Raw genomic sequence first — 60,948 nt, 5'->3', positions numbered from 1 at the left:
GGATCGAGCCCTGCATTGGGCTCCCTGCTTGTCAGGGAGTCTGCTTCTCACACTCCCTCTGCTCTGCTTGGACTCTCACGTCTGCTCTCTCTTTCTCAAATAAACAACTAAAATCTTTTAAAAAATAGAATGATGATAGGAAAAAAAAATAAGAATACTATAGAAAGGGAGAAAGGCATGGTAGAGAGGAACAGCAGAGTGAAAATAGGAGAAATAAGAGAAATAGGTAGTCAGAGATGAAAGGAATAAAGTATGTCACAAAGTGGGCATAAGAGATTGATTCTCTAAGAAGTTTCAAGATTTAGGCTGAGGTTTGGAGAAACCTTTAGACTGAGAAGGGGACCATGGTACAAAGCAAGGTAATGGCACCCTCCACCCTCTGGCCAATATAAGCCTAGAGAGAGCAATTGCTTACAGATGTCATGAGTGATCAGTGTTTGTTCTGAGATCATCAGACCCTGAATCTGACTCTTATTGAAAGATACCTAGGGAAATGGAGAAAATATCAAGTCTGGGAGCTGACTCAGCATTGGGTCATAGTGAGATGTGGGTATTGAGAGAGGAAAACAGGTGTCTATTGCCCAAGAAGTTTAAGTACTCCTTGTATCCCATCCTTTTGGGTCTAACTGGAGTTAGAAGGAAACTTTAGTTGTACTAATCATGGGCCCATGCTTTATATTCTTATAAATGATAGTAATGATAGTGATTATTTTTTTTCTTTTTAAAGATTTATTTATTTATTTATTTATTTATTTATTTATTTATTTATTTATTTATGATAGACATAGGGGAAGAGAGAGAGAGAGAAAGAGAGGCAGAGACACAGGAGGAGGGAGAAGCAGGCTCCATGCAGGGAGCCCAATACGGGACTCGATTCTGGGACTCCAGGATCGCCCCCAGGCCAAAGGCAGGCGCCAAACTGCTGAGCCACCCAGGGATCCCCCGTAATGATAGTGATTATTAATTCTTATTGAAACTGTATAAGCCACAACCTGAGCTGAGTGCTTTGCATGAATTGTTTTTATTAAATCTTCACAATTCCAGAAGGCAAGAACAATGATTTTCCTCATTGTGTGAATGGAAAACTAAGGTTGAAGAGATGAGACAGCTTGTTTGAGGCCACAGAGCCAGGAAGTTGCATGCTTGGGACCCACATTATCTGATATCAGATCTAGATTTCTTAACCCCAACTTTAAACTAAAGAGAACTAAGACCAAATCACTGTAACAGAGGCTGCGAGTGGTAGACAGAGGACAGATCTACCTGGCCCTAGCCTCCTTCAGCTAGGGAGATGTTAGTGATATAGTTGATTTCTTCTTCTCAAATTTTGAACAGCTGTGAGGTGTTTAGACTACTGAGCCCAGTATCAGTATATATAAATAACCCTAACTTGATCCCCTTTGATTTTATTTTTGGATGTCACAGCCTTGTCCTTTCTTTATTTTAGCTAAGCCTCTACTGCATGTTCCCTGAGCAGCAGAACGATACATTTCAGGAGAATATTTTATGTGATGCTGACACCAGCTGCTCCATGGAGAGCTTCAGGCTCCTGCCAGAGTTTAATTGGCATCCAGGAGCAGATGGGCTCCAAAGCACCAAAAAAGTGATCGTGTTTCACAATAAGTCTTTATCTCAGCATGAAAAAAAGCAATAAATTGTGGATAGTCTGAAAAATTATTCTCTAAACACATACACAAAAATTTATTATGCTAAGATGTAGCTTTTTGCCAAAAAGGAAGACAACAGGTCTGCCTTTTTAACAGCTCCATGTAACTTGTGTTTCTTCACTGATTATTTAAAGCTCTTTAATATCCAGTGCTGGGTAATGTTAATTAACATTCATTCATTGAACAGACATTTCTAAGGACTCACTATATGTCAAGAAATATTCTAGAAATACAGTAGTAAACAAAGATAGGTATAAATTCTCACCTTCGTGGAGCTTACATTGTGGATATAAATATGCTTGAAAGAAATGGATAAGGTGGAGAAAGATAGATTCATCATTTACCTCTTTTAAGGTTCCAAAAATTCCCTTGTATTAGGAAACCATACTTATGATGTCAACTGATTGAGAAAAATATATGACAGTAATTTCTATGGATTCAGAAATGCTTTATTTCTATTAGTCGCAATTGCATGTCCATGCATCAGAAACAGCCACACAAATATATGTGTGACATACTGATTTCGCCTTAAGAAATTCCTGGTTTTTACATGCCTTGGTGTATCTCCAGTGATAATTTCACAGGATCCAAGGACCACAAGTTGGGAGACTAAAATAGATGATATCTGAAGGGTCTTTCTAGTTCTGAGGGCAGAATGCTGTCTTAAAAGAACTGCTAGATGCTCCCTGTTGAAAGATGTTTTTAAGAAGCTGGGATCTTTACTGGACTCATGTTTTTTTACATTAGAATATTTTAAGGTAATTCACATTTTCCTGAATCTTAAAATTATCAGGATTTGATATTGCTCCTAAAATTTAATTTGTCTTTGTTCTATATTAGATAATTCTTTTTAAAATCGTCTCATAAAAAATTAATTTTCTTTCTGTCTCACTTAAAAGGCATGCATTTAAAGCTCTTTTACCCTAGTAACTAAAAAAAGTTAGACCTTACTATGACTAATAAAAATGTATTGAATTTATATTTATGATTGAGTTTATGTTAAAAAAATACTTTGAAATAGGAAGAATATCTAAGCTTGTGTCATTTTTATTTTATTTATCAGATTCTTGAAGAAAGTCACACCAATGTTTGGGAAATATTTTGGAAAGTCCAAAATAACATAGAATAATCATTTTAATTTGCATATAATCTCTGATAAATCATTAAGCCTTCCTTAAATTTGTCGAGATGGATTATTTCCTTAGTGCTTCAGTGTGATGATCAATCTTCCAATTCTTGTCTTAATAAGTTCATAATTCAATAGCTGTTACTAAGTTTTAGTCTCATACAGCAGAATATTGGCATTATTTTGTGCTTTATTGGGTACAGAAAGTTTCCCCTTAAAATATTTCCATTTTTTGAGAATTCACTTTTACAGAAGATATCTGAGGAATGATATCTTGGGATAAAAAATGTTTTTGCAAACTATATCTTATCAACTTGGCCTTTTAGGCTAATCAACTTGGCCTTTGCAATTAGATATTTTGACCTAGTTGATTATACATAATATAATTGAAAATTAGAGAGCAGTGGCAATTTCTACTTAAATCCCAATTATGAAATGAGCCCTAAGATTTTTCCTTTATTTCTATCTTTGGTTTCAGCTTCTTGTCTTAGAAATGAGAGGAAGGGAGGGAAGAGAATGTGGAGATATTAATTTACTATGAATTGTAACTGAATCTAAAAATATTAGGTCAGGAATGCCTGGGTGGCTCAGTGGTTGAGAATCTGCCTTTGGCTGAGCATGATCCTGGTCTGGTTATTGAGATCTGCATCAGGCTTCTCGCAGAGAGCCTGCTTCTCCCTCTGCCTATGTCTCTGCCTCTCTCTCTGTGCCTCTCATGAATAAATGAATAAAATCTTTAAAAAAATAAATAAAAACATTAGGTCAATAAGAAGTATGGAAAAATAAACCTTAAGTCATTCATAGAACACTTTCAATGGGTATAGAGCTCTGTTATACAAATAAGTGAAAAATAAGTTCCTTGTTTTTAAGAAGTTTGCTGTAATATCATATTTATATGGTGGTTGAAATGATAAAAAGTAGATAAAGTGCCATGTATTTATGACATGCTTATTATATATCTAGATCTATTATTTAACAAGAACAAAATACTTGTTGGGAGCTCTAGGAGAGATCAAATAGGGAAAAGTTGAATCTGACATATTTTGTATCAGTAAACTAAAGAAAATATTTTAAAAATCTTAAAAGCAATTAAAATAAATATTACCTAATAATTAATAGTAGATAGGGAGCAGACATCTCAACAATAACAATAGAAAGCCTAATGGAATGAAGTCTTTAAAAAGTACTGACAAATTACTTTTGAGTTAGATTTCTATACCCAGCAAAACTATTATATAGAGACACAAGAGAAAAAAAACAATGAAAGAATATTTTATCTTTGGCATCTTGCTGAAAGAACACTTATAATTTTTATTTCATGAAATAGGAACCTAATCCTAGCAGAAAGGATTGAGAGGTGAGTAGCAATAGCAAGCAAAGATACTGGTTGACATAAACAAGCATTGATTGTAATGATAGTTTATGATGATATGTCAATGATAACAACAATAATAATAATGACCAACTGGAGGCTCAAAATTAATGTCAAACTTAAATACTAGACAACAGTAAAATGTGTGAAACTGGAATAAAATCACTAAGTTCCTTTATTAACCAGGAAGAAAAGGTACTTTGGGGATACAATCAGCAAAATTTCAAGTATATGAACCTCTGCAGGATATCTGAAGTCAAATGTTTTGGGTTCCCCAGTTGATAGCTGTGTGACCTTGAATTATTTATTTAATCTATTCCTCAGTTTGTCCATATGAAAAATAAAGTTGATAACAGGGCAGCCCCGGTGATGCAGTGGTTTAGCACTACCTGCAGCCTGGGGTGTGATCCTGGAGACCCGGGGTCAAGTCCCACATCAGGCTCCCTGCATGGAGCCTGCTTGTGCCTCTGCCTGTGTCTCTGCCTCTCTCTCATGTGTCTCTCATGAATAAATAAATAAAATTAAATAAAAAAAATTAAATAAAAAAAATAAAGTTGATAACTGTTTATAGGGTGTTATAATAATGAGTTTGGTACTTATAAAGCATTAAAACAGTGTGTGACTCTGTGAGAGTACTATATTTTATATATATTCTATATATATAGAATATATATATATATGCATACATACACATATACACATACATATGAAATATTTTCTAATACAAATAGTATATATACCTGGATAGGTTTGATTATGATTAGTTACCATGTGGACCTAGAGAGTGTTATGCTAAATGAAATAAGACAGAAAAGACAAATGCCGTATGATTTCATTTATATGTGAAATCTGAAAAACAAAACAAATGAACAAAACTGACTAAAATACAGGCAACAAGCTGGTGGTTGACAGAAGGAAGGTGGGTGAGGAGATGGGCAAATAGATAAAAGGGATTAAGAGGTACAAACTTACAGTTATAAAATAAATAAGCCATGGAGATGGAAAGTACAGCATAGGGAATATAGTCAATAATACTGTAATAATGTATGGTGACAGGTGGTGACTACACTTATTGTAGTGAGAACTGAGTAATGTATGGAATTGTCAAATCAACGTTTTACATTTGAAACTAATACAACATTGTATAATATTTACACTTCAATAAGAATTAGTTTAAAGCTGTTGTAGGTTCTTTTTTTCTTTTTAGAGATTTATTTATTTACTTTTAGACATTTTAAGAGGCAAAATAACACACATCCATAAATGTATATATTTTTACATCTTCTTCTAAATCTATTCTAATGGAAAGAGCAGCTAGATTATAGGGCAACATCTAAATGAGTTGATGTGTGTTTGATATTCTGTTGTTAGCTATCTTCTTTGGAATGAGTTTCTGTTCTTTTCTTCAACTATATTACTTTTACTATAATTATTGCTCTTGAAAGAGCAAGGTACACTCCAATCAGATGGATCACATCTTAAATAGAAATTTTAATCTCATCTGTATTTTGTCTCTTCAGATAATTGGGATAATAGAAAAGGAGGTAAAGATGAATGATAGCTGCTCATAACTGGAGGTTATTTCAGTTAGAAGGAGCTCACTTCTTAGAAAGAAAATCCCATTTGTGATGAGGACTGGGTGTTGCATGTAAGTGATGAATCACAGAATTCTACTACTGAAACTAACATTATACTATATGTTAACTAATGAATTTAAAGAAAAACTTAAAAAAAAAGAAAAATTCCTGATTGGACTTGAAACTTGGGACAGTTCTCATCTAAAATGATGTAAAACTTGCTTGTGCTGACTTCTTTTTTGTTGATCTTGTCCCAAGAGCATGAAGAGGGGGCTGCAATTCTGCTCCTTTTTAGGGGCACTGGGAATGCCTGCTCTCTAATGTAACAAAGTAGCAGTGCAGTAGCACTGGCAGTTTATGGTGTTTAGCTCTGGTATTTCAATACTGTCTTCCAGGCAATCTCTAAAACTGTCTCCTCATTCAGGCCTGAGGATGGATTCCCTGGGGATCGCTCATCTCAAGCCTCTTTAGCATGCCATTGGCACCAGCCCTGCAGCTCTGGCTCTGGTTCTGAAGGGTGCTTTAGGCTGAACAAAATCATTCCACCGGGTTCTTTGATCTGATCCCAGTTGGGTCAGCTGGGGAAGTGAGCTTGCTCTCTCCACTCTTCTACAGCTCCAGGTTGGCTTCTGGCCCTCCAATGTGGTCTGTTCTTCTGATACCATGAGGTTCTAGCTCTCAGCTGCTTGCCCTGGCATTGGCCCCCATCTGGCATGCTGACTTCTCTCTGCTGGCACTGACTCCATTTTTCTGGCTTTTGTTTTCTTCAATGCTTCTGAGTTTTCCCTGACTCCCCGTGAACTCCCAGGCATCCCAGGATGCCTGAGATGTAATCACATTTCAGCTGCTGTCCCCATATAAGGTACCAATTAAACTGAGATGAAAAAGAAGGAGTAGGTTCCAAGACAGAAAGCTGAAGCCAACATTTACTCATCTCTGAGCCATAGTAGCAGGAAGAAAACAACACACACACCCTGAGTTTTGGATTCTAAACTACAGTTTGGAGGCGTGAGGGGGTTTGTTTTAGTATGTGTGTTTAGAGTCAGTATGAGGTTTCATCTTTAAGTTTTAGGGAATTGCTTGGAGTTACTTATGAAGGAGTTGCTGAAAACCCCCCATAAACAACTAGAAGTTAAATCCTATCACTGTAAGTATACTAAAAGAGAAAAAAAAATAGTAAAGCATTATATATAGAAAATCCTTTTCACAGTCCCCTCCAAAAAAATAATGTCTCTTTCTTTTCTCACCTCAGTAGGAGATACTATTGTAGTGCAAATTTATTTGTGAAGGATTAAATATACTCTACAGTACTTCAGCATGGGGTGACATAAAGACATGTGGTCTTTTGACAGTATTAAAAAATGTCTGGTCAACCAAAGCCCCCCCCCCCCCCCCCGGCTCTACAAAACAAGGTCACATGAGGGAATTCAAGATGAATTGCCAGTGATTGAACTTGGAAATGAAAGTCTTAGGAGAGTAAGAAACTTACCATTCACTTGTTCTCTGGCTTTCCTCATTAAGGTTGATTGTGTGGTATTTTGTTTTGTTTTTTTCTCTATGAGCTCAAGTTTAAATAATCACAAGAAACTGCTGGTATTTACTTTTTAAAAGCACTAAACTATTCGAAGTCAGTGCGGTAGGGAAGGAGGGCATAATAATGGCAAAGAAAATTCCATTTTATTTTTAAAAACATGCTACCAAAAAACACTTGGTTCAAAGGAGGAACTCAAAATTGCAGAATTGTCCAAAAATAATGGTAATGAAGAGAAAAGCAGAATCTGTGGGATACAGCTGAATCAGTTATCAGAAGAAAATTTATAGCATTAAATAGCTGTATCAATAAAAATAAAAATGAAAACGAATGGAACATCAATTAAAACGGAAAAAAACAAAGTAAATCAGAAGAAAGCATAAAAAAGGAAGTAATATAAATAAAAACAGAAATTAATGACTTAGAAAACAGAAAAGTAGTCCTAAAATCACATTGAACTATTCCATTAATATTAAAATTGAGAAACCATTACTTAGTGTAATTGAAAGAAAGGACAAAGAAGAAATAATAAAGAAGAGAAAAAATGAAAGCAGAAAACCACAAAATTGGAAATCAAAAAGAAGAAAAAAATCCATCAAACCAAGCAATTTAGAAAGTTCTATTTTGCCCAATATGTGCAAATAGATTTGAAAATCTTCATAAAGATGGAAATTTTAAAAATCCAACTTATCATAGTTGACCCCAGTAAAGTGTAAATGAAACTATTACTAGTAAAGAAGTAGAAAAGTAAGCTGTCACAGAAGAGTCCCAGGTCCACCTGGTTTTACAGGAAACCATATACAACTGGAATTGAAAAACTTAAATCATTTAATATTTCAAATGCACTGAGTCAATAATCCCAGTGCATTCAAAATATGCCAGAGAATATAGTCATGAAAGAAATCTTCCCATTTCATGGCCTGAATCTACTATAACATTAAACCCCAAAGCTGACAATGATACCACCAAAAAAAGAAAAGTACAGAAAATCTCACTTAAGAATATCAATGTCTTACATAGTCTTAGTAAAAGTATTAAAAAAAAAATAAAAAAAATAAAAGTATTAAAATATTAGCAACTGGAATTTGACAGCATATATAAAAGTAATTGCACGATGACCAAGGGCTGAGATTAATTCTAGGAATGCAACATGGTTCATTTAATTCAGGTGGTTAACTATTAAAAATTTCATTAAACTGATACAACATAGTAAGAAGGCTAGGGAGAAAAATCATTTGAGCATCTCCAAATATTCAGAGAAGGCATCTGACAACAATCAATATCCATTCATAGTATAAACATTCAATGAAATAGTAATTGATGGATATTTAACCATATGAGCTTTCTCTCTCTCTCCCTCCCTTTTCCCTTCCTTCTGAAAAATTAGCATAAAAAATTTAGCGTCTTATTTAATGGGGAAACTGTAGAAATGTTTTGTCTAAAGTTAGGAACCAGGTAAGACTGCTCATTTTCTCCACTACTGTTTAACATATTGTTGGAGGTATTAGCCTATGCAGATAACTCAAGAGAAAACAATTGGAAGCATAAGAATTGCAAGGGAAAAAGTAAAACTATATTTATGTGGAAATAGAATAATTATATAGAAAAGAAACTGTGGAAAACAATAAAAATGATAGAGAATTTAGTATAATAGGAGGTTATTAAATTAACATAAAAAATCAGGAAGCATCACAAAAAATCAGAATCTAAAATGGATCAGATCCTATTTCATGAATCATAACAGAAATTATATTCATTTGTATCAACTCTGCAAAAAAATCTTCAAGATGTAGATAAGAAAAACATTTAAAAAGTTTCCAAGAGTCACACAAATAGAGCTGAACAAATAGACATACTCATTCTTGGATGGAAGACACAGTGTCATGATGTCAGTTATCCCTAAATTGCTTAAGTTTAATGTAATTCCAATTAAAAAAATCAGTCTTTTTCCATAGCTGGATAGACTGATGATAAAATTTAATTGGAAAGAAAATAAATAATAAGAATAGACAGGAAAATACCAAAAAAAGAAGAGGAAATGTGTATATATAGTGAAGTCACAGCGATTCATCTTCAAAACTAAATACTATACAGGGAGCCTGGGTGGCTCAGTCCATTGGGTACCTGCCTTTGGCTCAGGTCATGATCTTGGGGTCCTGGGATTGAGCCCCACATTAGGCTCTCTGCTCAGTGAGGAATCTGCTTCTCCCTCTCCCTCTGCTGCCCCCCTCCACTTGTGCTCTCTCTCTCTCTAATAAACCAAATCTTTAAAAAAATTAAATACTTTAAAATGTATTATAAACACTAAAAAGCTATATGATTAAGTCATTTTGTTAATGTTACATAGACAAACTGATTAGTGGAATAAAATAGAAAATTCAATAAGTAACCCAATTGTATATGCGGTTTATATGGAAATTTAGTATAATATACTAGAATGGAGATGTTTCACAGCCTGATGGCCTTGGCTCAGCAGTGGAGCCCCCTGTGGGCCTGCAGGTATGATAGTGGACTGGAGGCACATTACAGCTTCCCTTCTGCTTGGAGGCGTGGCCATATATGAGCGCACTTGCCTCAGAGGCTGCAAGCCTGGTCAACATGGGAAGGAGGAATCTGTGCCTGGCCTGGAAGGGGCACAGGGCCCTTGACTGGCCCTGTGTGCAGTCCCAGAGCCATTTGGGGGTGAGGATAATTGCCAGGGGTGTGGGGCTCCCTGTGCAAAGCAGCTCTGCCCTCTGGGTACATTTCTCTGCTTTAGTCCTGAATTTTGCCCACCAGCCACTGGCCCTCAACTTGACCACCCTGGCGGTGCACGGGACAGCTTGCAAGCGTAGCCAACCTGAGCCAGGGACTGCCGATGCCTCTTCAGCCTCCCTGGTTACTCAGAGGGCAACAGACGACCTCTGCACCAGTTGCCTTCCATTCAGTCCCTCTCTGCAGACTGGTATGGAGAGTTGTAAATAAAGACCTTGCAGCTTTGGCTGTCAACTCTTAAACAACAACAACAGCAACAACAACAACAACAACAGCAACAAACAAACAAACAAACAAACAAACCCCCTAAAACAGAAAACCATATCTAAGTAGATTTGTGCAGTTCGAATCCCTGTTGTTCAAGGGTCAACCATACATTTTGACTCACTTTTGTACCCTGCAAAAATTCCACTTCTAGGAGTCTATCTCTATAATACGTTGGCAAAAAAAGAAGAGATTTATGCATAAGACTCTTCGTTGCAGCACCCAGTAACAAAAGATTGGAAATAATCTGAATTTTCTGTGGCAGAATGAATTGCTATCTATCAGCATACCAGAGTAATATGCAGCTATAAGGAAGAATATTAAAAAGTTCAATATAGTGCTGTGGAATGATGTCCAGGATATATTGTTAAAGGGAAAAAAAGATGGAAAGTGTGTTATTATTTTTCTAAGAAAGGGATATACTATATTGCTTATATATATATTTAAAATATTTTATTTATTTATTATGAAAGAAAGAGAGAGAGAGGCAGAGACACAGGCAGAGGGAGAAGCAGGCTCCATGCAGGGAGTCTGATGTGGGACTCGATCCCGGGTCTCCAGGATCACACCCTAAGCCAGAAGGCAGACTCTTTTTTTTTTTTTTTTAAATTTTATTTATTTATGATAGTCACAGAGAGAGAGAGAGAGGCAGAGACATAGGCAGAGGGAGAAGCAGGCTCCATGCACCGGGAGACCGACGTGGGATTTGATCCCGGGTCTCCAGGATCGCGCCCTGGGCCAAAGGCAGGCGCCAAACCCCTGCGCCACCCAGGGATCCCCAGAAGGCAGACTCTTAACCACTGAGCCACCCAGGCATCCCTATATTGCTTATATTTAAAAATGGAAAAAAAAAACCCTGCCATAACAAAAGAATGAGAAAGTATAGTGGGTCACTTTTGTTTATTAGAACTGATGCTTTGGATGATGAGGGAGAGAATAGGCAAGAGGTGATATGGATGAAATTGGAATCTTTCAACATACCTTGTTCCAAGTATTTAACATGAAATGATGTTAATATTTTATATAATTAAAACAAAATTAAATAGTTAAAAATCCCATAGTATCAGAAAGGATACAAATGAAATGAATTGTGCATCCAGTTGATGGTTTAACTGCACTTATATGCACACACAGAGGAACTATTCTAAATGATTTCAAACTCAATAATTTGTACTTTCTTAGTGGAATATGTCCTCATGATAAAAATAATAGCAAAATATTTTTAAGTCATTTTTTAGTAATCACATTTTTGGTAGTAGTTTTGTATTGTTTTACTGAGGTATGTGTATTGTGGCATAGAACAGATGAGCGATATTGATATTGAGGAGTGAGTTTTATGGTGTGGGAAAAGAAGAAACAGTTGTAATATATGTAAATTAAAAATACCAACATGAACTTGAGATATTTTATCTTAAAAAATATGTTTGGTATGTTAAATGGCCAAGAACTCAATAGCATGGAAATACCCTCATGCCAAAGTTATATTCTCTGAATATCATTTCCCACTACTAAGAACTAGGAATCTTGGAGAAAAGAGTGATTGTAGTTGAGGGTAGGAATGTACAACATAAACTCAGAACATCTTGTTATATTAGAAGCAAGAAAGTTATTATAGACTATGGTTACATTAAAAGGACTCAAAAGCCAACTTGAAAAATCTCTCAGTGACTGAAAATGGAACCATTTGAGTATTGATAAGTATTAATAAAAGCAACGAAACAATGAAACATATCATATTTGTTTAGATCTGTGAATTTATAGTAATACTGAAAAAATCCTTAGTTGCTTTTGGAGGCTGTTAGGAAACTAATTCATTACTTGAAAACACATATATCCATTAATTTCTGTTTTTATCACTATTAATCCTTTTTATGCTTTCTTTTGATTTACTTTGTTGTTCTTTCTCTAGTTTTTTGAGTGGAGTATTTAATTTGTTTTCATTTAAAATTTTTATGGATATAGATATTTAATGCTATAAACTGATAAAAATCAACTATTGTCCTTTTTTTCTATATGATCTAAACCTTAGGGTACAAATGAAAATGATAGAGGAGACACGGATGGAACTCGGACTTCTTTTATTATATCTTAAGAATTTGACTAGGAGGGCGCCTGGGTGGCTCAGTTGGTTATGTGTCCGACAATTTTACCTCAGGTCTTGATCTCAGGGTTGTGAGACTGAGCCCCACAGTGGGCTCCATGCATGGAGCCTGCTTAAGATTCTCTCTCTTCTTCTCTCTCTGCCCTTCCTCCTTATCCCTTCCACCTTCCTGCTTGTGTGTACACACTCTCTCTAAAGAAAAGAAAACAGAATTTGACTTGGGTACAAATTGTTGGATGACCAATAATGTATAAAGAGAAGTTTCTCCTTAAAGACTATTACAATTAATAAATAAAGAGGAAATAATAGAAATAGAATAATACCATTTTATAAATTCCCCAAATTAATGGATCTCAGTGATATAATCAGCAATGACTGAGAAAATCACACACAAGCACACATAAACACGAGGGAGAGACAGCCAAAATATGGTCCTCTTAGTGGAAATACAAAGTGTTGGCTGTGAAGTAATATTTCCCACTCACTTCCTCTCTAGTGTCCCATTCCACCCCTCATCTCACACACAGACAAACACACACACAGCAAACTGTAATGTGATTAAGCCTCTCGCTCTAAATAGTAATTCACATGCAATATAAGAGATAGAGCAACATGTTAAATGATACCATGGGGTTGCAATCAACAAAATCAAAACTATATGAAAGTCTATAGAATAAGTGATCTGATTGATTTTCTTAATAAAAAATTGCAAGGGGGAAAACATACATTGGAGGGGGAAAGTCTATCAAATCTTTAAAAATGTGAACCAATTTAAATAAAGACCCTATTTGAATAATGATCCAAACAAAAATTTGGACAAGTAATTGGAAGTCAATCATGGAAATGTGAACAGTGACAAGATTTTTAATAATATAAGAGATATTTTAGGCACAATAATTATATTTTAGTTTTACTAAAAAGTACTTATCAATCAGAGATACATACTGAAATACATAAAAATAAAATGATATGGCATTTGTTTTGAAGTTATTCACTGAGAAGGGGAGGGGTAGTAAGTGGGGGATTAATGAAACAGTATTGATCATAATTATTGAAGTTATGTGATGGATTCATATAATATTCCATTTGGCTTTTGTTTTTTAAAATTTTCTGTAAAAATATTTTTTGAAACTTCAATACATGAAATATAATCACTCAGTAAGTAACAATTCAGGCTTTTAAAAAAAGTGTTTATCTCCCAATGAACGATACTAAAACTCTTTCAATTACAAAAAGACATAAGTATGTTCTTGATTGTGAGGAAATTAGAAAACCTTAAGACTATGCTTCTTCATGAGGCAGATTAGAAATTTACTGGCATGGTGTCAGTGATGTGATGATAAATATTTAACAGTCAGCTCTCCAGAAATAGGAAAAAAATTGGTGATTTGTTATTTGTAGCATTTTCTAATTTTTCTGGTGTAAATACTTTCTCCATGGCCACAGGCTCCCGACTCAATGTCACTGGACATGGAATTGGAATTGGAAGAGCTGTTCACAACTGATCAGTTCTCACAGCCAGCCAGTATAAGCTGGCTCCAACTCACCACTGCAGAGCCCACATTGAAAGACCTAGGAAATATTCAGACCATTACTGGAGCACTTCATTTTGTTGCCATCTACCACCTCCATGTCTCCTCCACAAACACATAGGTCTCCCAGAGCCCTGCTCTGTCAAGTCAAATCTCTGGATCCTTCTTAAGTAGGTTTGGCTCCCTAGATGTCGGATGACTAGGTCAGATTTTTGTATTGTGACATTTATTCCAATATGTTATATGATCATTCATCAAATATTTACATGGCTTCTGCTATATGCCAGGCCCTGTGCTCAATGCTGACATTGTATGACATTGTTTGATCTTTGCCCACATTGAGCTTATAGTATCATTGAAGCGGAGAAACATTCATGAAACCCCTCTTGAATATATAATTACAAATCATTCAGTGCTATAAAAGAAGAGGATCAAGATTCTATGTCAGTGTATAACTGAGCAGAGCTGACCAGTTCAGTTTGGAGGTTCAACAGCAGCTAGCTTCTTTATGGAAGTGGTATCTGAAAGGAGATCAGAAGGTTTCTGAGGAATTAATATTAATACTGTATTACATTAGTATCAATTACCATGATATTTTATATTAATTAATATCAATGTCAATAAAATATTAATATTTTTTCAGAATACATGGGGATAGAGCATTCCAGGTAGATGACAGAGTCTGTGGAAAGGTCTTAAAGTGGAAGGAGGGATCAAAGGAGAGGAAGGGAGGCCAGAGAGGCTGAGAAGCAGCCAGCAAAAGGCATAGCCATCAGAGATGTGGGAGAAGAGAAAGTAAAGGTCTTTTTTCCTGTGCTTATAGGACCGTGGAATGTGGCAACTAGGATGAGACCAATGCAACACAGAGTTTTTTTTTTTATATAGAATATTCTAGTTTACCAAAACATCTATTTTTAATTCCCAGATGTTCACATTCATGTGGATATCTGGAGCACTTCCATTTTATTGTGAGTTTCCTACAATTTAAATTCATGAGATACATGTTTGATGAATATTCCTATTATTTGCAGGTGGCAATGTCCTACTGTCTAGGCAAAGGGGTCTCTGCCTTGGCATTCTGTTTGGCCTTCTTATAGCCATACCTCCCCTGGGTGGGGAAAATCTGTGAGGCGAAGAGTTGATGGCAATTCAGAGCCTCACCCCCTACTCCTTATGGATTATTATCTATGTACCTGGGAGCCTAGAATTTTCTGCCCAACCAACCCTAAAACTGCTGTCTGGGCACAGGAATCTGATAGCATTCTGTGCTACTGGAGGTGAGAGGGGGCCAAGGCTGCTGTTTGTTGGAGGTGGGAGGCCAATGGTGGACCAAGCCTGAAAATATAGTCTTGGTTAACTATATACCTGGATGTGAGGACCCTTCAGTGTGGGTGAAGCTGGGGTGGAAAAAGGAGGAGTCGGGGTACGCTGGGAGGAGGGGTCTGTATGTGTGTTTGTGTGTTTGTATGTGTGGTGATGGTGGTGGTGAATGACCATTAATAGCCTAAATTCTAAGTATTGTGAGAAGTTTAAATTTGAATCTGGCCTTCTAGGTCATTACAAGCTATATTTGTCAAACAAGAAGAATAGAATTTTTATTTAATAATTCTTTAAGTTTTTAAGCATGTAGACATATGTGGTTCTCCATTTGTACTTTAGTTCAATGTGTTAATGAGGGCAGTTTTTATAACCTATCTTAGAAGTGCTCTGCTATCCCTACAATGGGAAACAGTCATTTTACATATGCATGCTTATTATATCCTTAATACATTTTGAGGTATCTAATGGATTGCAACTGCCATTGTGAGGAAGCTTCAGTGATACTTTTTGTTGGGTGCTAATTGTGTGTAGGCTTTGTTTTAAGGGCTTTTTAAAATTTATTTTAAGATTTTATTTATTTATTTGAGAGAGAGAGAACACAAACAGGGAGGAGGGGCAGAAGGAGAAGGAGAAGCAAACTCTCTGATGAGCAGGGAGCCTGATGTGGGGCTTGATCCCAGGGCCGAGGGATGACGACCTGAGCCGAAGGCAGGCACATAACCAACTGAGCCACCCAGGTGCCCTATTTTAAGGACTTAACATGTATTAACTCATTTATCTCTCATAACAACCCAGTGTGGTAGGTGCTGTGATTTTCTCCATTTTACAGATGAGAAAACTAAGGTTCAGGGATGTAGTAAATGGTGGAGCAGGTTTTGAACCCAAGAACATTACTCAAATTTATGATTAACTTACCAGACTGTTCTGCTTTACAGTTTTCTCCTTGAGAAGGAGATGGGGGTTACCTTGAATTACATTGGCCACTATGTTCACTTACTGTGGAAGGACAAGCATTTAAGTATTATTGTTAGTATTATGTGGAAGTATCATAGATCATTGGTTTTACTTAACAGTTTGAAGAAAGTGGGCTTTTATTATTAACACTTTATTCACATAAATCTGACTGCAGGACTTTTGATACTTTATGTCCTTACAATATTTTGAAGGTTAATTTTTACCCCCAAATAATACATGCTACTGAGAATACAAAAAATTAAAAAGTACACAAAAAAACATAAAAATCGGTTTATAGTCCTACCAACCAAAGACAAACACTGTCAACATTGTAGGACTTTTTTCCTAGAATTATCTTATGTTTTACAAAACAACACATATAACTGACTTCATATCCCATATAATCTCTATTTTAGTTTTCAGTTAACATTACAACAAAGTTTTCCTATATTCTCAAAAACAATGAGGAACAAGGAAAACCATAATTTGTTTAATCATCCATTTATTACTTGGTTTTCAAAGTGTTTTCTTTTACTTATTAATTGATTTCTTTGCCACTGTAAATATCTCTGCATTAAACATCTTAAAATTTTGTCCAAATGTCAGTATATCTCCTTAGGCTAAATTTATAGAAGTCAAATTGTATGAGCATTGTTAAGGCCTTTAGAATATATTGCCACATTTAGTTTTAGAAATTTTGTACCCTTTTAAGTTTTAAACACCAGACTATGAGTATGTTGACTTCTTCGCATTTTCTCTAAAGTTGAGGGGTATCTATGAAGAAAACTCTGCTAATCTGACAATTTTAGTAGTATTGGTTTTTGTGTCTATATGCATTATCTGTCATTGTTCTTTCCAAATTTATCAATGGAGATTTTGGTGTTTGTGATATTTTCTGTGGGCTCTTTATATGAACAATATTTTACCTCTTTGATATTTTCTGTGAAAATTTCAGACTAATTTATTGTTTGCCTTCTAATTTTTGTCAGTGTAACTGACAAAATTTAGACTTTTTCTGTAACTAAATTTATCTTTTATATTGTATTTTTTCCATTTTTAAAGCTTGATGATTCTCCTTTATGCAGAAATCAAATTATATTCAACAATGTTTTTATTTTTGCTGTGTATGATTTTTACAGTTAACTCTTTAATCCATCAGAGGTTATTTCAGCAAACAATAAAAACCTAAATTGATCCCACATTAATTTCTGCCCAGTAGTTATTTACTTCTCTTAATTCCCTTGGTTGAACAAGTTATCTTTACCCCATTGGTTTGTGAAAGCTCTCTTTTATCAGTTTTAAAACACTATATCAGGCTATATATTTTGTTTCATTAGTCAGCTTATATTTTGGACAAGTATAGGATAAGTTTAAATTATCATAATATTAAAATATGTCTATGCTGACCAATTATACCATTAGTTAGAGGAACTAAGTCAATGGCTATGTACCTGAGAGGGCACTAGGAATGGAAAAAAATCCCCTCCTGAACACTCTAAACACACAATGAACTCTTTCCAAGGTAGCCACTAGATTTTCATATGTATTTGGACTCTCTCCATAGGGTCCAGTAAAATGTCGTCTACACTGTGCAAGCTCAAATATTTTCTATTGTCTGCCTTGTCAGAGACCAGCAAGAGAATTGATTTCACCAGCCACTTCCAGAGAGGCTGTTGAAGCTCTGCTTATCAAGGTCTGCTGACTTTTTGTCTTTCTGGTCACATTTCCTCTAAGATCTTTGGAAGAAGCAACTGCTATTTTGTGCTAAGCTATTAAGTATAGAACTTGATGAGATTTTCCTTTTACTTTGTATGAATGTGGGATAGGGTATGGATATCTCCACAGGAGACATGGGTCAAATATGGCAGGAAGACATTAGAACAAAGTGTGATTGGATTGATGAAAAACTATTTGGAGCATTTAATTTTCATTCATTTATTTACTAAAGATTTTATTTATTTGAGAGAGAGAGGGAGAAACAGAGAGAGAGAGAATACATGAGTGTGGGGAAGGGCGGGGGGACAAGTGGACTCCCTGTTGAGCATGGAGCCCGACACCAGACTCTGTCCCAGGACCCTGGGATCATGATCTGAGCCAAAGTCAGATGCTTAACCCACTGAGCTACCCAGGTGCCCTATCTGGTGCATTTTAAAGGTTTACCTGTGAAATCACAAGCACAGCCCTCTTTATACTTTGCATGAATATTTTGGACACAATGATAACAGTCAAACAATAATAAATTAGAAAGGACCCTGAGAAATCATCTACTCCAAATCCCTTACTTTATAGATTAGGAGAGAGAGAGAGAGAGAGAGAGATGCAAAGAAGCTATGTTTTCCAGTGATACAATTAATTACTAAAGAAATATCCTATCTTCTCTTTTAGTATTCTTTTTATCACATTCTGCCTTCAGTGATTAAAATGAAAGTAACAGCTGGAGCTTCCAGAACCTCTAATACTTTCCTTTTATATAATATATAGGTAGAGAATTCATGTTTATAAAATTCCTAGTGAATTGCAATGGGCCTTTTAAAGTTTCCCCATTTTAATTCTCTATCCAATCCCAATAAACTAAGCCATAAAATCAAAAATTCACTGGAATTTAATAGTTTTTCCCTTTTGTTCTGCAGAATCTCATAAAACCCAGTTCTAAACTCATGCGTGTCATATGCTTTCTGATGTCATGTTTAAGATGAAAGCCAAAAGATAAACTGAAGCTGCTGACCTATCTTGGATTGTAGTTTTCAATCCTGAATTATAACATGTTCCACCTTCACCTCCTATGCTGTGCTTTCATATTTTTTTTTTTTAAGAGAGAGAGTGAGCAGGAGGGGCAGAAGGAGAGGGAAAGAGAAAATCTTAAGCAGACCCCATGGCCAGCACAGACCCTGACCAGGGGCTTGATCTCAATATTCTGAGATCATGATGTGAGCCAAAAACCAAGAGTCAGATGCTTAACCCACCGAGCCTCCCAGGTGCCCTGCTTTTGTTCATTATTTGAAATTCTCTCAATTTTTAAAATTTCCATCTCTTATAATGAAAACAAACAGTTGTTTAATTTGAAAAGTAAAATGCAAAGCATGAGTCAAGACCAATTTATGTGACTTTGAAATGTGTGGTAAATATTGGAATCCAAATTTTTTTTTCTTATTTTCAAGAGTAATCATTTGCTCAGCATACTGAAAAATCATCTCAGATAGCAAGTAGCTAAAGCCATGTCTACTTCATGTACCATAAATGGCTATAATTTAAAATAATAGCACTGTTACTAAGAGAAATAAGTTCTACATTATCTAGCTGTGTGTTTACAACCTCCTGGTTTTAGTAAATCAGATGTTAGATTTTTCCTTTTGAGGCGGTTTTGTACTAAATTGCTTAGTGAAAATTTGTTTTTGCATCTCTTATAAAGAAATACAATGAATTAAAATGTTCCATGGATTAATGGGGAGCTTAGGCCTCCAAATATCCTTTCTTTCTTTTCTATTAATAGAAGAGATCAAAGGAGGTCATAAAGACAAATCTTATCAGGATGTTTTTTCTGTGATTTCGATCATACTAGAGAAAGAATTACTCATGTGGCAACATCAAAGCTTAAACTATGAGGACTTATTCTATTAGCTAGAAAATGATACATTTAGTTTTTCTCTTTACAAAAGGAAGCATTTGGCTATTGCTAAATGATTGTATACATGCTGTCTTTCATGCTTTCAGTCTGTTATTGCATCTGCATTTTATGAAAAGCTCATATTTTAGGTTTAGCAGATGGACTCATTTGAATTAGGTTTGCTGAAAAGTCTTTCCAAATTATATTATGTAAAAGGCTAAAGCAATAGACTTGACTCAAGATTTTCTGGAACAATGATTAGGTCCAAAGACTCTTAGGACAAAGAATTAATTGTAGTAAAGAACACCCTGAGTTCTCTCAGGTGGGAGGGGCGGAGTCCTTCCAGAAAAAGTATGGTTCTTACCTCAAAATAGGTCCATGAAAAAAATGCCCATTTTCTTTCTGATGGGGCAATCTGACTGACCCAGATTCCTCAGCTGCAGAGCACATAGCCTATGAAATTTGCTTTTAATTTTCAAATGAACTGCATTAGAGCCAGAATCCCAACATACTGTTAAAACAGAAAGAAGTTTCATGACATTGACTATATATAACGTACATGAATGCAAAAATTTCATGGGATGGGGTCAAATCCCTCAGAAGAAACAGGTTAAAGAAGAAAAAAAGACCTTCAGATATTTTTAGGCTTTTACAAGCTATGAGGAAGAGTGGTCACAGTGACCTTAGGATCCTGGTAATCCTGGCAGCAATTTGTTTTTAAAAGTAAAAGTCAAAACCTCCTATCTTCCTTCTACTTTTTAACTGGAGGAATATAGTCTCTACACAACTGCTGTGAATCTATAACATTTGAAAGAAACATGAAGTCTTAGAGGAAGAGTGGGGGGTTGTTGGGTGGATGGGTTTAGGGAGAAAAGAAAGGCTGAATGTGGCAAAATGGAGAGTTTCTAATACACACCAAGATCCAACCTAAAAAGCAGTCTAGGACAAAATAATTAAAAAAAATTTTTAGGACAAAATAATTAAGCAGAATTGTTGAGTAATTTTGTCCTATCCTGGGCGAGTGAAGTAGTAGGAACATGGGATTATATGACTTTTTTCTTCCTCTCTTCCTCTCTCCTCTCCTCCCTCCCATGTGTTCTCCTTTCCTCCCTTCCCCCAGTCCTCCCTTTCTTTCTTCCTCTTTTTCTTCTGTAACAAACTGAAAGGACAGTATCAAAGAAGGGCATATAGATGGACCTGTGAAAAGCAAATCAACTTAGTTATCCTTTGGTATTAAGAAAGGAGTGCCTAGCCTGGGACCCCTCAGGGATCTAAGGATGAGATTTGGTGGTTTATGAATTCCTAAAATTGTCAACATGTGCATATTTGCATTTTTTTTTTAGTAAGCTTTTGTCTTCTACTAGATTCTCCAGAGGTTCTATGACCTATAAAAATGTAAGAACCACTGATGGCAGTTAAAGCAAGAACACTAGTTAGATACTACTACAATTTTAAAATGATATTTTGGTATAACTATGGCTTTCTGAATACATATTTTTCTTTTAGCTCTGGGGCTGGAGGTCAAGGCACTGCCATTTTCAGTAAACTTTAGATTGTGATCATTCATATAGCACTACTGAAATGCAAAGGTGGGATCCTGGTAGGATCTTGAAACAGTAAAAGGATGTTAGTAGAAAAAAAAGTGAAATTTGAATAAAGTCTGCAATTTAGTTAACAGAATTGTACCAAAGCTAATTTCTTAGCTTTGATATTGTACTGCAGTTGTATAAGATGTTAAAAGGCGAAGCTGAGTAAGGAAAGGGTATACAGGAACTATGGAAGTCTAAATTAATGCCTCCTCCAACTTTAGTTAAAAAAAAAAAAAAGAACAATAGAACCATGAAATTATCTTCACTTTTGGTTCCAGCTCTGCATGAAGTCTGACAGTTTTCTCATAACATTGTAGTTAGGTGATACAATAAACTACCCCCTTCTCTTAAAAAGATTTAAGCAAAATAAAATAATCTTGTCTTTGTCACTCTGCAAGTTACATGTCTATTAATATATAATATCCTGAAAATATGTTAAATTGCTTTGATCTTTCCTCCTTTTGTGGTTTTGCTGTTTTTTTTTTGTTTTGTTTTGTTTTAAGATTTTATTTATTTATCGTAGAGTGTGCAGGGGGAGGAGTGGATGGAGAGAGATAAGCAGACTCTGCACTGAGCACAGAGCCCAACTCTGGACTTGATCCTATGATCCTGAGATCATGACCTGACCCAAAATCAAGAGGCAGGTATTTAACTGACTGAATCACCCAGGTGCCCCATTTTTACTGAGTTTTGAATATGTTCTCATTTGATAGCAATTCCTGGACTCTGTTGTGCTTTATTCTTGGTCTTGGACACAGAATATACTTTTGTGTTACTTCTAGGTGTGCATCATTAACATAAAATACCTGGCTATTTCTTTTCCTATCTTCCATAATTATTAGAATCTCAGTTATTATTTTCTTGGCATTAAACTTGAATATATTGCCTTTTTCTTTTTCATCATTTCCACAGAATTCTTAATAGTAGTACTATGTTACTTACTATTGGACATCCAAATAAGTGTCTGTGCAAGAGGATATATAGGCTATCTGAAACTATGTTCTCTACCTTTTATTCAATTGAAAAAATACTTGAATGACTCTTATGGTTACAAGCTATTTTTCAGCAGACATAACACAAGTAAGATCCCTACTAGATTCTCACCTTCATACTTTCATTCCAACCTACAGGAAGGAGGAAAGAGGGAGTCTAGGACAAGTGGCCTTGCATTTTTAAATTTTTAAAAAAGATTTTAGTTATTTATTTGTGTGTGTGTGTGTGTGTGTGTGTGTGAGAGAGAGAGAGAGAGAGAGAGAGAGAGAGAGAGAACACACAGGGGCTGGAAAAGGGATAGACAGATTCCACATTGAGTGTGAAGCCCAATGTGGGGCTTCATTTCATGACTCTGAGATCATGACCCTGGGATCATGATCTGAGCCAAAATCAAGAGTCCAACACTTACTTGACTGAGCCACCCCAGCGCCCCAGTAGCTTTGCATTTTAAGTCACTTGGAGATTATATCCACCTCGGTTCTCTCATATCCATTAGCCCGGCCATAGTTATATGGCCTCATTTCTTTGTATATAGGAGGCAGAAAGATTAGTTTTCCTGCTGAGTAGCCTGTACTCCCTAAAACTTAGTGGTGGTGGTGGAGACTCTTGTATAAGGAAGATGGAGAGAATAGGGAGGTGTCTGCCATGATGGATTTTAAGTGCAGGAGTCATACATTCTAATGAACCTTGTCTCCATCTGTGAATGCTACTAAGAACAGGGCCTTTAGTTAAACAGATAGATCCAGCCCACTCATTCTCATACTCTTCATCATTAAAAATTCACTTTGATAGGTTTATGAGAAACAGAGCTCAGGGGAGGCAAAAGTGGAAATGTGGAGACCAGTTAGTTATGAGGCTACTTGTAGTAGTAGTTCAGATGGTATGTGATGGTGGCTACTGTATGTTGGCAGGGTACATGTGCAATTTTTAACCAGTAACCACTGTTAATTTCCACTTACATAAGGAAATTATTGTAAAGTTTAATAAAACATGGAGTATTTATTATAATTATGATTGCCCTAACATAATTATGGTTTTCTCCCCTAGGATGTTGATCACATTTTTATACATACAGTGATTTTGTAGTAAATATAATAACCTACTTTGGTATTATTTTGGCCACTGAGCTAATAGTTCTGATTGACTTTACAACAACATGACGTTAGCTGGGAGATGGCCTAGGAAGACTTTGAGAGATAATAGTAGCTTAGACTAGGGTTGTAGCAGGGCAGATGCAGAAAAGAAGAGCTCAGGATGTACATTTAGAGGTAGGGTCAACAGAACTGGCAGGGAGAATGTGAGAGGTGAGCCAGAAGCCAATGACTCGTAGGTTTTAGCCTTGAGTGACATAGTGAATGGCACTGTCATTTACTAAGCTGTAGAAGTCTGATGAAGAAATGGGTTTCCAGGAGCTGGTGAGAATCATGAATTTGGTTTGGGTTATGTAAGTTTGAGATCAGAAATACAAAAACCAAATGGATGTCTAATGGATGATTAAATCTAAATGCTTTAAGTTTAGGTGTTTGAGATCAGAAATACAAAAACCAAATGGATGTCTAATGGATGATTAAATCTAAATGCTTTAAGTTTAGGTGTCAGGTGAGGGAAATCTATAAATTGACTGGGAATTCACACTACAAAGATGCCCCTGGAAAGTCTGAAGGATGTGTTGAGGCTAATAAACTGAAGAGAAAAGTAGAAAGCTCCAGGGGATTTGCCCGGCAGAGATAAGAATGATGAAGGGTCTAAGAATGGGTGGGCTGAATTATCTGCTGAACTAAGGGACCTGCTCCCAGTAGCATTCACAGATGGAGAGATGCTTATCTCCACAAAGTACTTAGATTTTTATTGCAACTACTTAGGTAAGTGGACACTGCTAAAAGTGGACAAGAATGTCCTGGGCAACCTTCTTTTAAAAAGAGCTTCAGAGGCATCTGGGTGGCTCAGTTGCTTGGGCCTCTGCCTTTGGCTTGGGGTCATGATCCTAGGGTGCTGGGATAGAACCTAGCATTGGGCTCCTGCTCAGTGAGGGGCCTGCTTCTTCTCCTTCTGCTGCTCCCCCCAGCTCATGTGCTCTGTCTCACTCTGCTGTCTCTGTCTCTGTCTCTCTCTCTCAAATGAAATCTTTAGAAAAAAGGGGGGGAGGCGCTTCAAAGAATGTGCAGTTTGTAAGCCTCCAACTTCTGTCTTGTGTGTAGTCTCCATTCTTTTGGCTTTTAAGGTCCTTCTTCTTAACTCCCCAGAGTGCTCACTGAGACTGGGCAAACATTCAAAGTTAGCTAATATTTTCACCAGGTTGGGTTTAGCAGGACTTCGTAAACATCATAACAGTTGGAGTTTTTGCTTGTACATCCTTGAACTCGAGACTAGGTTCAAGAAATTTTTTTTTTTTTTACATTTTTTTATTTTTTTATTCATAGAGATGCAGAGAGAGAGAGAGAGAGGCAGAGACACAGGCAGAGGGAGAAGCAGGCTCCATGTAGAGAGCTTGATGTGGGACTCGATCCAGGGTCTCCAGATCACGCCCGGGGCTTCAGGCGGCGCTAAACCGCTGCGCCACCGGGGCTGCCCTCAAGAACTTTAAAAGAATACTCTGAACTGTTTGGAGCTGACCTCTCATCAGGTAATGCCAACACTCTTGTTAGTCAACACGCAGGAGTAAAATTGGGATGATGAAGTGTTAGTTTGCATTGCTTGCCACTTTGAACTTTTTATTTGGTCTCCTGTAGTCTGTTCTGTCTCTTCCCTTCTCACCCCTCTTCCATCCACATGTAACACTTTTTAACAGTTCATCACAAAGAGAAAGTAAGAACTGGATGGTCTCCCTCTCATTTTCTAACACTTTTGACTAAAAGTGGATCTGTGACTATAATCATTTCCAGAAAAGATATGCATTGGGTGCCAGTAAATGGACTCTGGCTTCCAAATATGTGCGTGTAGAGACATCAGGGCAGAGGAATGACTTTTATTCTGTTGGCAAGACAGTGCTATTTGCTTGTGCTCCTGGTCTTTATTTCAGAGCACCAGATCTTCTACCTGATAAAACATTTTAATAATGCCAGAGGCCAACTTGCCTTTTATTCTGGATTCTCTCTCTGACTTGGTTCTTAAGTTCCATTCATTTACTTAGAAATATACATAGAAAAACACATCCTTCCCTCCCTCCATCCATTTGTTGTTCAGTCATTCATCATTTATTGAGTGATGACTTATATCTGCTCTCCTGTACAGAGAATTGTAAGAGCTTTAAGAGATGGTTTTATAGTCATTGCTTCTGTATGTTTATGAATTTTTAGGGTTGTATGACTTCCATGCATTAACCATCTAAGTCAATATTTGCTTAGGTTTGTGATGGGATGAGTCAGCCTGAGGCTATAAAAATTTAGGAAATTAAGAATAAAAGAAAGACTATGGAGTTAGTCACTGGTAGCTTTTCATAAGACAAAGTCTTAAAGTGGCCCCTAAGGAAGCTTGGGATTTGGTTATCCAGTGTGTGGATCCCAATCCCTCACCACATTTCAGTTCTTATTTACTCTGAGAGGAAGAAAAATTCTATAAGGGTTATATGAGATAGTCTTGGTTCTGATCTTTATTACTGGGTTAAAAGCTATTCATTAATTTCTGCAGTGTGTTTGCTTATTATATTAAATTTTTCTCCCCATACTAAGCATCTTAATGATAAGCTCTATTTCCACCTGATCTCCAAATCCATCTTGGCAAGTGGCACAGTGCTATACATGTCATAGACACTAATTAGGGCATCTAGAAGAGAGGTATACCATAGTGTTGAAAAGCACAAAGTTTGTAGACAGGATACTGGGATTCAAATCTGAGTGTTAACTACTTTCTAGCAGTGTGACTGTCTCTGTTTCCTCATCTTAACTTGAGGATAATAGTACTCACTTCATAACATTGTTGTGAGAATGTACAAAACACTGAGAAGGGTCTACATATCATCATCATCACCAAATGTTTATGGGAAGCATAAGGACCATTTCGAAAAGAGGAGATAGCTGGGTAGTTTAGGTAGGTATAGCAGATGAAATATTTTTAAGTACTAAGCTGAGTTGTTCAGTAGAGAGAAGTAATCAGCAATCATGGGACCTGTGGGTGGCTCGGTCAGTTGAGCATCTGACTCTTGGTTTCAGTTTAGGTCATGATCTCACAGTTGTGAGAGTGAACCTGGTGTCAGGCTCTGTGCTCAGTGCAGTCTGCTGAGATTCTCTCTCTCTCTCTCTCTCTGTCTGTTTCCCTCTACCCCTACCCCTCCACCTACTCATATTCTCTCCTTCTTTCTCTGTCTCTCTCATAAATCAATCAATCAATCAATCAATCAATCAATCTTTACTTCTTTCTTTTTGAATCAGCAATCATTGTTGGGGGGTGGTTTTAGCATCAAGTCTAGAGGATAATCATTCAGAGTTAGAGATTCAGGGCCATGGCTTGGTTGTGATGGTGGAGGAGGCTATAGTTAAATATGTCAAAGAGGACAGATAACCAACCATGAAATCATTACATATTTGGTGTGCTGAGGGTTCTTATATCAAAAGGAACATTTGTGCCCACATTTATTTGGTAAGCATTAATTAGGGTATTCTGCTAAGTAAGACTAGCAATTAAATAACTTAGTCACTATATCTGCTCTTATGGTATTTATGGTTTTGTGGGTAGCTGGAGTTTGAACAACTTTAATAAAGTGTGATGGATGTAAAGATGGAGAAACACAGAGGTGATGGGAGACATCTGAAAGTCTGTTTTCTCTCCCTGACCACCCCATGTTGCTAATTGCATTTGGAAGCCTTCAGAATATGGTTCAAAGCTTACTTTGCACCAGAATTTGTTGTTTTATTAATTTTATTTTCTCTTGTCCTTAATACTATCACTTTACAAACATTCACTGATATTCTTAGCTTTCATTCTCATCTGAATCTGTATAGCTTTCACTAAAAAATATATAGGAACAGAGTTCTGGAATTCTGGTCTACTCCTACTTTCCTGTGTTCTTTTCTGAAAATCCTTCTGGAATTAGGAATTGATCTCTCAGAAACACGCTCATTCATATCTTCTCCCAGAGATCTTTTGAAGTTTAAGATAGCTCTCTGGAGTCAGCATTCACTTATCACTTTCACCCACTTTTAGTAGAGTCTTTCCTGTATCTTTGCATTTTGATTAATGCATTTTATCTTCCTTTTATCTGGGAGAGCTAAGTCCATGATGAAAGTTGGGAAGTCAGATATCCTGGCACCTTGAAGAAGTAGCCAGTTCTGGGTCTCATTTGTAGTGCATTTTTCTGTGATGAGCACACATCTTTTTTTTCAAAGCATGGCCAAGAAGATAGGATGCATTATTGGTTGAACTACTGAAAAATCTCGCTTATAGAAGCAAAAGAAATAAAAGTCCAACTCTTACTGCAAAACAAATGAATAATCTTAGTGAACATTGTTAGTAAAATTGAAGCTTTAAACAACAGTCTCTTTATCTTCTGAAACTTGATGTGGTGTGAGATAAGAGTCACAGAGCAACAAATCCAAATTATCAACTGTAAACCTTCACACTTCATGCTCAAAGTGGTTGGTTACGAGAAAACTGATTTTTACAAGATGGTGAGACAGGCAATTATCTATTATCTCTTATACTAAGACTGATCTTTGGACTGACTCGTTTTAGACCCTTTCTCCCTCTGGAGAATACCATCTGCACAAACTGCAAGGTCCAAGATAGCAATGATCTGCTGAACATATGCGGAACAGATGGCTAAAGAAATTATCTGCCCATTCAATCGCTACATTACTCATTTCCGCCACCTTGCTGCCCATGCAAATACAAGGCTGTATAAAGCTGGTCTTTAGGTCATTCCCCATGTTGATTCATGGAGGTCACTTGGCATGGCTAACTGTGGAGGGGTACAAAGGCCAGCATCCGCAGACAATGTTGCCTAAATTCCTGGCAGAGCACTTTTAGGGAGTAAGAAAAAAGTAAGATGATGTCATTCAGGTGATGTCCAAGTTTCATTTTCAATTTCCCTAAGGTGTTGTTTGGGAGCTCATTGGGAATGGACTGTAGTCAAAGCTCTGTAAATTCAGTTTATGTTCTGCGCCAGTCTGGTGTCGGAAAGTCTTGTCCTGGACTAGGACAAGATATCCAGGAGCAAAGAGAAGCTGAAGAATAAGAAAAAAAGCAAATGCTTGTGATGAAAGGACTCTTGGTGACCTCAACTGTTGCTCTCATTGTCATCTCCAGGTTGTAATCAATGGCCAAAATTTGTCCTTTGAATGATCTAATCCCTCAGTGAAGTAAATCACAAATGTTTATATTTAGATATTTCTTAATCTACATCTTATTCAGTAGATCCAGAAAAGAAAAGAAGAAAGCCCCCCAAAATCCAATACTATAGAAATGGACTTGTTAGCCATTCAGTTGACTGAAGTTTGGAATAAGTTGTACTCAGTTCATGCATCCTTGCACTAATTAGGCCTAGTATCAGGATGAAAACCAGGTGAGTTGAAAAGGTCATTTTAGCACAATATTTTCCTGTTGCAATTTAATTAAATTTTAAGTGGGTTCACAATGAATGGGTAAAACCATTGTACTGTTTCTGCCACTTGGTTTTAATTAGCGACTGGGAATAAAAAAGTCTTGGTTTAATTTAGCAATGAAAGGGTTATTTTGAAGCTTGAGAGGAAATAAAACAATTTGCTATATTAGGTTTTATTTTGTTTTGGGCTGCTTTTCTCTCATTTCTTTGAGTTTATTATGTACTAGTTTTGTGCCACGCAGTGTGCTGTTGAGATGACACCCTCGTCCTGTGGAACTCACTGAGTGTAAGATCACTTTATTGCTTATACTTAAGTAAGAAATCTTTGTGTAAAGAAAACTCTCTAGAAAAAAAAAATCCTGATTTTTTTCACTAATAATAAAACAAATGTGAGAGCATATTAGATTTAGCATTGTCTTCCATTGTGTCCATTTTTATAAATCATCATTTTTCTGACCAAAATATTTTCTGACACCTAATGGAAATATTGGTACATATTCTTTTAAGATACTGCTCAGTGTAAGAAATACCAAAAAACTCTTAAATCATCAAAATAAATCATTTTAATATAATTTGTGTCAAAAGTGACATATAGCGAAACTTGTGACTTGTAGTTAAGTGGCTAGGGGAGCCCACTGATAGCAGAGATTCTGAGTGCAGCTTTGTAGGGAACTCACAGGTATTTAAACAAAAAGTCTAAAAATGTTGGCCTATATGGCTCAACCATACTTGTTTCTCCCCTTTCTCTTTCACTCTATTTTTTATCTGGAAGATGCTAGTATGGAATAAATAACACAGTGAAGTGGCTTTGCTTTTTATGATTTCCTCAGGCTATGACTCTTTTACAGAGATTCATTCCACTGGAAGTCCCAGCTTTCCTGTTTTTATTATCCACCCTGCACATGGTGTTTTAGACTAAATTGGCCATTGCGGCGTTTGGAGAGCAGTCTGTTTAACACAGTGAATTGCACTGCTACTTTCATACCCATTTCTCACAAGCCCATGTTCTGGGGCTGATCAGATACATGGTCACTAACGCTGAAGAACACATCAGTGTCTCACTTTTCCCCTACTTTGAAGTGAGCTCCTTTAAAGAGGTTTATTTCAGCTATGTTTGTTGGGCCTATTTGAGTGGATATCAGGGAACAGATAATGTGGAAGGAGAGATGACTATTGAAATGTAATTTCCCTTTCACCAAAAGCAGCTCTGTCACTATTTGGACCACCAAGCCCCTGACCAGAGGTGCAGAAGGCTCAGTAACTAGCTCCCATTGCCTGTGATAGAAAAAGCAAACATCTTTTTATGCAATCATACCATGATAGCCAGATTAAGTCCCCAGCAAGCTCTCCTAAAGAGAATTTTGACATATTTGGCAAAAAAAATCTACTGCATATGTGCAGTAATTTAGCCAGTCAACAGCAGGAGAAATGGTAATATGTACACAGAGGTTCATAGCAGCTGGTCATAAGGTAGTCACAGCAGATAACCCCAGTGTGGAGTAACAATGGAAAGGAGGAGAGAGGTGAGATTTGGAAATCATTGGGATGAGACCGGGGTGGGAGGTGAGGAGTGAATGGGATGACTTGTCTCCGCGTTCACTCTGGGCAGCAGCAGCCACATGCTCCCTTGCCAGCGGTGCAGACTGGGTTAATTGTCCAGAGCTGCAGCTGGTGGCTGCTCATCTGTCTTCCCAACAGATAAGAACTGTCCTGGGCTCAAAACTTCTTGAAACGATTACTGTTGCTGTTTTTCTTTTGTATTCATGACTTTGACAATATAGTAACTTGTCAAGTCCATAGATGGTGGAGAATTTGGAAAACAAAACTGAAAGCAGTTCATGCACTGTCAATGCAGATCTTCCAGTCTCCACACATTTCACGAACTCCAAGGGCAGTATGTGCATGGTATTCTGACTGTAAACTTAGGCAGTGAGGTTTTAATGTGGGAGGCATTGTTGTCCTCATTTTATGAGCAACAGAAGAGGGTTGTTTCTATAGTAGACAGGGTTCTTAAATCTGGGTGATATTTGTAATTCTACAAAGATGTTTTGCAGTTTTCAACACCTCCTTGTTTTCCCTGACTGCTTCCTTTTCTCTGGTATTATAACTTGGTCATGGTAAGGTTCCAGAGAACCACATACAGGAATGAGTAAAGAGAACATATGAAAATAAGAGAGAGGGAGGGAGGAAGAGGCCGGCAAACCAGGAAATAGAATCTGAGCATAGGGAGCAAACTGAAGGTTGCTGTAAGGGAGATAGATGGGGGATGGGCTAAATGGGTTATGGGGATGAAGGAGAACGCTTGTTGGGATGAACACTGAGTAGCGTATGGAAGTGATGAATCACTAAATTCTACACCTGAAACTAATATTACCCTGCATGCTAACCAACTGGAATTTAAATAAAAACTTGAAAAAAGGAATGAGTAAAGAGAAGCCAAACTGTTGTAGTATTCTGAAGAAGGATGTGATCCATCTGAATACATTTTGTTTGGGTTGGCTTTCCAAGTCCTCTTTTGACCCACAGCCAAAAAGTAAGTTTCAGCTGAATTTACAATTGTGCCCTTCTGCATTTAAATGGTTTTATTGCTGTGTGGGTGTGTGTGAGTGCACATGCAAGGGAAGGGACTAGGGTTGGTCTGTGAACATCACCTGGATTATGAATATGTACATGGTTCACATTTTTTTCATATGCACATATTGTGAAACTGAGCATCAGTTCTTCTCCTTAGGACCATCTGCACTCAGGGACATACGTGGCCATGATTGGTGAATAGAAGGTGAGGAGATAAATCCTAACTTCCGTTGCATAGATTTTTTTTTCTCCCAAGACCACAGGACTGGGGGCAAATCACAAGAAATTCCATACTTTTGTGAGATATGACTATTTAGCTGGTGACCTAGAAGAAGAAAATAGACTCGAACTCTGAGGTGTAACAAGATAGGGATGAAGTGGACAGAATCCTGGAGAATTAGTAGAGATACAGAAGCAGAAGAAAATGTATCCACAGGTTTTCTAGGATTTGCTGCTTAAGCCATAGGCTGAAAAACCATGATTCCAAGTTTCCATTCTTAGTTTTAGGTATCCCTAGTCAACTGCTATAATGGCCTTGAAGCATTAGTTATGTATACTTCATTTACTAAAAATTTATTTGTTGAGAAATATTTTGGGGGCATATTAGTTTATTCTTGCTACCCTCATTATAGAAATTGTATTTTTGATTTTTAAAGGGTATGTGGAGGGTAGACTGGTGGAAAAGTAGAAAAATTAGTAAATATGGACAAGTTAGAATTGCATCATTATAATAATGCTTTTTAAATTTTTTGGTGTCCTCTGTATCAAACTGTAAAATATGTTAAAAAATGTTTTTTCCAATGTCTATATTTGTCCATATATATTGCCTTATTTTAAAACAACTTGGGATGATAACATCTAATTGGTATACACAGTGTGTCGATACTGGTAGTAAAACCATTTAAATAATTACAAATAGCTCACTGCTCCATCTCCCTGTGCAGCTCCTTGCTGACCCAACCCATGCAGCCCCTCACAGGGACTCTCGCCACTCCTCCATTCAGCCATGAAATAACACATAGCAAAGTAATGCCCTCTGGAGATCTTGTTACTTTAGGGTACTTGAATTTGCTTGATGCCTGCCATATTAGTTGCTAAATATTTTTTTTAATAAATTTATTTTTTATTGGTGTTCAATTTGCCAACATAAAGAATAACACCCAGTGCTCATCCTGTCAAGTGCCCCCCTCAGTGCCCGTCACCCATTCACCCCCACCCCCGCCCTCCTCCCCTTCCACCACCCCTGGTTCGTTTCCCAGAGTTAGGAGTCTTTATGTTCTGTCTCCCTTTCTGATATTTCCTACTCATTTCTTCTCCCTTCCCTTCTATTCCCTTTCACTAACTAAATATTTTAAATATCACATTTGATCAAGTAAGAGAGCATTCTCCACCACCCCTCCACTCTGCATTAGACAAGCATAAGTAGGGACCCTTGGGTGACTCAGTGGTTTGGTGTCTACCTTTGGTTCAGGTTGAGATCCCAAGGTCCTGGGATCAAGTCCTACATCGGGCTCCCCACAGGGAGCCTGCTTCTCCTTCTGCTTATATCTCTGCCTCTCTCTCTCTCTGTCTCTCATGATAAATAAATAAAATATTAAAAAGAAAAGACAAGCAAAAGTATTAAAAAACCAGGGTCTTGTGCTTGCAGAGCTTTTCTTGGAAGGGATTTACTATATATTTTTTGTAATCAATAACTCTTATTATTCTAATTTTTAAAGTATCCTTTTAATATTAATGTTTTACCTTATTTCTTTCCAAAGCAACTCAAAATATTTGAATAGCAGGTATTTATACATTCTCCATACAAGGTAGACATAGCAATGTGTTATCCACATTATCAGGAACTTTTAGGCTCATTTTGGTGAAGTGCTTGTAAATTTAGAGATTAATCAGGGCATTTGCCTTTATTTTCTATTTGCACTCAATATATACATGAAGTTGTTCTCAGTTAAGCTGAGTACATAATGCTTCTATCCCACAAATGTTTCAAGTAATATGTTTTCTGCCATTGATATTTTCTACTTTTCTCCATGGTGATTACATGAAAACATTTCATGTACAGCCTTACTAAAGTAATTTTCAGGATCAGTTACTCCATATTAATGTTGATTAAGCCAGGCAAAATATGGCTTGTGATAAAAGCAACATCATAGCTTGATCTAATAATGTTGTTCTTTGGCATGTTAATGTCCATGTATATCTGTGCTCACAAATCCCATATTTAGTTTACTAACCAGAAGGGATTAATGGATTTTGAGACTGTTAACAGTGATTAAGATTAAGATCAGACAGGTTTGAGTTCAAATCCCAGCTTCCCATAGCACTCACCAGGCTACTTAAATTTTCTTAGCCACCATTTCTTCATTTGTGCAATGGTAATTATAAGAGTAACTATTTCGCAGGGTTGTTAGAATGATTGATAAAAGGGATACATGAAAAAAGATTAATTAGCACACTGCCTGATATAATACATGTTAATTATTATTATATTTTATTTCCCTTCAGATTATGTGATAAGTGTTTTCAAATGATATTTTCTTTACATTATTTTCCTCTAGAAAGTCTAAGAGACATTCAATTTGATTCAACAGCATTTCTGAAATGCCTTTCACCCAAACTATTGGAATATTTTCTTTAAGAAAATTTTTCACAAGAGAACAATGCAGAAAAAAAAAATCCTCCAGGCATGTAGCACTTTTAATAAAATAGAAAATTTTGTTTCATCCCTGTATCTGACCCCAATCCATTGGTGCAGAGTCTGTGCTTTTTTAGCCTTAAAACTAATTTAGCCTCAAAACACATTGAATTTACTGCTTTCTGTGACTCATGCTAAGGAAGACAAGAGAGTATTTGCAAGTCAGTATGGATTGTAAACCTGAAATGATCTGGACCAATCTCAAGTCAGTTCTTCAGGCTCTTTATGGTTAAAGCCTAGAGGCAGAAAGAGATAGAGCTCTGGGGCAAACAGAAAGTCAAGTGTATAGAGCCAAATACTATTAGGGTTCAGGCAGTCTTCCAGAGAACAAATTAAAGTTAGCAATTTAGTGATTCATGACTGCAAGAGAATTTTGAATGTAGTTGTGAGTTTTCCAAGGCTCTCTACTTTTTTCTTTTTTTTTTTTAACACTTTTTCCACCAAAGGATTAATTTCTCATTCCACATCACAAACAGTTTTATATTTGACCTCCTATACCATCTGTTTATAGTACTTCAGTCATAAAGCACACCATATCTTATATTAAGGGCCTTTTGGTTTTATTAGGCTGTAACTTTTTGGGGGGACAAATATTATTCCTGATCCATTTTTGTATCTATTACAGAACTGGAATCATGCCTTCCGATATTGAAGCTGTTGATAAATATGTTACACTGACAAGAGTGGGAAATAATATCAATGAGTTCCTTGAATTCAGCAAATACCTTGAGTTCAGCTCATAACACAGTGTCTGTCAGAGAACACATTTGTTCTCATAGTAGCTTCCGTAATAGACTTTGCTACATGAAAGTACAGGTGAATCCAGAAATTCAGGCATAAGAATTCAGGCATTCTCCATATGGGAATGAGAGTTTGTGCTGTAAATACATATTGAATTAGAATACACAATCTTCTGTAACTCTAAGATGACTTATATTATTGAAAAAGATCCTGTGAATCTTATTCCTCTACAATATTTAAGCCCCAGAGTACTTTTAAAAATTCATGATGACTTAAACCCAAATTATTTTAAATTATAATAATTTGAAAATAGAAGACATTTCCAAGACATATTTTAAAAATTGTGCAAATAGTTCCCAAATCCTGAGAAAGAAGTTATAAAATTATTGGTGGAGCAGGGACTGGAAAATATTTGTGTGCTTATATTTTGGCATTAGCATCAATCATGGGGAAAAAAAACCAGTATCTTAGATAAAGTGAGAAAAGGAACTGACAGTTGCTGTGTCATTCTCATTATTAGGAGTCCTCTCATCTAATTGCCTTGCCTTTCACTTTCCTTTGTCATCCCTAATAGCTGCAATTTCCCAAAGGGTTCTCTGTTACAGTCTTTGGTATGATGCATAGGCTGAAGCCATGTACAGCTCACACTGAGCTTTTCAGCTCTGTTTACCCTGGAGGAATCTCTCAGAACTCTTTTGCCTTGGCTCTGTCACGTAACAATAGTCTTTTGGAAGGAAAACGTTGACTGGAACCCTGTTATCACCTAATTTCCTTTCATTTGATGAAATCCTAGATCCCTCTTTCAAGAAGCACTCAACAGACTGATGTTGAAACAGTAAAATGTATCTGTAAGTAAAATGTATATGAAATCACACTTGCTCTGTGGCATCCTGGAAAGTGTTGGTAGTGTTGGTCACTGTGTGTCTGAAAATAGCTCATCAGAAAGGACTGCTTGATGAAAAAAATAAAAGCCCTTTGCAGTACAGTATAAACAGATTTCTTTAGTCTTCTATCAGTGAGACAAGGCTTTGGGAATGAAAAGAGGTGGGTTTGAGTCAGGTGGGTTTGGAGAACGCCAGGGATCCAATCATCATTTTATGCTTTGAAGAAATAATTTCAGGATTTCTTAAACTTGTTTATGCCATATCCCATATTCCCGGGCTCTCTTGAGTTCACTTGCAGGTGTGATGGATGATTTCCAGTATGCTAACTACTTCTCACCTCCTACTCTCTGCAGCTCATCTGAGAGTTTTCACTGGAGCCCTGGGAGTCTTCTCTGCTGTTTAGAAGGGCAGAGGAATTAAGGCCCCCAAGGACAACCCTCAATCAATGGGCATGGGAGGTGGTAGAAAGATGTTCTTTCTTCAAGTTCTATGGTGGGAATGCTCAGGAGCATGTCTTACATAGTTTCTCAGACAGTCCCCAACAAGACTGAGCCTGGGTTACCCATAGAGCTAACCCACTCACTAACACAACCTATAATGGATTTTCCCTTTCCTGTTTCACTTTCCCAGTTCTCTCACTCCTGCTTCTGGATCAGTTCTCAAAGAAACTACCTGCACCCCAGTCTTTGTCTTGGAATCTGCTTTGAAAAGAAACCAAACTAAGATGTGGTCCTAACTATGTATTTAACTGGTGCTGAGCCTCTGTGGAGGTTATTTTATTTTTCTGGGTCTAATGTTTTTGACCTATCCAATGAGACAGTGGACTGAATTGAGAATTTTCCTACTTTTTTAGCTGCAGAACTCTTTTAAAAAATGAAATTACAAAAAGAATCTTACAGTTAAAAAAAAGAACCTTGAAAATATAAAAATAGAAGTAAGGAACATGTTTTTTAGGTAGTTTAGAGATTTTTGTCTGCATGTCAGACATTTAATTATTTATATATCACTGAGGCATAATCTTGGGTTCTTATGTTTTTTTGCAGCACAATTTTGGAATAAGTGGGCTAGATGATCTTTAAGGCTCATGGAAAACTTAAAATTCTGGGATTCTAACTGTGGATAAAAGTTCTTGAGGAGCTCTCTACCTTGATCTTATCCTCCGGATTATTTCCCAAACTCTAAATCCACAGAGATCCAGTTTAGGATCTTTATTCCTGGTACCAATTATCTCCCCATTGCCTAGTGATTATATATGAATACACATACATATGTGTGTTCACATATTCCTAAAAAACAAACCAGAAATATAATTGTGAATGCCGAGGTTTCCCAGGAATTTCAGTACAAAAACTACAAATTTTGATTATATGCTGACTGAATAGGGAAGCAAAAAGGTAATCCTCATAAAATTTTTTTTTAGTTCATCATAGGACTTTCAAGCTTTTCCCCTGCTATTTAATTTATAAGAGTACATTCAGTAATAGTTTTTAAGCTTTAACACAGATATAACATATATATGAAACTTATAAACATTTCAGTGGGCTTATGTTTCATATATATATATCCCTAATCTTAACTCCTGGGCACTTATATAATTCTTAAAAGTTGTTTTCATTTCTGCACAAAGGTATTTTGACCAGAGTTTTAAAATAAGATGATTTTTTTCCTAGAAGTATTCACATGCCTCTTTATTTCCTCCTTTCCCACACTTTCTGCCTAAACTGGGATCTGGGCTTTCATCAGCCTGTCCTCCCCGATTATTTTCCTTAGAATACTTGAGTACATCCCATTGTCCTTTCAGGTAAACCACTAAAACTGCAACCACTTGTTTTTCCTGGGCCTGCTTCCAGCACATCTTTCACTTAGCCAATCTTTCTATGGACCCTTTCTCATCTCTTAAACCCTGTGCTTGTGCTTAGAAACACCCAACTTGTAGAAATACCCAAGGAAAAAAGTCTTTTCTTGCATTTTTATTTTCTGGAGGAATAGCTATTCTCTCATTTCCATTTTTCATCAAATTTTTGCCTTTGTAATCATATAGTCTCCCTCCTAACTCCCTCCCTTCCTCCTTCTTTCCTTCATTCCTCTCATTTTTTGAAGACGAATTGGATAGAGGATCCAATTTGAAGGAATAAATTTGGAAAAGAGACAGAATAACATCTGCCCAATTTTCTGGCAATACACATATCCATTAACATGCATACAAGCTCTGTTAAGAAGGATTATTTCCCCCAAATATGATTACTAGTAATGTTAGTTTGGCATCTCTTGTGAAGCTGAAGGTCAGTAAGAAAGAGAATAGCTTATATACTCATCTGAACCCAGCCAGGGCATCCCATGTCTTCAGGAGACTTGATAGTTATAAGTTCCTTTTACAAGTTCTTTATTTACTCAACGATTTTCTATAGTGTTCAAAGCTTTGAAATACAGGATGGTGATATGTCAGACTTAACATTTTAGAGACCACATCTTTCCCTCTCCTCAGCAGAGCTTTTCTTGAGCCCTTCAGCTGTGTGTGCTGCCCTTTAGTTTTGTTTCTTGATCTTCATCTTTTCTTTCATCAGAAGTGTACACTAACTACCGTATGACTTCATCTAGATGCGTTCCTTATCGAAACCACCCAGGCTGTGGAATGTGGGTCTCTTGTCTCCCACACCTGACCTGTAAGTTCCTACAAGGCTGGAGATCCTCTCCCAGAACTAAGAAATATGTTGGGTGCATAATAGTCCTTAATATATGCTGGGAGAATAAATCATCAAATTTCTGGAACATATGTTTTAAGGGTTGCTTTTGGATAAGGCTTTAGTAAGAACTTTTCTGAATGGCTCAAGATTTCGTGATTTGGCTTTTTTTCAGAAGCTCTGATCAGCTTTTTTTGTTATTTCTAGTTCCATGTATGAATTATGTATCTGAAATTTCTCTCCTACTGTGCTTGGCTTTGATGGCATCCCAAGCTTTGACTTTGCCATCTTTCTTTTTCAGATTATAATATTTTATCTCATTCTTGGTCTGGCTTCTCCACATCGGACACTGATGTGAAAAACAAAATTCCTTTCATTTACATTTCTTCTGTCATGTGCATCCCCATGTTTAGCTGTGCTCATATCAAGTGTCACCACACCCTGTCGAGATGACCAAAGGCTCTGTGATAGATGCCAGGGTGGTGGTATACTTACCGCAGACTCTTTTGGGGGCATTCCAATGAGGGAAACAACTATTTTCTTTCCTGTTTTAGTTCCAAGATCCTTCAACAAATTAAGCCAGTATGTCTCTACATTGTGTTTTATATTATTTCTGGGCAGGGATCACGACCGATGTGTTATTCCCTTTTGTACCAGCACTCCTAACAGTTGGCCAACATGTAGCCATAGGTACAGCAGTTGACAAGGTTCATATGTGTTTCTTCATTTTGCTTCCTTTATATTTTTCCCTTTTGTGGAACTTTTCTTAAAATATTTTTTTCTAAGTTGCCCTTTCTTTCTTTCTTTCTTTCTTTCTTTCTTTCTTTCTTTCTTTCTTTCTTTCTTTCTTCTTTCTTTCTTTCCTCCCTCCCTCCCTCTTCTTTCTTTTTCTTTCTTTCTTTCTTTCTTTCTTTCTTTCTTTCTTTCTTTCTTTCTTTCTTTCTTTCTTTCTTTCTTTCCTTCCTTCCTTCCTTCCTTCCTTCCTTCCTTCCTTCCTTCCTTCCTTCCTTCCTTGTATGACACCTACCAAAAGATTTTGCCAAGTCAGGATCTCAGGCTGGTTGGCAGTCCCCAAGGCCTCCTGAGAGTCACATATTGCCATCAACCCTTTGGGGCACTGGGAATAGAGAGATAGGCCTGGAAGTTTTTACATTTGTCCTCCTCCTATTTCGCTCATCAGCTCAGTTTGCCTGTGTAGATGATGACAAGGTTGAACAGAACTTTTCCCTTCTTATTAGCTCTATTTTTAGATGGGGACAGGCAACAACAATAAAAACAACTATTTGCAGACTCTGTACCAGGCAAAGTTCTATGTACTTAACATCCATTGTTTACTTAATCCCCACAGCAACCATATGTGTTCAGTATTATTCACCCAACCTCTCCAGAGGTTTTGGGTGCTCTTCTTACCAGCTGGCTGACCTGGGATTTCCTGTGCATTTCTGCCATCTGTTAGTATAACATGTAGTGTCATGTATATGTCATATATATGATATGTTGTTATATAATTTTCTAAGCATGAATGCTAGGATAATTTTTACTCACTTTTAAAACACGATGTACATTACATGCCCTACTGATTGACAAAAATAAGAGGGACATTGTAACTAGTCATATAATTTCATTTTCCTATCCAGTGGTTTTGATGCTGCCTGTGAATCTAAAATGACAAAGGAAAGAAGGGGGAAAATAGCATGTGGAACTGTTTCTTTCCATCCTGAGGATGCCATACTCCTCTTTCTTTTCACTCCTCTCATCCTAGCCCCAACTCCCAAATTCACATGCCTGTCATCTCCCTTCCACATATACCATGCTTGGGGGGTGGGGGTGGAACAGGCTTTTCTCAACATGTGTTTTAAACACACAACTTACTTCTCTTGGCTAGTTGATGAAGAATCTGAGGAATAAAATGGTGAAGCGACTTGCCAATTCATTGAAATATGCCAGAGAAATACATGAGCTGTGGGGCTTATCCTCCTTGAGGTCTCGTTCAACTATTACTCCCTGTCTGGAATCTTCCGTGAGGCCCCCTCCACTTTCTCAGAAAGCAGAGCTATTCCCCCTGCCTGTTATCTCATGTCACTTTATATATCCCTTAGCACAGCATTTATCTCAGGACATTGTGACTTGAGGTTTATTTCTCTTCCCTATTAGATTGTGAGATCCTTTATGGCAAACACTCATGCCATTTATCCATACATCCCTTGGGCCTAGGACAGCACTTGGCATGCTGTAAGTGCTGGACAAGGGTTTGTTCTGGGAATGACTGCAACCATGCCCTGTAGTTAGCTGCTATTTTAATTTTTGTTCCCTGAGTATTGCTTCTTATGGATCTTGTTGTTTAGTGGATACTGATATAGGAAGGTAGTCCTATTAAGGCACCATGGATCCTGGCTACAGAAGTTTTATCACCAAGGTTAGAACCTCAACTTAAAAACAGACCCAATCGGGATCCCTGGGTGGTGCAGCGGTTTAGCGCCTGCCTTTGGCCCAGGGCGCGATCCGGTCCCGGTGCATGGAGCCTGCTTCTCCCTCTGCCTGTGTCTCTGCCCCCCTCTCTCTCTCTCTGTGTGACTATCATAAATAAAAATAAAAAAAAAAAACAAAAAAACAAAAAAACATACCCAATCCACTCACATTATGGAATCTCCTTTGTAAAAACTCTGAAATGAAAATCTTAATAAAAAGAGGGGGCCACCTGAGTGGCTCAGCGGTTGAGGGTCTGCCTTAGGCTCAGGTCATGATCCCCAGGTCCTGGGATTGAGTCCTGCATTGTGTTCCCCATTGAGAACCTGCTTCTCTCTCTGTGTCTCTCACAAAGAAATAAATAAAATTATATATATATATATATTTTTTAAAAAAAACTTCAGATGGTTTTAAACATGAAGGTCAAATTTCAAAATAAAAGCTCAATTTTCTGGTCAGTATTTTCTCAAGGCAGTGAGAATTTTGTGTATTCACACATAAACACACACACATACACACTCACATAGGCATCTGCTGCTTGAGGTCATCTTATGGGGTTATATCAACTTTCAAGGTACATATGAAACATTACCAAATTGTTTACATCGGTGGATTTCTGACCTGATTTCAGCTTAACCTGTGGTATGTTTCCCCATGTAGGCATAGAAAGAGACACACCTCTAACACAGATTTTTGACTCACAAGCAGAAGTAAGTTATTAGGGGAGCCCGGAGAGAAGAAAAAGAGAAATAGTTATGCTTCTAATAGAAGAAAGAAAGCAAACATTGATTTAATCAATTGACTTACTTTTAAGTAAGAGAACAGATGTTTTCTGTTAGGTCCCTGGTGAAAATTCAGTAGGCGCCAGTGATACTTTAGGACCAGTGGCTTCTGATAAAACTTGAAATGAAGGTCTGGGCTATTCTTGCTAAATGGGCTTTTGCACAGCAGGCTTGTCACTGAGGTGCGATTTTTCTCTTGAGCAGGAGTTCATTGCTCTCTCCTCTTTAATGCTTTCATGCGTTGTCTTTCACTGCCCACTCACTTTTGTTCTTTATCGCTTAGAGTAGGAAAATAAATTACATTTTTATACTGTCACACTGTTCGAAAATAATAATAGTGAATAATTTTGTTCTCAGTCTAGAAAAGCTATTTGAATCCTGCATTTTCTGGCCCCTAGAAACACCTGTGGTGTGTTCCGATTTTACCAGGGTCACAGCCTCCTCTTTGAGCCATCGAATTTGAAGAGTGGTTGAGGTACAAGTTTCCCTGATTCTGTCTTCATAACCTGTCCCTTAGCCTCACTGTGGAAACACTAACCAGAACCACCCCTCACCAAAACTTCAAAGGGGTCCTCCAAAAGTTTCTAAGATTCTACTTTCCCCAAAATGCCAGCTTCTCTTTTACTGCTTCTCGAAGATTGCTTGTAGTAAGTAGTATGAGCCTTTTCCTTTTCGTAAATACTCCTGTTCTGTTAATGTTCTTAGAAGTTCTTTGCCAAATACAATTTGTGATTATGTTTTCAAGCAGTATGGCATCTTCTTTGTCATTCTTTTTGCCCAGACTGGCCTCATTGCACCCACCATTTGACAAACAGCTCTGCTGGACTGTAAACTCCTTAGGATCAGGGAATACCCTATAGCACTTTAGATCTCCTGCAGAGCATGGTTTCCAGAACACAGTAAGAGTGCAGTAAATGCTTGTTGGATAAAGCTGATAGCTCCTTTATAATCACTTACTGGAACCCATGTTTAGCTAGGTTATCTCAGACCATCATAAACTCCTCACTGAGGAAATCAAGATGGCAGGAAAACCAGAGAAATGTGTTCCTTGTTCGTAGTTTTCATAAGGAATTCTATCGTCTCACCTATGCACTTTGTATTATTTGATGATCTTTGTCTCTATATCCATTTGCTCACAACTGTTGATTGATACACAAAAATGATAATATCTAGAACTACACAGTGATTATTTTTGTAGAATAAACTAGTCTTGAAAACTGATATCTTGGCACTTGTAGGCTAAAAAATATTTTATGATCTAGTAGTTTCCATTCTGTGGGAGATGGGATGAGTGACCAGTCTCTGATACCTGCCTGGTAGAGACTAGGACCTACTTGGAACAGCGTCTCATTGTTTCACTAAATTAAGTGGAGGGGAAGATAAAATGTGTGGTATTAAGACACATGGAAACTCTTCGATGATTCCTTTCTCAATGCAGCTGCCTCGGGTCTGTTCTGATTTTCACCCCTCAGTGTCATCCTTTATCCTGTCCCTCAGACAAAAACATCTGTGGTAGGAGCCAGGGAGTGTTTCTGAGGCAGGAGCCTGAGGATTGCTTATTTGAGTGGGGCTGACTTCTTACCCTCCCTAAGGGGCAGAGGTGTTGATAGTTTCCATCAGTAATGACCTCATAGGAAAGTCCTGTGCATCTCAAAAGCCACCACCACAGCTGGCTCTGATTCAGGGAGAAGCTGGAGGCTAAGTCTAGGTGATCATTGAGAAAGAACTACATTGTCTCCTTTCTGGGTGATCTGTTGGCCCCATTCTGGAAGCAGATTGGGGCAAAACATGGAAGACTCTTTTTACATCATCTCTGCCCTCTGGAAACGAGAGTACCTGATTTCCCAGCCTCAAAATGTTTAATGTGCATAATTTAGAAATATTAAAAGAACTTTCCTCTTTCTTAAAAACCCACATTTAATTACTCTTACCTTAACATTTATTCAATTGAGACATGGTGAGCACCACCATGAGGTGAGCGCTCGTGAGGCAACAGGAATGCAATGGGAGGCAATGACAGAGTAGCTCTGCTCTTTAGAAGCTTTTAGTCTGTGAAAGACAGGTCTCAATCAAATCATCACACAGTTGTACAAACAGAGATCAGTGCTCTGAAGGGACAGTATACAACAGCACAAATTTCTTTCTTTTTTTAATTTAAATTCCAGTTAATTAACATACAGTGTCATATTAGTTTCAGTTGTACACTGTAGGGATTCAACACTTCCATAAAACACCCGGTGCTCATCACAGCAAGTGTACTCTTAACCCCCATCATCCATCCCTGTACTCACCTCTCCTCTGGTGACCATCAGTTTGTTCTCTGTAGTTACGATTCTGTTTCTTGGTTTGCCTCTCTCCTTTTTTTCCCTTTGCTCATTTGTTTCGCTTCTTAAATTCCACTATTGAGTGAAATCATATGGTATGTGTCTTTCTATGACATTTCACTTAGCAGAAAGCTCTCTAGCCCCATTCATGTCATTGTAAATGGCAAGGTTTCATTCTTTTTTATGGCTAGGTAATAGTCCATTGTATAAATATTTTTATAGTTTAGCGCCGGGAAAGGATTGTGGGAACTACAACCTTTGAAAGCAAAATAGAAGTCTCCTGTGTGGACAGGAGACCTTTCCAAGCAACTAAGGCCTGTGGCAGGAAGCAGTGTGGAATATTCAAGAAATATGTAAACATGGTGTCTGTGAATCTTGGTGCAGACAATGCAGATAGTTGCTCTTTGTTTTTCTTTTAGAACCTAGCTGTGGTTTCAACACCTGTCCAGTGTTGCACTGAAATATCCAGGTTGGAGTGGAGGACAAGGCTGCTGGCGGAGCATATGACCATGCTAAGCCTTTGCTTCTTCTTGGCACAGTGATAGGAACAATCCTTGAACATACAAGCCACCAAAATTGATGATAAAACTTTTCACAGAATTAAAGGATACTTTTCATAGAATTTAATCATCCCAGCTGAGATCTCCCTGAATCTGCCAATCCTCAGTGGCCTGCCAGTTGGCTGCAGATGCATGTACAAACCAAGACCACTCAGTGGAGTCCAGCATAAATTGTAGGCAGCAGAGCCATGAGCTAAATAAATGGTTCTTTTAAGTCCCTAAATTATAGACTAATGTCATACAGAAAAATATTTCCTGGCAATAATCTATTTTACCTTTATTTAATATTTTTTAATTTACAGAGTGTGAACAGTAAATTATTAAATAAGATAAAAATAGGTTGAACACCTCCTATATTGTGTATTCATTATGTACCTTCTATATACAAACTGATGTTTTGAGTTTGTTTTTTTACTCATGTAATGGGATACATGAGTAAATAAGATATAGTCTCTGTCCACAAAGAAATGTGATAAAACTCCTAAGAGGAAGTAAATAAATGCATATACAAGGCAAAATAATACTAAATTTAGCACAAGATTCCAAATAGGTATGAGTGTTAAATGCAGTTTAAGATCCCATTTTCTTTTCTTTTTTAAAGATTTTATTTATTCATTCAGGAGAGACACACAGAGAGAGGCAGAGACACAGGCAGAGGGAGAAGCAGACTCCCCACAGGGAGCCATATGTGGGACTCCATCTGGGGACCCTGGGATCATGCCCTGAGCCAAAGATAGATGCTCAACCACTGAGCCACCCAGGCATCCCAAGATCCCATTTTCTAATTGGCTGATGGTAGATTATCTTCCAACACAAGAAAACTATGGAGTGACACCACAGCAGAAGAAACTTTGAAATCAGTTCCAAGTGGAGTGATCTGAGGGTCTTTCCTGAAAGTAGTACATCACTTCCTCCATATCCTGTATTGCTGAGGCCAGGAGTAGGACCTACTAATAAAATGCTATCTTTATTACGTTATGGAATTGGAAATGATTTCACAATGCAGGTCAGAATGCACACTAAAATTTTAATGTACCGATGAAGCTTTTGTGAAGGCTCTACCACTGTGAATTTCATTTCAAGTTGTTCCAAATTCAAATTCTAAGATTTTTTTTCTTAGGACATATTGACTGATCAGAAAAATGACTCTACATTTCCAACAAATGCTAAATAGCTCAGTGTTTCCCCACACCATGGTGTTCTAAGGATGGTTTCAGTGACCCATTGCTTTGTTACCAAAGCAATATGGAACCAGTAGTAGGGGTTCAAAATTGAAAATCTGAATTAACTTTAAAGCTTTTCTCTTTATCAGAAATGAAAGAATGAACACTTGACTGAATCTATTGGTCTCACATGTCAGTAATTGCTTATGTATCCAAATGGTTAGAGAATGGGTTATCCTGACTCAATTAAGTATTACAACTAACAAAGGATGGGTATTTGTTATATATTTATAGTTTATCTAATATGAACAATAAGAATTCAGGGGAAATGCTAACACTAAAATAATACTTAAGTTTGACTTTTTTGTTCTAGTCATTAAATTTCCTTGTCTAACACTATAAGCAACATTGTTTTGGGATTTCTGGATGTTTGCATTCCATATAATCCTAAGTTCCCCACAAAAAAGCTATCACCTATAATATTATACCCATATAACCAGAAATCCTATAATTGTATAATTATAAATAATCCTGAATTTTTCACTTTTGTTTTAGATGGCAGCACATGGTGTTTAATTGTCAAAACAGGAAGTTAATATATAATGTAGAATGTCTTTTCTTGTACTGAAAATAATTTGTTTTCTCCAGATGTATAACAAAGCTTTTCTATGCCTTTCTATTTTGTCTGTAACTATGTAGTCATATACACCACAAATGTCAGGGTTCTTTTTTTTTTTTAAAGATTCATTTGGAATTAAAATAGTCTAACAGAGAAAGAGTTCAAGTATAATTCAGCTGAAAGGCAGAAAGTCAAGTCAAATTATATATAGCCAGCTTAAAACTCAGGCGAAAGCAGAGATTTCTACCAGTACAGCATGGTTTTGCAATAAAGGTATTTCAGTGAGATAGGTATCTCTTCTTTGTGAAGCCAAGAAATCAAGAAAAGCTTATGATATTTTGTGCAAAACATTTATGATTTAAAAAATGTGAGAAAAAAAAATGTGGGTGCTATATTGAAGTTAGTTGATAGAGTAAGGCTCCAGGAGATGCCAGGTAAAAAATGTACCATTGTCATTATATCTATTCTCAAGATAAGTCAGAGGCAGCTGGAAACTTCATTCAACCAACCAATTAACCAAGCAACTGCTCAGTGAACTATGTTCCAAAGATGTTGAACACTGTGCATGTGTTCCTAGCTTACTCTCAAACCACAAGTTAGTACAAAGCCAAAGGCCTTCAAGCACTCAATTCATGGCAGTTGAGTTTAGTTGAATTAAATGGTACAATGACTTAGCTACTAAGTAGCTGTGTGTCTTTGGGTAATTCCTTTAGCCTCTCTGGGGCTCTAAAATGTGACAACATTTTGAATTATAAAATTATAAATCTTCTTGGGATCCACAAATCATCGAAGTCAAAATATATTCTTTATTTTTTTTGGGGACCAAGTATCCTTTTGAGGCAACAGAGGAAATATCCTGTACATTTGCCAGGCTGCACAGTTGCTCCATTTCTTAGTATGTCACCCAGGATGGCCTTGAGGACAGGTAAGTCCTCAAGAAATGGGTTTTGCTTATTTGACACTTTGTGATTTATTTCTCTTGGCAGGTAAAAGTATTATCAGATACGGTGTTAACCATGAGCTTATCTGGGTTTTGCTTCTCTTCAAAGGTCACACAGAGCCAATACTGATTATTGCTTGTGAATATAGCCTCTAGTGCTTTTAATTTGGATTATTTAATAGGTAAAATAGCATGTATAATGTGAGGTTACTTTTTGAAAAACGTCCTGGGAAGCTCTTGGTATATGAGATGGCAAAAATTGTGCAAGACTCCCACATGCTATAGCAAGTAAATGGAGGATAGAAAAAAGTGACAAGGTTTAAGATATGAGTTTTTCTCATATGTTATCTAATTTAATCCTTATGATAAGCCTATAGGGTAGATATGATTATCTCCATTTTACTGGAAAGGAAAAACTCAGAGTTTTGCTCATTCATTTATTTATTTGACATGTATTTATTAATGCCTACTCTAGGCTAGACACTACTCTAGGTGTTGGGGCAAAAGCAGTGGGGGTTAGGGGAGAGGAATAAGATCTTTTCATCTATAGAATTGCATTTCTGGGAGTGGTGGTAACAGAAGATATTACCATTAAACAAGTAACAAATGCCTAAGCAAATAATTCCAGATACTGTTAAGTTTATGAAAATGATACAAGGTAACCTGATAGATTGGCTGGGTAGAGGGTGGTGAAAATGAGAGGAGGGGCTGAGCGGGATGGGTGGGGGGCCTCAACTCTGAGGTCTAAGTTGAGATCTAACTTGCCTAAGTGGAGTAATTAGGATTTATACTTAGAACTCTCCTAGTATTAGATACTCTAATAACATTTATTTTAATAACATTTGTGGACATTAAAATACTGAAATGTTTATATTAATAACAAAAAATCCAAGAAGTCTTTAAGTGCCTATATTTTATCTCCTCTTGAAATTATTAGGGTCAAATAAAAAATGAGAGGAATGTAAAAGCTATAAAGAATTATGCTTCTTATTGTGTGCCCTCACAGTCTGGCATGGAATGCATACTGAGAGAGGAAAAAAAGAAAGAAAATGAAACATCCATGCAATTTCAGTGAAGAAATGAGGAGTGTAGTGATTTAGTCATAGATAAAAAGTAATAGCATTTATTCTCTTTCTGTCCCATATGTCTTGAAGAAACAGCCTTCTGAAGATGAAAGTTATTTTATTCTTTTTCAAAGACGAAAGTTTAAATCATAGGTAATCTATTACCAAATGAAAATGATGGTTAATATTTTGGTATATTTCTTTCTAGGACTTTTTAAAATTAGCATTTTATAATTAATTTTTTCTCATGTTATTAAACTTCATGAAACATAATTTTTAATGGTGCTAGAATAGTCCACATAGGCCATACATCAATGTATTTGACCATTCCCCCATACTAAACATTCAGCCTTGTTTATTTATTTATTTTTGCATTTTATCTAATGTTGAAATGATGATCCTCATACATATTAGATAGATATTAGAGTAAAATGGTTGTCAAAATAGTAAATTCCAAGGATGCTTGGGTGGCTCAGTCAGTTAAACCTTCAACTTTTGGTTTATGCAGGTAATGATCTCAGGGTTGTGAGATCATTCGAACTCCATTCGAACTCCATACTCAGTAAGGAGTGTGCTTGAGATTCTCTCCTTCCTCTCCCCTTGTCCCTCACCCCACTTACTTTCTTTCTCAAATAAAAAATAATAATAATCTTAAAAATAGCGATTCTTAGTCAATAATATAAAATTCCATTCACAAAGTTTTCTGGGGTAATTTCAAGCTCTCTTGCAAAGTCAAGTTTGACATTCTATTTATTTCATCCTGTGTTACTTTGAGTAATAGTCTAACAAGTGAAAGTTTTGACTTCTAATTAAAAGTCCCAGTGGGAGCCGATGATCTAAATATACAAGTCTGATAGTTATTTGTTCAGTATTCTATTAATGAAGCTTTATTTTAGCCAAACTTTGAGCTGTCCAATAATATTGATATTCACAGAATAATACTGGGACACTGCAAAATCATAATCAATCATTAAAAGTGAATAACTTATGTTCAGTAGTTTTGTATTATGTATTTATAATATACATTATTTATATAGGACTGTATTTGTAATTTTCTAACTCTTACAAAGTAACAGTTTATGTGTATGTGGTACTTTATGATTACTCATAACAGTCAGTTGGTCATAACAGCCCAGTCCCTAAATTTAGGTTGTAATAAACAGAGTTTATTACATAGCATAATGCATTTTGTTCCTATTTAAGCAGGATAAGAATATTAGGTGAGTCATGCCCTTATCTGCCATTTTACTTTCTCAAAATAAACCTTTTACAATTTTGTTTAAAATATTCTTTATTTATACTGAAGTCTGTCAGAATAGCCACAAAACCTGTCAGATGGCCTTAAGGGACTAGCAAATTATAATTTAGCTGAAAAATGGCAATTTTAGCAGATCAGTGTTCCCCTCTAGAGGCTAAAAAATATGCATCAACTATACTAAGCAAAGGGATGTTTATTTGAAACTCATCCAAACACTCTGAAACCCCTAGATGAAAATCTTGAAGAAAAGAGACTTTCCACAGATTTCTTTCCTCTTTCTTTTAAATATTTTAGGAACATAGAATCAATAGTCCACCTGGCTTTGAAACTGCCTTGGGTGGAAGCAGAGCAGCAAATGGCATTAGTGAGGGAAAGTGAGAGACAGAGGAAGTGTCATTAGAAATAATTAGAATTTAACTGATACTTATATTCACAAGAGAAAGGCAGGAAAGCATATTGTATCTTAAATGAGATATATTTGGAATGATTTGCAATGTATAAGAAAATTTTGATACATGAATTTGAGCATTACATAGAAGATTAAATAAAAACAAGCACAAATTACCCAGTATCACCTCCATCCTTTGAACATTTGCATTAGGTAATGTGTCCATTGCATTACACTCAATGAGCTTATATTCAAGTATTGCTATAGAAGAAATGATTTCCTTTAAAATAGGTAACTTTACATTTAAGATTTATTTTGAAGTCCGAATTGAACAGAAGCTCAGTTCTTCTAAGGTAGGACAGATCATGTGATGGAATAACTTCAGAGTGGAATTTTGAATAGTGATTTTCCATTTACTGATGTGGGACTGTATGAAAGTTAAATCACATTTCTGAAACAATTATTTCCCTCTTTTAAATTGATAGGATTAGAATAGATAATTTATTTTTAAGATCACTTTTATTATCTACCCCTTAAAAAATATAAATCCTAAAATGTATAGTTACCTGATGCATCTTTTTCTTCATCTCATTGTTCTGCTTATTTTCTCCTTCCTGATATTTTTCATTTAAAACCGTTATATGTTTGATTCCTCTACTAGAGGTAAAAAATAAATAAATTTATGAGTCCTCTCATCCCAATTAATTTCCAGTGTACTTGAATAGAGATGATCTTTGGTTTCTTTTGTGACTTCACATAATGTCTAATGGTTTTTCTGCATAGAGGAGTTCACAGACCTGTTTTTAACTGACTGACCAATGTCTTTACAAGTTCCCCATGGAACAGAGTAAATAGAATACAGATGCATATGTCAGATCATTGAATCTCTATTGCTTTGTTTACATGTGTGGTGAGTTCCTGAGGTCATATATGCAGATTCTAAATCTTAGAGAGATCAGGGTCATTGTCTTCTGCTTCTTAGAGTTGTAGAAAAACTATCAAACTCAACAAACTACCCATCTTAGATTTCCACTGGGAGCTGGGAGAAATGCTCAAGATTTAAAAAACAAAACAAAGCAAAACAAAACAAAACAAAACAAAACAAAACAAAACAAAACAAAACAGAAAAGATGTAAATGTGATCTCTTTGGGCTCTCAGGTTCTCCTTGAGAGCATGGAGAACTGTTTTCTTTATGATAAGCCCTCCTCTGGCCTGGTGCTCTCCCTGGGGTCACTGAAGGACAGGGCTGTGATTAACTACACTTGCCACTAGAGGTCAGTGCTTACCATTCACGGAGACAGCAAGACCAAAGGAATTGGCCCTGAAGTCCATACAAGTTAGAAGAGCATTTGAAGTCCCTTTGTGCCATTGGTTGGGGTTAAATGATACTGGATCCCTTGTGAACTGTGTATTATGTGCAGGCCTTAATAGAAATAATTTTAGCTTCATTGATGATTATATTCAAGAATATTATTTGGATTAATTCTTATCACTGGATGTAAATCAACTGTTTTAGGAACTAACAAATTCCTGCTTTTTGGGATATCTCGGCAGGCTCTAGGTTTCCCTACTTTCTCCTCTTTTAAAATGTTATAATCAGCATCAATCTATAAGTAAATGTAGGGTAAATGTCGGGGACAGGTGATGGTATTTGAGGTACTTTAATAAGGTTTTGTATTCCCACACAATCTAAAAGACTTCCATTTTTCTGATATGGATGCTTGTCATTCTGTCACTAGGCATTAGTCCTTTTGAGCCAAACCACTTTCCTACAGCTATTCCTACTACAGATATTTGTTATTTTCATGTCATATGGCAGGAACTGTGCCTTGATTTTGAGCTTCAAGAATTCACTTATTTAAATATTTCCCTGGAGGGGTAATGCTGGGACATGGTTTCCAGTTTATATTTACTTGACAAAGCTCATTTGATTTTTTTATTGTACCTCATTGAGCTATTGTTCTAGATCAGCTTTGGCTATAAAAACGGGAGAACCAACTAATCTACTTTTCATGAAGTATTTCTTACATGTATTTTCTCATTTAATGTTCCCAGCTCCTGAGATAGGGGATTGCTTGTTATCTTCATTATATAGGTGAGGAGATTGAGGTTCAGAGTTTAACTTGCTCAAAACCACAAAGTTTATAAGAGAAAGGGTCAGGATTTGTATCCAGGTCTGTTTCTCTTCAAAGCTTATGTCTTTTCCTAAGTACAAAATTGCCTAAGTACAAAATGCCTATATAGTAAACATAATAACATTACTGCTTATCTCCTACTGCCCTCCCCCATTTCTGTACCCTCTGCTGGACACCTTTTCATCAAATATGTTCAGGAGTTGATGACTTCTAATATATACTATTCTAGCCTGCTATTTTAAGGAGAAAGTGTTCTGACCCCAATCCATTTGTTAGCATAGTTTACCGTCAATTACAGAAGGTCTGGCCTTGAGTCAAGGCATTTGATCATTGTAATGCACCTCCAAGTGTGCTTATACTTAACTGAAATCCTAACAGCAGAAGACCTGCATTAGTCGGCTTGGGCTGCCATAATAAAATACCATAGATTGAGTGGCTTAAACAATATGAACTTATTTCTTACAGTACCAGAAGCTGGAAAACAACCAATGTGATTCCTCAGTGAGGGCTCTCTTATATAATGGAAAGAGAGAAAGTAACTTTTCTGGTTCTTCTTCTATAAGTGCACAAATACCATCATAAGGGCCCCACTCTCATGACCTCATCTAACCCTAATTACTGCCCAAAGCCCCATTTCCACATAGCATCACATTGTGGGTTAAGGTTTTAATACATGAATCTGAGGGGATACTATATGGTCTGTAGCAACCCTGAATATTAAAAACTAGCTATTTTACCTTATTCAAAATATGAGGAGGGAAACTTTGGAAGGGGAAACATTGGATAAGCATTTTGCTTTTGTTCTCATAGCTCTATAATTTGGTAGAAATTATAATAGCCTACTACAATTTGATAGAAATGATAATGATGTAGCAATTCTATTCTATCAGCTACTGAGCCTCTTGAGATCAGTGCCTGTGTCATTCATTTATACATGACCAACAACTACATGTTAATTGGCATATGCATGTTGAATAAGCCAGTGATGCGCTAAGGAACAATATCATCAAACCTACCTTTCTGGAGTGGTTAAAGTTGTGAGGATTCTATCTAGGCTTCCTATAGTTCTCAATTTTTCAAGTTCTTTTAAAAAATAAATTTAGACCAAGTTTGTTGAAGTATGATTTATGTACAGTAAAATTTATATTTTTATGTATATAGCTTGATTAAAAAAAAGATTTTATTTATGTATTTTAGAGAAAGAGAGAGAGAGTGAGCAGGGGAGGGGCAGAAGGAGAGGGAGAGAATCTCAAGCAGATTCCATGCTGAGCTTAGAGCCTAATACAGGGTTCAATCTCACAATTCTGAAGTCCTGACCAGAGTTGAAACCAAGGGTTGGACACTTAACTGACTGAGCTACCCAGGTGCCCTTAGTTTGATGGGTTTTAAAAAAATGTATATAAGGGCACCTGGGTGGCTCAGTGGTTGAGCCTCTGCCTTTGGCTCAGGTTATGATCCTGGGGTCCTGGGATTGAGTCCCGCATCAGACTCCCTGCAGGGAGCCTGCTTCTCCCTCTGCCTATGTCTCTGCCTCTCGCTCTGTCTCTCATGAATAAATAAATAAACAAAAATCATAAAAAAGAAAAATGTATGTAATTATATATATAATTAATAAAACACAATTCTTTATCACCCCCAAAAGTTCCCTTGTGCTCTTTTAAGGTCAGTCCTTTTTGGGGTACCTGGGTAGCTTACTCGGTTAAGTGTCCAACTCTTGATTTCAGCTCATGTCATGATCTCAGGGTTGTGTGATCAAGCCCCATGTTGGGTTTGAAACTGGGCATGGAGACTGCTAAAGATTTTCTATCTCCCTCTGCCCCACCCCTCCCTTGCATGCTCTCTCCCTCTCTCTCTAAAAAACAAAACAAAATAAAATAAAATAAAACAAAATAAAATAAAATAAAACAAAATAAAATAATAAATAATAATAAATAAAATAATAATAATAAATAATAATAAATAATAATAATAGTCAATAATAAATAATAAATAAAATAATAATAATAAATAAAATAATAGTCAATCTTTTTTTCCACACCCAGTCTCTAACAATAACTTATTTAATATAGTTTTACCTTTTCCAGAATGTCATACAAATAAAATCACATAGTACGTAGGCTTTTGGATCTGGCTTATTTCTTGAGATTCCTCCATGTTTTTGCATGTATCAGTAATTTAATTCTTTTTATTGTCAAATAATATTCCATCATACAGCTATATCACAATTGTTTCTTCCTTCATGAGTTAATGATATTTGAGTTGTTTCCAGTTTTTGACTATTTAAATAAAGTATACGTGTATATATATATGTGTGTGTATATATATATATATATATATATATACACACACACATACATATGTTGAATGTTGAAAATCTAACCTCCAATGTTACCATGTTTAGAGATAGGGCCTGTGAGAAGGTGATGAATTAAATGAGATCATACCAGTGGTATTCTTAGTAGAGGAGAAGGTACCAGAGCTCCATCTCTCTCTCTTTCCCTGAGCCTGCACAAAAAAGAGGTTACAGGAGCACACAGCAAGAGGGAGATCACCTCTAAGCCAAGAGAAGAGGATTCAGAATGAAATCCACTTTGCCAGCACCTTGATCTTAGAGTTATTAGCCTCAAGAGCTGTGAGAAATACATTTATGTTTAAGCCAACCAATCTCTGGTATTTTGTTATGGTGGCCTGAGCAGACTAATAAAGTCAATATATATGCACAGGTCTATGTGTGGACATGTTTTTATTTCTTTTGGGTAAATAACTAGGAATAAAATTCTGGGTCAGGTAAATTAAGTATATTTAACGCTATAAGAAACTGCCCAACAGTTTTCCAAAGTGGTTCTAACATTTTGCATTTCTGTCAATAGTGTATGAGAATTCTACTTATTCCACATCCAAGCCAATGTTTGGAACAGTCAAATCTTTTGAAGTATCTGCTATCCTAGAGATGCTGATATCCAGTTGTGGCTATAATTTCACTTGCCTCTGAAATATTGATGTTGAACCTTTGCCATCTTTGGTGAAATGTCTCTTAAATTATTTTGCTTATTTTAAGAAGTTGCATTGTTTTCTTATCATTGAGCTGTAATAGTTCTACACAGTCTAGGCATAAGTCCTTTATCAAATATACATTTTGCAAATACTCTGTCCCAGCTTGAGTCTTTGTCCTTCTTGAAAATATGTTTTGAAGCACAGAAGTTTTAAATCTTAATGAATTCCAAAATCAGTGCTTTCTTTTGTCTTTGCCTCCTTTTTGTATCCCAAGAAATCTTTAATTAATTCAAGTTCACAAACACTTTTCTCTTATGTTTAGCTTGGAAATTTGATACTTTTACGTTGTACATTAGGGCATATGATCCATCTGAGGTTAATTTTTGGCATAAGATCAAATTTACTTTTTAAAATATAGATGTCTTATTCTCGAGTTGTAAAGAGTAAGATGTAGAATAGGACTGCCCTTTCTTACCACATGATTAATTAAGATTATTTTGATCATAGACTTGATGGAATTTAAATGAATACTGACATAGAAAATATTGTCTAACTATTTTTCTTTTCTTGTATTTTTAACTGAACCTATACTTACATCTATGTCTTTTCCAAGCCCTGGACAATCTTCACACTTCATCATTGAGGAGGAAAAAAAAAAAAAAAGAAGCCAAACAAACAAAAAAAAAAAAAAAAGAAAAGAAAAAGAAAAAGAAAAAAAGAAAAAGCCAGCTGTAAGAAGAAGGCTGAGAAGGAATTTCATTCCAATACACTCTAATTCATTCCAGAATCACTGAGATTCAGAAGACACTGTGTTATGGGTGAAAAAGCTTTCTAATAATCAACGATAAGGTGCCAATGAAAATCTCTCAGTTGGAATCCCTTGGATTTAAATGGTTTCAGTAGGAAAATATAAAGAAGGACTTCTAGTAAGATGCCTAACAAGTTGTTAGAATCTGCCATACATGGGCAAATTACTTCAGGACACACTGTAAAAATAAACTATTAGATAAAAGGACAAAATGAGAAGGGAAATTTTCTTCAGTAGTTACCATGACATTAGGGGAAATGTTTTTGTTGTGGGTAAGTACTTAGAGACAGGAAACAAAGGGCAAGAATAAATAAGCACTTTTCTAACTGGAGGATGATAATGGAAAGATTCTCTAGAGATTGTGGGTTGTTTGGTTTTTTGTTTGTTTGTTTTATTAACATTTAAGTAAATTGACTGAATAATAAAACCTCCAACTGAAATTAATATCAAACTATCTTAATTGAAAGATGTTAGGCCTATGAAATACATTTAAGGATAAATTCTTAGTTGTGTGAATGTAAAAAACACTGACAGATGAACTTAATGCATATTATATAGTTAAGAGATCTAGTCAAAGAAAAAAAAAGTGTAGAACTGATGGCTTCAAGGTGTTCGTTATAACCCAGGGAAGTAACCTGGGAATGATTGCAGCTTGCTCCCCAAGGCACCAGCTCAATGACCTGCCTCCTCAAGAAAACTGGGAACAAATCAGACAAATCAGAAAGCATCATCCTACAATTGTGTAAGAACTGGAATACTACATATTCTCCAGGTCACCACTTCTCAGGCAAAATCAAGCTGGAAGAGTCCCAGAGAACAAGAAGTAAAATGATCAAGGGGTTTTTATATGAACATCGATTCAAGAAATTAGGATGCTTTAGGCTTAGAAACATGAAAGCTAACAGGAAATAGGATCAAAGCCTTAAAGTTGTCAAGTCCATGGGTAGGTGGAACACAGGCTTGCTCACAAACTCACAAATAATAAGAACTATAGTCCCTGGTGCTTGACACATTGAATGTAATATAGCTTTTTTAAAGTATTGCTTTGTAGCTAAGACAGTACACTAAGTGCTTTTTTTTTTTTTTTTTTTTAATAGTGAATTAGGCAGAATGAATGAATGGTTTCTAGGATTTTGCTTGGTAGAGCCACAGAGCAGAGAATGTTTAGGTGATATCTCTGACCTTTAAGAAGTTAAGTATATTACTTTTTTTCAGTAAAACCATAATATGTGTTAATTATAGAACATTTAAAAATGTGGATTAGAAAATTACCCATGCTCTCATTAAGGGCCTACAGAGAAAATGTCACACTTTATTTTTTTTTTTTTAAGATTTATTTACTTATTCATGAGAGACACACAGAGAGAGAGAGAGAGAGAGAGAGAGAGAGAGAGAAAGGCAGAGACACAGGCAGAGGAAGAAGCAGGCTCCATGCAGGGAGCCTGATGTGGGACTCGATCCTGGGTCTTCAGGATCATGCCCTGGGCCGAAGGCAGGCACTAAACTGCTGAGCCACCCAGGGATCCCAAAACGTCACACTTTAATTTCTGTCATGCTTTTCTCTGTGAAAGGTTTTCTTTATGTATCTGTGTTCATGCTATATATACAGTTTTTATGGAATATTATAGAAATGTTATGTTATTACAAAATTTTAATATTATATTTTTGTGTCCATAAAATTAATTATATGGACATATCATAACTCACATAATCATTCCTCTATTTCTGAGGATCTAGATTGTTGCCAAACCAAGCTGAACTTTTCTAGAGTGACATTTAAACAGTGATAATTCTTCAAAAATAATCCCAGGGCACATGGGTGGCTCAGTCAGTTAAGCATCCACCTCTTGATTTCAGGTCAGGTCATGATCTCAGGGTCATGAGATCGAGCCCCAAGTCAGGCTCTGTGCTTAGTGTGGAGTCTGCTTGTTCCTCTCTCTTTGTTCCTCTCCCCACACACTCACTCTCCCCACATGCACACAAATAAATAAATAAAATCTTAAAAAATCCCTAAGGGGATGTCAGAAGCATAGTAGAAGAGTGGCAAATTTAGGGCCACCTGGGTGGCTCAGATGGTTAAGTGTCTGCCTTTGGCTCAAGTCGTGATCTTGGGGGTTCTGGGATTGAGCCCTGCATCTGGCTCCCTGCTCAGTAGAGAGCCTGCTTCTCCCTCTCCCTCTGCCCACCCCTCCAACCCGCCCCCCCTCATATACTCTCTCTTGGTATCTCTCTGCCTCAAATCAATACATAAAATCTTTTTTTTTTAAAGTAGAAAATTTGAAGACATGAGGTTATTGAAGGTGGCTTAGAATCTATATTTACCTCAGTAATTAACTAGACTAAATAAATAAATAGCATATACTGAAGAGATTTGTAGTATGATTTCTAGGTTTTTTTTTTTTTTGCATGCTGCTGTGATTAATAAAACAGAAATTCATTTGAAAGTAATGGAATGCACAGTAGCTTTTTGTTATGTATTGTCTCAAAAGTACAGTCACTAGCATGAGAGGAGTTCATAATATCTTTAATTAAAAGGAGATTTTCATGCTTATAAAGATTAGGTAAAATTGCCCCATAGTCATCTCTTGAGTGTGAATACTGGAGCTAGCAATAGTTTTACTAAAAATTTCATTAAAAGCTGTCAGTATGATTGCTTCAGTATGGCTTAGGACAATTTATTTTTTCTTAAAATATTTTATTTGAGGCCATAAAAGAGGAAAAATAAAACTACCAATCCAACAACTACTTTCCTTTGGAGAAAAATGAAGATGAATAATACCAGTATCTTTTCTCAATATAATTGTAATCTAATTAGGGAACCAAAATATACATAGAAACATAAGTAAGCTTTCTATAGTAAGTGTAACAGTAAGAGAAGAGAGAGACTCTGGAAAATTTTAAGGAGTAGGTAGCATTTAAGTTGGATGTTGAAGTATGGGTACAATTTATGCAGGTACACAGAGGATTCAGTCTATTAGGAGGGCAGAGTAATGCAAACCCATGGTGGTAATACTGTGCCATAGCTAGGGACATCAAGATTAGTTTGCTGGATGGGGGAGCTTACTCTAGAAGGCAGCAGAGAATGGAGGTGGGAATAGGGACGGAAGATGGATGAGAGATTTTAAACTTTATCCCCATGTACAATGGGGCCCTTCAAAGAGTTATTTAAAGGTATAATGACATAATAAGTATAATATTCTTATATGATTTAATCTAGAAATGATGTGTATAATGGATTGAAGAGAGACTGGCAGCAAGAATATCAGAAACAGTAAAGAAATGAGGAAATAGTGAGACAAGGTCATTATCCTTGCAGGTGAATACAGTAGCACAGTTTGTATTTCCCAACAAAAATAGATCTACCCAGGAATCACTCCATTATAGGTGAAGTTTCCGTTATCTACCTTCTTTGGGCACCAGTAACATCACTGGGATTTCTCCCAGCATCATAGTGCCAGGGTAGTCAATCTTCATACATGATGCCTCTCATCTCCCAGTGTGACTTTTCCAGGAGGAAGGTAGAATTCACAAGCTTCTTATGACCCAGACTTAAAGTCACAAAGCCTCATTTATGCCATATTCAATTAGTCAAAAGAGTCACAGGGCTAGCCAAGATTCAAGGTGGTAGTACTATACTAGGGCATGGATACTGACATTCAGCCAGAGACTCATTACCTATTCTTTGATTAGGGTAGAGTCCTTGTTGCTTGAGCATGATTCTGTGTCTGTCAGCCATCAATAAAGGAAGCCATCAATAAAGGAAGTCATTCATAGTGATATAGAATACGGGATTTATTATAGGGAGTAGCCATGCAATTGTGGCAGCTGGGGAAGAAATTTCTGTAAGGCTGCCTTGTCTGGTGACGGTCTGGAGTTGGCTCAGGTAAGCTGTTGGAAAGAAAGGATTGACCCAAAACAGGAGAATGGAGACAAACTAGAACATGAGAAGATGTTCCGCATGAGGACAGACTGCGGTCTGTCACTTCCTCCAACCTTGACAGCCTAGGTCTTTTGCAGAAGAAGCAATGAAAGACTGAAAGAAACAGAAGGAAAGGATGGCAGGTAGGGGAGCCATGGGCCCAGCTGCTGCCCATTCCCAGGAAGAGGAGCCAGCAACTTAGCAACACTGCTCACGAACTCCAAGGATGCCTGGTGCCCACAATGACCTTCAGAGCTTCACATCTCCAGCTTCATTTTCCTTTCTGAATCTCCCACGAACTTCTTTTTTGGTCATCTCTACACCAGAAAAATACAGTGAAGGAGATTCTGGGTAACTTAGGTCCAGCTTAGTTATGTTGATATCAGTACAAACCATTGTAAAGTTCTTCTCCAATAATACAAAGCACTCTCTGCAGCTGCTGTGAATATCTGTGCATTGCACTGGTGAAATGGATTGTAGAAATGTAATTGGTTTTTGGCAAGAAAAAAAAAGGCCTTTTCAGAGGCACCCAAGGGAGAGTCTCTTCACTGCTTAGATATTTACTAACCTTCAGTTATTTTCTTTTTCTTATAGCATTACAAATTTCACATGAGTTCTTTCAGCAGGTAACTTATGTATTTCTACTTTTATGTAGGTTCAGACGGAAAATATTTGTAAAGAATATTGCTGTGGTTAGAGCTACCCTGAATATGTTTCGGCTTAGAATGTTCTGTTATAAGGAAACAATTTCAATACTGTTTCACTGGTCAACAAGACCTCACTGCAAGAATATTTTAATTCCTAGTATATTATAACAAATCTCTCTAAGCAAGAAAAAGTAGATTACCCAATGATTAGACCCTCACCCCTCTAAGCAGATATAAAGAGGAGATGAGCCACTAAGAAGTAAGCTCAGCATTTTGATGGGACAGGAGATGGAGCAGTGAGGGGCAGACTGGTAGGAGTGTAAGGAAACGCCAAGGTTACAAAGCAGAAAGGCTGTAGTCTGTGAAGAACATCTCTTCCCTATGGA

At 36.7% G+C, this 60,948-nt stretch overlaps 1 long non-coding RNA gene across 3 annotated transcripts; it reads right to left on the bottom strand.

The window, feature by feature from the left end:
* Nucleotides 1-12,366: 12,366 nt before the first annotated feature.
* Nucleotides 12,367-59,521, bottom strand: LOC140623984 (uncharacterized). Of its 3 annotated transcripts, XR_012023552.1 has the most exons (7): nt 59,401-59,521; nt 55,784-55,819; nt 41,768-42,020; nt 20,167-20,313; nt 16,160-16,240; nt 14,395-14,445; nt 12,367-12,584 (listed from the first exon to the last, which is right to left on the bottom strand). It is a non-coding gene; the product is annotated as an uncharacterized lncRNA (long non-coding RNA). The 3 variants fall into 3 exon arrangements; XR_012023553.1 differs by lacking the exon at nt 20,167-20,313; XR_012023554.1 differs by lacking the exons at nt 16,160-16,240; nt 20,167-20,313.
* Between the last annotated feature and the right edge of the window lie 1,427 nt (nt 59,522-60,948).

This window comes from Canis lupus, chromosome 33 (assembly GCF_048164855.1).
Source record: "Canis lupus baileyi chromosome 33, mCanLup2.hap1, whole genome shotgun sequence".
In the NCBI taxonomy this organism is placed as follows: Eukaryota; Metazoa; Chordata; class Mammalia; order Carnivora; family Canidae; genus Canis; species Canis lupus.
This window is presented reverse-complemented; position numbering and strand designations above follow the sequence as displayed.